The 66,402-nt window shown below is 36.0% G+C and overlaps 1 protein-coding gene across 2 annotated transcripts; it reads left to right on the forward strand.

Moving 5' to 3' along the window:
- The first annotated feature begins 2,311 nt into the window (after positions 1-2,311).
- MYOZ2 (myozenin 2) lies at positions 2,312-37,879 on the forward strand. Of its 2 annotated transcripts, none has more exons than XM_065877705.1 (6): positions 2,312-2,431; positions 3,009-3,098; positions 18,627-18,796; positions 24,060-24,189; positions 29,508-29,691; positions 37,043-37,464. In XM_065877705.1, exons 2-6 carry the CDS (start codon positions 3,023-3,025, stop codon positions 37,275-37,277), a joined length of 795 nt encoding a protein of 264 aa, XP_065733777.1. In that variant the 5' UTR covers positions 2,312-2,431; positions 3,009-3,022; the 3' UTR covers positions 37,278-37,464. The 2 variants fall into 2 exon arrangements, with proteins under 2 accessions (XP_065733777.1, XP_065733776.1); XM_065877704.1 differs by having other exon boundaries at positions 2,331-2,444; positions 37,043-37,879.
- Positions 37,880-66,402: the final 28,523 nt, after the last annotated feature.

Below are 66,402 nucleotides of genomic sequence, written 5' to 3' on the forward strand. Positions count from 1 at the left end.
CAATTTCTAAAATTGTTACATGTAAAATGTCCATGGTTCTATGTGGTAGATACTGTAACCTCCATTTTACAGACGAAAAAACTAAGAGTTTGAGAGACTTTACTAATAGCATACCACTGTAAATGCTTAAGCCAGGAATATAAAAGCAATTTAGAGATCTTGAGAGGGAACTTAAATTTATTGGCTTGGCTAAATGTTTCTCACTGGTACCTAATTAATAAATTCAATGCAAACTTTTACTTAGAAGCAGTTGCAACAGGTTAGCTTACACCTACCATTTACTACCTTGAACTGTCAATCCTATGATCAGGCACTTATTTTGGTTGCATATAAAACAACTTCTCCCTTAAGTAGCCACCATCATCTTATACTCAATTGACTGTTTATTACAATTCTATTTCCCCCCAAGTGCTTGACATAACAGGAAAATAATTCCAAACTCATGCATTCCACAATCTCCAACCCACTCATTTATTCATTCACTTAATGAATATTGAATGTCTACAATTCTTGCTGCTGAAGATATAAAGCCTAAGTCTTATGAAGTTCAATAGGAAAAAGAGATACCAGATAGATGATGGAGATAGATTGATAGATGGATGACAGCTAGCTAGCTAGCTAGACAAATAGATATAGATATAGGTATAGATAAAATAGTGTTATGCCCTTGTGGCAAAAACTGAGAGTTGTCACCCAGTAATCATTATCTTCTTTGTCAGTAAATTAACCTCTGAATTTAACTGGGCGTGGCCACCCAGAATAAATCTACATTTCCCAACATCTCTTGAGCTGTGTTTGGCTATGTGACTAAGTTCTGCCAAAGGGATGTAAACAAAAGAGATCTGAGCAATATCAGGACATGTTTGAAGGAGACCTTCATTACTTTTTCTTTTTCTTTTTCCTGCTGCCTTTCTCATTACTTTTTCTTTTTTCCTGCTGACTGAAATAAGAGCATGCTGACTAGAGCTGAAGCAATCATTTAAGCCCAAGGGGCTGCATTTTAGGGCCAACGAAGCAAAATGTTAGAGTTGACTGCACCCCTGATAATTATGTCAATCACACAAACCCTAGATTATTTACCTCTGGGCAAAATTTATGTGTGAGAAAAACAAACTTCCATCTTTTTGAAATTTCTGTTTTTAGGGTTTTCTGTCACTCCCATTCGACTTTAATCTTAACTAATACAAAAATATTTAAAAAATAAAGCAGAGTAAGGGCTTAGAGTGTGGCACCATGTGATATTTTATTTTATTTTTTTCTTTTTGCGGTACGTGGGCCTCTCACTGCTGTGGCCTCTCCCGCTGCGGAGCACAGGCTCCAGACGCGCGGGCTCAGCGGTCATGGCTCACAGGCCCAGCCGCTCCGCAGCATGTGGGATCTTCCCAGACCGGGACACGAACCCGTGTCCCCTGCATCGGCAGGCGGACTCTCAACCACTGCGCCACCAGGGAAGCCCCATGTGATATTTTAGACAGGGTGACTGGGGAAGGACTTTATGAGGAATCAATAGTTGGGGGGAGTCCTGAATGCATGAGTAAGCCAAGTGGTAGGGGGAGAGCATGTTCCAGGAAGTGGGAAATAGTAAGAGCCAAAGCCTGGATATGGGAAGGAACATGCTTCTGTGTTCCAACATGGCCTACCTTCCCAACTTCTTATCCTGATTCCCAAACAGAAATCCTTGACTCCAGACCTTGCAGAGATCAGTCAACTTTGCAGGCACTGTTCTCTACAGGGTCTCTTCAGAAAGACTCATGACCCAGCTGTGAGTCTAAGCTTTTACTCAGATAGCTTCAAGGCTCAACTTCTAAGGCCCATTACAGAATGATCCCCCACTTCGCCATTCAAATATAACACATTTTTCTGAACTTACTATAGGTTCTCACTCTTGCTTAAGGGATGGCACTATTGATCTGCCCCATATTGCTTTCTTTCTTCTTGAAACTCCTTAGATATTATGGTCAATACTTTCATGTTAATTGTTAATAATCTATCATTCTGTTCTAATTGACGTATTCAATATGTATCTTTTGCCACCTCAATTAAGATGTAATGTAAGGGCTACATCTTAAAAAGTTTTAAAAATCTTTTTTGGCTAGTATCTCTTCAAACAGAAGGTACTCCATAAAAACCTTCTGTATGTTCATTCAAACATCTCACAAACTAGAAACACAATGGAGAGAACCTAATCTTTCTTGGTTCCTCCCTTTTGCCAGGAAGATATGAGTAGCTGAAGTATTTGGTGCTATATATAGTCAGTTGATGTCAGCTGGATGCCAGTCTCTTCAGAAAGGCTCAGTCCCCAGTTTGAGTCAGAGCTAGGGACCATGCTATCCCAGGCTCAAGGATAAAAACCATCGGGCCCAAGTGCCATCCATATTCCATCTCCAGTCTTTCCTCCACAAATCAGGATTCATCCTTCCTGAAAAGCACGGTCTAAGAGCAAGGTAAGTATATTGTTTCCTAAAATGTTCTATTAGTCAGTTGTCCAAGGAAGTTCAGAGTTGTGACTCATTAATGGGCTTTCTTTGCTTTAAAGGACAGCTGTTGATGCCAATATTAAAATACTACCACCAAAGAGTTCTGGTTTAATCTGGCGTCCTTTCTTCATTCTTACAATTTGCTGGAATTGATGTACTGTGATGTTAGTACAAATGAAGGCCAGTAAGGAAATAATGACAGATTAAAATAAACTGTGGAAAAGAGAGAGGAAGGGGAAAGGAGTCCAGCTCTTTCATCGTTTCTCATTGCCCAATAATCATTGTACTAGTATATAGATAAGACTGGGCTGGAAACTCTGAGAAACAGCCTCTGTTCACTGTGACATTGCCTGTCAATGAATAGCATGCTCTGTCACCAGACAAGGAATGGTGTTAAAGTCTTTCAGTAGAAAGCAATAATAAACTCTTAATAAAGAACAAAGATGCTGTCTCTCAAAAGGATGATTATAAAACACTCCAAATGAGTTCTTGACATTGCCTCAATAATGTTCCTTTATTTTTCACAGGGAGGGAACAAAAAAATCATGCTATCACATAATACCATGGTGAAGCAGAGGAAACAGCAAGCATCAGCCATCATGAAGGAAATCCATGGAAATGGTATCAGTGAAAACCCTTCACAGCAATAATATAGCTCAGCATTAATGTAGACTCTTCCTGATGTTATTTAATATTCTATAGTTTACTTCCTTTAAATTCTTGCTATTCTGTCATAACAAACCTGGAGCTCTAGGGGGTGTATAAAAGCCTATGGTAACTAATCCTTTTGTAGTCATCCTTTCTCATTTGAAAGCTATTTTCAGATGAACAACTGCTCTAAAGGAATGAAGCAATCTGACAGCTGATGTACATTCTACTTGGCTTGCCTTTCACATTTCACGTTATAAGTTAATATCACCACTCTCAGATCTTTTTTTCTCTTTTTTGGACAGGTCTCATACAATCTTGTCTTCATTGTCCATCCCACAAGATCTATCTTGATTTCTTTTACCTTATATTACACAAATCATTCAAAATCTGTTCTAGCGTCCTTTTTTTTTTTTTTAAAAAGGTGTTAAGTTGGAATTCATATTCATTGTGAACTTCTTTAACCCTGAAACCAGTCTTCATATTTAGTAACTGATTTACCGAGATATTCTGTGTGGAAATCTACTTCTATTTATAATTTCTAGGAAAATATAGATTTCTTATAGTCTCAAGCATATAACTCAAAAAAATTTTAATATAAATTAGATGCAAGATGATATTCCACTCTCTTCTCTAAGCTCTAGCAAAACACTCTAGAAAGTAATGCTTTATACATTGCTTTTTGATTGTTATAAAGGAAATTCAACTTTGATTGTTATAAAGGAAATTGAGTAAAGGATAGCATCAATTTTAAAAGTTAATAAGTAGAATATCTAGATAGTTTTAAGGGCTGATTTGAGCCATTCCAGAATATATTTGTGGAGTTTTCAGGGCACCTCCTTATTTCCCTTCTATTAACAAGGAATGTGACCTTTTACCTGAACAATACTAAGACCTAGAGCAATGAGATCTTTCACCAGGTAGCTGGGAAAAGGCATAAGTATAGCATTTTTATATTTCACCTTCCATAAAGCAAGCTGAATAGAACCAATCAGAGACTGTGTTAGATGCTTCCCCCCATAATGCAGTCATATCTAAAGGGTTCTGTTATTAAGTTTTGCTTTCTATTTTTTTGCAATACAAAATCACCATACTGGCTTCAACTTAGACCCATTTTTACTATGATGTCAAACTAGTTTGGAATAAAGTGAAAATAATTCTGAATCAGACACCAGAACTAAATTTGTACCAATGCAAGGTTCCAAAATTCAAGCTTCTTTTAAATTTTTGCACTTCTTTGTATTTCCTGCTTCATGTAGTTTACTTGAAATTGTTTTAATAGTTTCCTTGATCAATAAGGAAAAAATCAGATAATCACTTGAGTTTGAGACTAGATTATTTATCTTAAAACTAGGCTTGGGATAAGTTATCATTTTCTAATTGCATCATAATCACAAATCAATCCATCATTTTAATGTATTCCCAGTTTAAATCATGTGTTGGATTCTACTCTCTTATTTCTGACATAGACCTATAAGAGTATCTTTTCCTTTTTTTATAATATAACTTTTGTTTTTTTATGAAATATAAAGAAAAAGTACAATTATATCTCAAGGGGAAAAAAAACCTCAAGACTATAATCTCACCACCAACAGGTCCTGGCCAAGTAAAGTCTGCTGAAGCCCTCCCTCCCAAGTCACGGGAAGATTTCCAGTCCCTTAAATGGAGTCACATGCTCTGCCTTTGTTTGGAGGTCAAGTACTACAGATAACAGGGATAATCACAGACTTCTTTCTTAACTCATCTCAGATAAAACAGCTGCAGTACTTTAGGAAGCAGTTTAAATAATTTCCTTCTTTTATTTCCTCTGACATTTTACATGGAACTTTACTATTTGTATATGACATAGTGTTTAGAGATCTGGAGCTAGGGGAGTATCATTTTTTCTAAGGAGGCAGAAATGAGACATGGACTGCAGAGAAACCTTTCTGGGAATAATTCTGCAAACTTTCAAACACTTCACACCAACAAAAACCTGTATAATTTAAGATAAAGCATGCAACTCTTTTGATCTTAATTCTAAGACTAAGTAAAATTTGGACTGGATTGTCCTCTATAAAAATGAATAGAGAAGCTATTTGAAGTTCTTCTCCCACTCCCTTCTCCCCTTGTGCATCAAGATTTTTTTTTTCAGTATTATAATTCATTTATTTTTTATATCACTTTTCAAAGAAATTTAGCCTGGAGGAGAATGAAATGTGACAATGAGTTGTCTTCTAAACCTGAGCTAGGAGTTCAGTCCAGTTCTTGCTGTGGGGAGAGAGACTATAGCTGGTGAGCCTTGAGATGATCAGTAGGAAAATATAAGAATCAAAAAGGAGAGTTTTTCATCAGAGCACTCATTGAATCTGAAGGAGAAATAACCTCAAAGAATTACTGAGAAATCCTACCCATATAGACTAAAATACATAGAACTGGATAGCACAAGTAAAAATGTAGATAACTCAGAGCCTCTACTAACTATATGCCAATTGTTCACTCATTATGGATCCATAATGATTTGGTGTCAAATAATGTACCAGAAGCAACAGTAATTAATAAAAAGTATCTCCCAACACTAAGGCTCTATACCTTCAGACAGACCATCCTCAGCATCATATCATGATGATCATCAACATGGTCATCAACATCAATATTAAAAGTGTTAGAGCTGATGATTAGTAGCTGTTTTGTGTTACTACTGTGATGCAAAACCCAGAAGCTTTAAACAGAAATATCAGAGCCATGTTGCAACTGTATAACAAGTGCTATTCTAAAAGACAAAAACACCAAAATACTTTGCCATTATCTGTCATGAATTAGTTGTGGAGGCAAGAAAAGATGGCTTATAATGGTTCCATGCCCACCAGCCCTGTGCTATTTACTCCTGATGCTGTACATATTCTCCAGTGGTGATCATGTTTCTCTCTCACTCAGTAACTCATTTGAGACTTGATTACTGAAGGAAGAGAGAGAGAGAGGGAAGGATAAAAGAATAGGAAGTAATAAGTCTATAGAGAAAGAGAATGGGGAATGAGAATGGAGGAAGGAGAGGCACTCTAGAGCAACTGGCATCCGTCCGGAAATGGTGGGGAAAAGGAATAGGAATTAAAATTATCTAAGAACTGGGAGTATGCTGTCCCCTGATCTTAAGCACAGTTATTGCTGACAGTTTAGAAGAAGAGCTTCAGAAATAAAAAGACTACAGTTGTTTCAGTCACCCTACGGTTTTCGCACCTGGGCTCTGTGAGGACTTTTTTGGTATGTTTTTTGTTTGTTTGTTTTTTCCCTCATGACTGGTGAACAGCTTTTCCCAGCACACAGAAGAGGACTGAGCAGATTGTTTTTGCGATTTCAGGAAAAGAGTTTAGTCTGTGGTCTGAAAACAGGAAGCCAGGTTCTAAATGGAGTGCTGTTGTTGATATCGTACCAGGAGCCCTGAGTTCCAGACCAGACAGCAGATACCTCATCTGAAAATGAAGAGGTTGGATCTGTTGAGTCATCTAATTCTAAAATTTCATGATTCTATTATATTGAGCTATGTGCTCAAACATCAGTGTATTTGAGTTTTTCCACCAATAACAGAGGCAGTGATAATATTAACACAAATTGCAGGGGTACTTTGAAAAGCATAGATATAATGTCTTGACTTTCAGACAAAAGATAATGTGAAGACCCCTTTTACTTTTCCTGTATAAGCATATCTTAAACTGTAATTAATCAAGTCATCAATATAAAAATGAGGACACCAGGAAGGACTTAAACACTACAGATCAAATGTAAAAAGTCTAGGGGAGAAAAAGAACTTAACCTAATGCTTAATGTACAAATTTGTTAGTTTTCTTTGGTTTAAAATTTCACATTAGCATTCTCATAACCCGAAGAAAAAGCATGCTTTATCTTGAAAATTGGTGTGCAATAATATGTTGTGAAATCATGGATTTTTCTAAGCATGCCATAGATTTCTAATAACGCTCTCCAGCAAAGTAGCAGCAGAGAACTAGGCTAAATTCCAATTTATACCAAAGTTGAAATTATAATGTTTAATTCTTGCCATATTCTATCATCCTAGAAGAATGATGAACATCATTTCTTTGTTGCCTTTTTCACTCTAATATGCTCTAGATATACATCCTATAAACAGTACTAGATGAATTACTGGTTTGTGTAACTCAATTTGCATAATTCAATACATTGGTAATCTCATTTTTTAAATGTTTATAGATTTGCACAGTTATTGAATGGTAATACATTAACAGTAAATTTTTGAACTCAAATCAAGGCAAAGAGATATGAAATAGGAAAATATAGAATCCCAGATGAGTTTCAAAATCAACTTTTTAATCTAGAGAAAACTATTAAAGATTACTAATAAACCTTTAATCAAATGTAGACTTCTCAAGTATTATTCAAAACCACAGTCTGGACTATTAACTTTTATATAATATGTATATATGCATGTTGCAGTATGCAATAATGTATATTTATGGACTATTATTCAATCTACACAGGCCAACTGTCTGTAAACAGGCAGAAGGGTCCTGTTAAGTGTAGAGAAAATCTCTTGGCTTCAATCAGGCTTTTAAGTAAATTGATAGGACCACCCTAAAGCAAATCAATTTCAGTTATCTCCCCTTCTGTGGTTTTGCCCATTTTACCAGAATTGCAGCTGCCCGTGAATCATGGCGAAACAGTTTTAAAAGATCTTTTGTCCTACTACTATTATTTATAAGTGGGTATCTTTACAAACTATGAATTGGATTCACTGATCTAACTAAATATGTAACTTTGGTAGGATCAAAATTACAAATTAAAAATACAGAACTACCTGTGCACACATAAATCCTTGTTGACTAAGTTTTAGAATGTTAACCTATGAAATAAATGTGAAAAAAAAAGTTTTTTGGAGGAATTTAGGTTCAGTGTCTGCTCATAAGACTGCATATTGAAGAAAGGTTTGAAAAAGGAATTGATCACATTTTCAAAGATCACTGATACTCTCCCAATAAAATGCAATTTTCCATTTGGTTTCCAGTACTCATAGTAATATGGTTAAAGTAGAAGGAAAGTATATTCAAAAATCAAGTTTGAACTTTTTAATGTAAGATTTTAAATCTTAATTTGGCTACAAAAATAATGCACATTTGAGGACATTACTGAGAAAGAATATTGATTACAATTATTTAATATTTCTAGTAGATTGAAAAATGTGGAGGTTTTTGTGGAAATTAATTTGATAATGGTCAAGACCCTAAAGTTATATTGTAATAGTTTTTTATAATTAGATATTTATTCCAAAATAATCATTATTTCCTTAAAATAATAGCAAACTATAATAGATTAAGTCCTATAAAATCTTTAAAGAATAAATGGAAAATTCTGGATCACTATAAACGACATTAACAGGAAAGCATGCCTAGCAATATTATTTTCAATAGATGATCTAATGCCACAAAGACAACCTTCTAATCCATCAGGGCAAGGATATGAACCCTGAATAAGTTATATCATTTATCAGGCATCCAGATTAAACACACTGTTAAGACCCTGCACAGAGTTTGCAATAAAGGGCAGGGAACAGCTGAACTTGGATTCTATCTGCTCAGTTGACACCATTCTTTTCACTCTGAAAGTTTAAGTAAATGAAAGTGTTCATACATTAGATTTCCCAACTCACAGATGGTCTGGAACTCCAGCTCCAATTACATCATAAACTTAACTACTGGAAGGGAAGGGGAAAAAAACCTTGGAGAATTTAGTTTATGTCTTTTATTGTTTGTTTGTTTATGCAAAATATATTGACTTAAAATGTTCCTATGTCTCTATCAGTTTGCTAGTGAATATTTAACTGGTTCTTTGGGGGGAAAAATGCCTTGGTTTGTAGAATCTGCCAATTTCTGTGGTATAAATACTCTTGCCATGGCCAATTTCGAGCTACCATCAAGGAGAAACTGAATGCAGAGTTGGAAAGAGATGTGTAGTAATACAACACTATACAGTATTTCCACCATACAGATATAATAGATATAAGAAAACATCAAGAGCATAGATAATAGCAAAAAGGAGCAAAACATTTAGAAAGTGATATTTTTGAGTATTTATTGCTTTCTTTTTAATATAACTTATTATTAAGTTTATATAATTTAATTTTAATAGTGGTTATGTTCACTGAGTTTAACTACTGGCTAACAGAATTTCTGAAAATTTATCAATCGACTCTTGTGAACCAGTACAAGCCTGCTCCAGACACCACTAGATTTCTCATGCAGTGCTTCTGGTCCCAGAGATACACAGGACCTTTAGATGGTCACTCAAAGCCAACTATTAACTCACTGTCTGTTACTTACAGAGTAAGAGGGAGAAAATTTAGGCTTAAAGGTAGTAGAAGGAAGTATGAAGAATAAGCAAAGAGAGTTGAGAGTTGGTCAATTATTTTGTGTGCCTTCTCCTCTTTCCTTTTTGTCTCTTTTGTCTCCTCTCTTGTGGTATAAATTTACTAGTAATAATGGATTGTACCAACTGATTATTGAGGGTAGGTAAGTTCCTCATGGCTCTTGCTGCACATCTACTCCTTGTAGCAACTTGGGTGATGATTACTGTGTTTTGCTAAAAAGGAGTGAATGTTTCTTATGAGCCCAAAGGAGTCTGGCCAGAGGTATATCCATATTTTATACTTCTGCTCTATTTTTCCTCTCCTCTTCGAGGCCCCCACTGCTGGGCTTCTAGGCTATTCTTCTTTACTCTTTCTTGATTCCAATCTTAATAGACTTTTTGGACCTACATCAGTGAGATGAAGATCTGAAGAGAATAACCATAGTTAGCATGCTTTTAGTTGAAAATAGCAGAAAATCAGAAACAAACTAAAGGGAATTTATTGCCTCACATAACTGAAAAGTTCAGAGGTGATTTGTTAAGTCTTCATCTGGCAGCTCAAGTATGCCATTAAGGACCAGGTTTCTTTCTCCCTCTGCTCTGATTTTCTTGGGGTAAGCTTCACCCCACATCTGGCTCTATCATTTTATCAAGTACATACCAACATTTTCCTGGGCAATATACATCCGTGCTTACCTGCAGCAGGAAAAGAAAGTATCTTTGGCACAATGTACACAAAGAAAAGTCCTGATATTTTGCCTCATTGACCTGGGTCAGGTCACACACCTGTTCCTGTATCAATCACAAAGGTTAATTAATTCCTGTCAAATATACCCCAGAAAACTATTGTAAATCTAAGTGGCCATAGGGATGGAATTCAAGTAGGGCATGTGGTTATTTCAGAAACATTGGTGGAATCAGCTAATATTGGCGGCCATTAGGAAGAGGAAAATGAGATAAAAACATTTTCTCAAATTTTTGTCTTGGGATCCCCAAATTAAACTTATGCCATAGCTTGAAATTTAGAACTTATAGAAAATAACATAATAATATGCTATTCCTTTTTCTAGCTCCTCTATTTTCATTTAACTGTTTATAATGACTCAAATTGGCAACAGAAAAGGAGAGAAAGAGAAAAGCTGCATCCCTGTTTTGGTTTCCTTATGAAAAAACTTTGTAGCCTTAACTGTAAGGAGAGATTCCATTGCTATAATATAAAGACTGTTGTCTTTGCATTTTCTAGTGGCTGCCTGCTTTGGGGCATTTTTATTTCCTGAAAACGTCCCATTAAAAAATTTGTTTAAAAACATTATTTGTAATATATAAATACATTACATAGAATGTGTATTCCTAGAAGGTTAATGGACAAAAAAAATCTATTGATTTCGATTTTCTGTGTTATTATTTTATTCTGTTTCTCTCTCTTGCATTGCTAATTGAATTATTTTAAGAAGCATTTAAGAAGCAAAGGAGATTTCCCCTCCACCCCCTAGTATTGCATCAAATTACTATAAGCCATATTGTGTCTTTTTGATCATTTGTGATCTAAAGGGAAGTTGCTATTTTGATTCCAGAATCAAAAAGCTGAAATAGTCCACTTCTGTCACACTTTCTAGAACACTGAGGGATATATTCATAGACACACTGAAAAACAATCCAGCTCCTTCCATGTTGCTAGCACACAGTAACAGCCTCCAAACACTTGCAAATAAACAATAGTGAATATTCCCTGTAGAACTCAGCAGAGCTGGCAAACAAATCCCAGGAAACTGTAAAATACCCTCATCTACCCTGTTGTGCGCCTTCATTCCTCTTCCATAAGCTATTTCTGCCAACCCTGGGGACTGTAAAGCACAGAATTTTTTTGTTTTTTTCACCTTAGAGAGTAGACAATGCCACTCTGCGCTGCATTAGGAAGGGCTATGGAAATTTTTTAAATTGAACATTTTTTTAATAATAGACTTTATTTTTTAGAGCGGTTTTAGGTTTACAGAAAAACTAAACAGAAAGTATAGTATAATGTTCCTATATACCCCTTCTCCTCCCAGCACACAGTTTCTCCTATTATTACCATCTTGCATTAGTGTGTTATACTTGTTATGATTGAGGGACCAATATCGACGTAGTATTATTAACTGAAGTCCACAGTTTACATAAAGTTTCACACTGTGCGGCACTGTCCTATGGGTTCTCATGAATGCACACTGTCACGCGTCTGCCATTACAGTATCATACAGAAGAGTCTCACTGCCCTAAGATTCCCCTGTGCTCAGCCTCTTCATCTCCACTCCCTCCAGACAGCCGCTTGGCAGCCAGTGATTCTTTTACTGTCTTCCAAGGTTTTGTCTTTTCCAGAATGTCATAGAGTTGGAGTCATATAGTAGCCATTACAGACTGGCTTTTTTCACTTAGCAATATACATTTAAGGGCCATTCATGTCTTTTCATGGCTTGATAGCTCTATTAAACTTTTAATTTTGATATAAATGTAGTTTACATGGAGATGTAAGAAAGAATACCAAGCAATCCCACGTACCTTTTCCCAGTTTCCCACGAGAGCAACATCTTGTAAAAGTATAGTACAATATCACAATCAGAATATTGATATTCATGCAGTCAAGAGAGTCCTACCAATCACTAATGTCTCCCATTTATATATATATATCTTTTCATTTTAAGATGCTATAAAATGGAATCATACAGTATGTAACCTTCGGGGATTGGCTTTTTTCACTCAGTGTAATTCCCTCAAGATAGATCCATTTGCTGTGTTTCAATAGTTTGTTCGTTTTTATTGCTGAGTACCATGCTTTGGATGGACCACAGTGTTTTTAACTTTTTACCTACTCATTAAAGTACATTTGAGTTGTTTCTTTTATTATTATTAAGAATAAAGCTGCTATGTATAAAGCTGTATGAACATGTATAAAGCTGTATGAACATAAGCTTTCATTTCACTGGGATAAATGCCCAGTATTGCTGGTAGTCCTATGTTCAGTTTTTAACAGAGCCTATTAAATTATTTTCTAGGGTGGCTGTACCATTTTACATTTCCAACAGTGATGTATGAGTGATCCAGTTTCTCCACACCCTCCCCAGCATTAGATGCTGTCACTATTTTTCATTTTGGCCATTCTTATACGTGTATAGTTATATCTCATGGTTTTAATTTGCATCTCTCTAATGACTAATAATGTTGAACGTTTTTTCCTATGCTTATTTGCCATCTGTATATCTTCTTCAGTGAAATATCTCTTCCTGTCTTTTGCCCATGTTCTAATTGGATTGTTTGCTTTTTTACTGATGACTTTTAAGAGTTCTTTATATATTCTAGTCTGTTTTCAAATATGTGGTTTGCAAATATTGTTTCCTACTCTGTAGTTTGTTTTTTCATCCTCTTAACACAGTATTTCTCAGAGCAGAAGTATTTAATTTTGCTTAATTTATCAACCGTTTCTTTTATGGACTGTGCTTTTGGTGTCAAGTTTAACAACATTTTGTCCAGCCCTAGATCCCAAAGGTATGATCATGTAATTTTTCTTCTTTAGCCATTTAATATGGTAGAATACATTGATTTCTGAATATTGAACCAATCTTGTATCCCTGGAATAAACCCCACTTATTCATGGTATAGAATTCTTTTTCTGTATTGTTGAATTCTATTTACTGATATTTTGGTAAAGATTTTTGCTTCTATAAGCATGAGGGATATTGATCTGTAGCTTCTTTTTTTGTGTGTTGTTTCTGTTAGCTATCAAGGTAATAAACTAATTGGGAAGTGTTCCTTCATCTTCTGTTTTCAGGAAGAGACTATGTAGCATTGGCGTTAATTCTTCTTTAAATGTTTGGTAGAATTCTCTGGTAAAACCATCTAGGTCTGAAGATATCTTTTGGGGGAGATTTTAGAATTATAAATTCAATTGCCTTATAGCTATAGGATTAATCAAATTATCTACTTCATGTTGGGTGAGATGTGTTACTTTCTGCTTTTCAAGGGATTGGTCATATTTTTTCTGTTTTCAAATTTATGTGAATTTACATGTAGAGTTGTTCACAGTATTCTCTTTTTATCCATTTGCTATCTGCAGTGGCTGTAGTGGTATCCCTTATTTTGTTCCTGATACTGGTAATTTGTATCTTCTACATTTCTATTTTTCTGTGTCAGTCTAGCTAGAGGTTTGTCAATTTTACTGATCTTTTCAAAAGCCAACTCTGTGCTCAACTGATTTTTCTCTACTGTTTTTCTGTTTTTAATTTCTACTCTTATCTTTATTATTTTCTTCCTTCTGCTTGCTTTGGGTTTATAGTATAGATTTGATACTTCTCCTCTTTTTTTAATGTATGCATTTAGTGCTATAAATGTCTCTCTCAGCACTGTACTGTCTGTGCCCCATAAATTTGATATGCTCTATTTTTAATTTCAATCAGTTCAATGAATTTTTTATTTCCCTTGAGACTTCTTTGACTCATGGATTGTTTAGAAGTGTGATTTTTTTTTAGTTTCCAAATGTTTGGAGATTTTTCTGTAAACTTTTTGTTACTTATTTCTAGTGTGATTCCATTGTGATCAGAGATCATACTGTATATAATTTTGATTCTTTTAAATTTGTTGAAGCTTACTTTATGGTCCAAGATATTGGTCTATCTTGGTATATACTCCATGTGCACTTGGAAAGAATGTGTGTTCTATTGTTGTTCAGTAGAATATTTTATGCTGTTTATAAATATTTTATAAACAGTAGGATTATATCCTACTGGTTGATGGTGTTGTTGATTTCTTTTATATCCTTACTGATTTTCTCTCTGTTGTCCTATCACTTGTTGAGAGAGGAATGTTGAAGTCTCCAACTCTTAATTGTGGGTTTATCTATTTCTCCTTTTAATTCTATTAATTTTTACTCCATTTGCAGCTCTGTTTTTTGGTGCATACACATTTAGGATTTCTAGGTCTTCTTGATGGATTGACACTTTAATCATTATATAACGTTCTCTGTCTCTGGAAATTTTCTTTGCTCTGAAGTCCACTTTGGAATTAACATAAGCGCTTCTGCTTTCCATTGATTAATGTTTGCTTGATATCTTTTTCTATCCTGTTACTTTCAACTTGCCTATATTGTTCAAGGCACTTACTTGATGTGAGTTTCTTCTAGACAGCTTATATTTGGGTCATGTTTTGTTTTTGTTGTTTTTTTGTGGTACACGGGCCTCTCACTGTTGTGACCTCTCCCGTTGAGGAGCACAGGCTCTGGACGTGCAGGCTCAGCGGCCATGGCTCACGGGCCCAGCCCCTCTGTGCATGTGGGATCTTCCCGGACCGGGGCACGAACCCATGTCCCCTGCATCGGCAGGTGGAGTCTCAACCACTGCGCCACCAGGGAAGCCCTTGGGTCATGTTTTAAAATCCAGTCTGCTAGTCTCTATCCTTTAATTAGGGTATTTAGAGCATTTTTATTTAAGCTCTACTACTGATGTGGTAGAGCTTAAGTCTATCATTTTATTTTTTGTTTTCTGTTTGTTGTCTCTGTTTTTCCCTTCTGTTTTCTTTTTCCTAGCTTCCTACAGATTACTTGCACATGTTTCAGAATTCCATTTTTATTTATCTATAGTTTTTCAAGTGTACCTGTGTAGTTTTTGGTAGTTGTTCTATTACATTATATGTGCTTAACTTATCAAAGTCTATGGATATTGTCATTTTATCAGTTCAAGTGAAGTACAGAAAACTTATCTACCTTCATGTCTATTTACCCTCCCCTGTTTATAATAAAATTGTGTTAACTATTTTCTACATATATTTATATCAGAGTTTTATAATTTTTGCTTCTATGATCAAACATAATTTAGAAACTCAAGAGGGGAAGGGAGGCTTACTGTATTTATCCACGTTTTTGCTTACTGTAATCTTTTTTTGTTCCGATGTTCTAAGATTCCTTATTTTATTGTTTCCCTTTTGTTTAAAGAACTTAATTTAGTTATTTGCTATTGAAATCCTAATGTCCCTGATGGTATTAGGACATGGGGCCTTTGGGAAGTGACTAGGCCATGAGGGTGGGGTCTTCATGAATGATATTAAAGACCTTATGAAAGAAGCCCAAGAGAGCTTTCTTGTCCCTTCTACCATGTGAGAACACAGTAAGAAGTGGGCAGTCTACAACTCAGAAGAATGATTTCAACTGAACCTACTATGCTGCCACACAGATCTCAGACTTTCAGCTTCCAGGCCTATGAGAAATATATTTCTGTTGTTTATTAGCCACCAGTCTTCAATATTTTGTTGTAACAGCATGAACCATTTTTCTAGGGTAGGTCTCCAGGCAACAAATTTCCTAGTTTTCCTTCATCTGAAGATGTCTCAATTTCCCCTTTATTTCTAAAGAATATTTTCAGCAGGTATCAGATTCTGGGTTGACATTTCTTTTTTTTCAGCATTTTTGTGCCACTTCCTTCTGATCTTCATGATTTCTAATGAGAAATCCACTGTCATTCTCATTTTTTTCTCCCCATAGGTAAGTTGTCATTTTCCTCTGGCTGCTTTCAAGATTTTCCCATTGTCTTTAGTTTTTAGAAGTTTATAATATGTCTTGTTGTAGAGTTCTATAGATTTATCTTTTATAGAATGCTTTTAGCTTCTTGAATCTGTAGGTTTATGTCTCTTGCCAAATTGGGGAAGTTTTTAGCCATTATTTCTTTGTGTACTTTTCCAGTCCCACATGCCTCCTCCTCTCCTTCTGGGACTTCAGTGATACAAATGCTGTATCTTTTGTTCTAGTCACACCAATCCCTAAGGCTTTCTTTTTTTTTTTTCCCAGTCTATTTGTTTTTCTCTGTTGTTATTATTGGGTAATTTCCATTGTTCTATCTCTCAATTCACCATTTCTTTCCTTTATTCCCTCCATTCTGCTACTGAATCCATCCACTGAACTTCTTATTTTGGGTATTTTATTTTTCAGTTCTAATGTTTCCATTTGGTTCTTTACAACTTTTATTTCTCTGCCATGATTTTTTATTTCTTTGCTAAAATTTTCTATTTTTCTTTCATTTGTTTCCAGAAATTTGTAATTGCTCTTTGAAGTATTTTTATCATGGCTGCTTTAAAATCTTTGTTATTTAATTTTAATATCTCAGTCACCTCATGTTGGCACCTGTCTTTTTTCATTCAGTTTGAGATCTTCCTGATTCTTGGTATGACAAATGATTTTTTTATTTGAGCCTGCATATTGTCATATTATGTTCTAAGAATCTTGCTCTTATTTAAGCCTTCTGTTTTATCTATCCTAGTCTGACACTGCTTCAGCAGGGGAAGGAGAGTGCCACCTCATCACTGCCAGGTGGAAGTAGGAAGTCAAGGTTTCCCAGTTGGCCCCTACTGAAACTTGAGGAGGGTCACTTAGTTACTAGTAGGAGGGGGTAGGAGTTCCACTAACACTACAGGGGATGGAGGGTTGTTACTGGCTGACAGGGATGAAAGTCCCAGCTTCCTCCTTAGCCCCTCTGATACCACCCTTATGGGAGCATCAGGGCACCTCATTACAGCCTTGCAAGGGTAAAATTCTGGGCTCCCCACTTGAACTTTGTTGATATGGGTGAGGCCAAAGTTTTTCCTGTGGTATTTGGCTGAAGTAGAGTAGCTATTGTCTAAAAGTTTTCTGTCTTTCTAGGTTGCTTCTTTCCTGGTCTTGGCTAGTGAGAACAATCTTTTTTGGAGGCTTTTGGCTGCACCTTTTGGTGTTTCTGGGTTCATAGCATCTTCAGCTCCAAGTCTGGGATATATGGGGCTAAAAGAAAACCCAGAGAATTCAGTACCTTGTTGTTCCTTGGATCCTGAGGAAGGACCTTGTTGTCCCTAGCTGGTCTGCCTTCTTCTCTCCAACTTCCAGAGTCTTCTTATGTTTATTTTATACATAATGTCCAGGATTTTTAGTTTTACTTAGTAGAGGTATAGGGAAAAGTAGATCTATTCTATCTTCCCAGAAGCAGAAGTCTTGATATTATAATTTTTATAATTAGTGGAGCTCCTTTCTGGGTAACATCAAAATATATAAACAAATTGATTTTTTTTCAAGGCAAAATGGGGAGAAAATTTGTAAGTAATTTTATTATTTTATCCCTAAAGACCTCCAAAAGCCTAATTATTAGGGTTAATTTGTTACATCAGAAAATGTTGTCCCCATCAACCAGCATAATTATTTATTTTACCAATGGTCCAATTTTTCTTCTTTGCATTTAAGAGCAGTCCACAGTGGCAAAAGAACTCTGTGGGTTACACAAAAAGATATTTCTGATTAAAGGTGCAAGTGGAGGAGTTTTATTTCTTTGGGATTTTAGAAAAGTCCTTCAGTACTAGAAATAGAAAATAACAGTTGTTTACTGAACATCTCCTATATTTAAGGCATGGGGGACACAAAGACAAAAACATAAAGAATGTGCAAGCCATAAAATAAGTAAAATGGAATCAAGTAATTGTGATTCAATGCTATGGGAATACAGAAAAGGCATGAATAATTATGAATAGAGATTTTAGAGAAGGAATTGACAGAAATGGCACATAAGCTAGATTGAGAAGGATTTGTTCATTTAATGCTTATCACCTACCTACTTTATGTTAGGCTCCTTGGTGCTAGATGCAGAATGAATAGCATTCTGACAGGGACAGGAAAATGGGTGGCATGGGCCAAAGGGTAGACATTCTTGTAACAGAGACTACTAAAATTGATACAGAAAAATGTTGGGAGTCAAACAGAGCTTATGAAGAGAATTATGATCAGTGTTGTTTGAAAACTCACTAAATAAGGAAAGATTAAATTAATAGTGTCATTAGCTTACTTTCATTCACTCTTTCTATGTGCCAGGTATGATGCTAAGTGTTTGATAAGAAACATTTTATTTAATCCTCAAATCAACCTTATGCAGTAGGTGTTATTATTAGCCCCACTTTAGAGATAAGGAAATAGAGGTTTACAAAAAATAAGTAACATATCTATGATCATACAGTTAGAAAGTAGTAGAGCCAGGATTCAACCCAAGGCAGTCTGAGTAAAGAGCCTATATTTTAGTCACTATACTAGCATAGAGCGGGCAATAAGTTATGAAATTTAGCAAAGCACTTAAAAATGCTTATCTTGGGGTTTTCATGCACATGAATATTGTTTTACAGATGTAGATGGCATGGACCTGGGCAAAAAAGTCAGCATCCCCAGAGACATCATGTTGGAAGAATTATCCCATCTCAGTAACCGTGGTGCCAGACTATTTAAGATGCGACAAAGAAGATCTGACAAATATACATTTGAAAATTTCCATTATGAATCTAAAGCACAAATAAATGTAGGTATAACTTGATAATGTGGTGTCTAAATAAATGGGCAGCACTTCTAAATTTATATGTGTTATTAGATTCTCAAACAAGTATTCTACAAATTTTCTTTTCATTGATTCTGTTAGACTTTTTTTCATGATAATGAATAGTTTAGGTGGATAAACAAAGGAAATATTATGCATGATATGAGTATCTTTTTAGTTCAGTACAGACATTGTAAGTTTGTAGATTTGGCACTGAAGAGCTCCTCTGTTCTGCTAAGATCAGGGAGAGGGAGTGGACATTGTGGTACTAAAAGTTTCCATGGTCTTATCACCACTGGTTAAATGTTTGGGATGGAAATATTTCCAAAGCACACAGTGCTCCATAAAGTAAGTATAAGCATTTTATTGGCTGAATACATCCTGGCAGTAAAACATGCCTGGGAACTACAGACACAGTTGATCTCCTTTCAAAGCATTTATTCCACATTGTGTAGAGAAGTCTGTTATTTATTAACAACAAAACCAATGTGGACAAAACTCTTTGGACAAAAGTTTTCATCAACCAGAAGTTTAAAAAAGCAAACAAACTAATTAAATTACATTTTACATATTGCATGAATACCATATTCTCTTGTCATTCAGAGAGATTTTAGAGTAAGAAGTTCATAGTAGAAAAACAATTAGCTTTGGGAAAATGACTTTAAAAATAAAATACCAGGTATGAAGAATCAAAAAGCAACAGTGCATTGGTTCTAAATTTGAGGAGATGCTAGAGACTACAACAAATATTAGTTGTTTTTTTGTCTTTTGTGTTTTTTTTATTGAGGGTTTCTTCCTGTAGCTATGAAAAGTCTATAAGTTTACTTATGAATTTAAACCTGAAAGCTTTCCAGCTGCCATCACTAGTTAAGTTGTTTTGAATGGACAGCTAAATTCTTTACAGCAAACAGACTGGTTTCACTGATCTTTTATCATAATTACTAAAACACATTACAGAACTAACAACCGCACTCACAAACAAAATTTTTTTCATTCCTGAACTTTCTATTTCCCTTGTTATGATGCTGGTTAACAATAAATGGTTAGAGAACATCTTAAACAGTTTTTTTTCACATTAATGAGCATCCTTCAACACCCATGAATTGAATTTAGTTATAATTATGAATTCAGTTAGACATCAAATTTTACTCAACCATAGTATTTACACTTAGGAAGGATGGTTTTCACTTGAAGTCATGGATAAACGCAATGTTATGCTACCCTATAATTATGCCCAGTATCATCTTATCAGAAAATGTCTGCAGCTAATACAGCATGAGCCTAAAATAACCCCTAACTCATCTGACAGAGTATAATTATATAATCATATTCTTTCAATAATGACAACAGAGAAGCAGCTTTGAAGAATAATATGAAATATAGCAGCTTAAGGGAGATTCTCTGAAAAGTCATCTACAAGTCTAGACATCTGAATAAATGAATAAATCTAGTTTTCATAACTTACATTTATATCTCTAAGTATAATGCTTTAACTACAGTTCTGGTGGAAGGTACAATGAGATTTAAAATGTCCATTAGAATAAAGCATATTCTTTTATCACTAGTATTTCCAATTACTGACAATAATCTTATACACCTGTGGTCAAATGTTCTGGTCATAGGTAAAATGTTTAAGAACAGGTCTTGATAGTTTTTCAGTGTTCCTAGAAGATTGGGAACTAAATAAATAAAATAATCCCAAATAGCTATATTGAAGTAAATAATTAAATGCTGATAAATAACATAGAGCAATAAACAATAATAATATATGGAATAAAGTCACATGTCATTGAGTTACATAACATACTCTGAAGTCTGATGAAATTTACTCTCTCTTCTTCAGAAATGAGGAAAGTAGTATTCAAGGAAGTACATATATTTATTTGGCTTAAGTAACACCATAATAAGTAGACTGAAACCCAGCTCTCAGAATTCTAGAGTTCTTGCACTGACACTTGTCATGGTGTAATTAAAAGAAACTCTGGCCTGGAAACTGGAAGACCAGGGTTCAGTCCTGGCTCTCCCATAATCTGTGTAATTTGGAGTCAATTTAAAACTTTCTTTGCCTTTCTGGACCTGTTTTCTCATTTATAAAATAAGGGATTGATGCAAATGGTTTTGTAAGGTGTTTTCTGGCTTTAAAGATCTGTGTTCTCTGATCCTAATTCTAAAAATGACCTGCATAATAAATCACTGAGGAAGGTAGTGAGCTACATTGTATGATGACACATTTGCTTTATCACGGTATTAGATTGCAACTTGAAGCAAGCATTGATAATGTGACAGGAATTTAAAAGATATTAGGTTCAGGTCTAGTTCCATTCATTTATTTATACTTCTGGCAAAAATTTATTGATTGCCTACCATGTTCTAGAAACTATGCTGGGATTTCAAAGATAAATAGCCCTTGTCTAGTGATAGAGAGACAAAATAACACTGAAAAATAGAAAACAACTATTTACTTATAATCTAATTCTTGAATCATCTTTATATGATTTATATCAAATTAACTTATTGACTACATTTTCTGAAATGACCTTTTCCTTTTACTGCTTCCCTTGAGCTATAGATGTTGTCAAAATAATTATTTAACTTATATTTATGCATTTCTTATTTTATTATAACCTTCAGGACATCATTAGATGAAAATATAAATCAACTCCCTGGTAATGAATGCCATTGGTTTAAATATTAAGTGTTATTAAAAAAAAAAAAGCACAGCTTTGGGCTTACTCTATTGCTGAGAAACTGGCAAACTGAAGCCACACAAAACTTCTTATGTCATAAATAACAACAGAAAATAGGCATTTTTAAAAAGAAATGAAGATACGTTGCTTGCTACATATGCCAATTTTGAAGCCCTAGTTCATGAACTGATCAACTTCTTACAGAAATAGGCAAAAAAAAAAAAAAAAGGATGAAGAAAATGAGCATTAGAGTGAAAATAAAATAGCAGAATGATTCATCAGAATTAAGTCCCTTCTATAAATCACAACAAAAGGATGTTAATCAAAACAATTCACATTTTACAGTTAAGACTACATCTGCTTTTAGTAACTATGGACTTTTCAAAATCCTTAAAATATTAGATAATACTGGGAAATGGGGAAGTATACTGTAACAAGTAATTCTGAAATAAGACCAAACTAAATATATTGAGATTCTGAACATTTATTTATTTTGTTCAAAAAATAACTTTATAAAAAATAATTTAAGGCTCATATCATAACTAAAATAAGTCACTACCCAACTATTAAAAGGTTTTGTTTGTATACTTAACAATGACAATAGAGCTACTAGGTGTCTCCTGATAATTAATGACTATTTAGAAAGAGTTGATTTTCCTATCTATAAATGAGGTTAGTGTGACAATTTTTAAATTAATGTAGGTAGAATGATTTGTAAGTTTAGGTGAAATTCATTTCATGGGCACATTTCAGTAATTTGTAAAAAGTAATTTTTATGCGTGATACAATTAAACTTTCTATATTTATGTCAACTGGCTTTTATTTATAATTAAAGTTAGGGAGAACTTTTCTCTTTTCTAAGAGGTGGTGTAGGTTCAGAAGTGATAAAAGATATTAACCCAGTCAATTAAGTTGAACACTTAAGACAAGAGCTAAATTCAAAACATGGAAAACTGATGTATCTGAGTATAGCATTACTCATCTCTAGAAATTGTTTCTTATTGCCTGTTGAATAAAATGCAAACTTTCATGCCCAGTAATCAAGACCCTGTACTCACCTAGTTGATGTTGCCTCTCATGCCTTCTTGCATGGCTCCATAAGCCAGCTTACCCCTACTAACATTGCCCTACTCATTTCCAAATCAACTTTACCAGGGTGCTGCCTAGAGTAAGGTGAAGGTAAAAGGCACCTGGAGAGTGGCTGTGGGTGGGAGAAGCCTGAAAATGCAATAAACTTAATTTTCTTCATAATTTTATCAGGTGAGGCCTTAATTTATGGCCTTTAATTATAGTATTTGGATTTTAGGACAAAATAGTCTTTTATCCTCACATTTCTATAAAGTTGAATAAGTATTAAACTGTAAAATTGTACTTTACCTTATCATCTTATAAATAAATACAGAAATGAAAAAATATTTTAAAATACTTTCTGCTTATGTCACACAGAAGAAAGTCAAAATTGGTCTTTATTTGCTATGCCTTTCAATAAATTTTTCCTTCTAAAGTTAAAAGATGATTTGACTTTACGCACTTCTTAAATAGATTGGCTTTTTAAAAAGCATATATATATTTCTCATATATAATTAAAACAATACTTTACCATAGAGATAAGTCCTAGCCATATTTCTGAGGATATAACCTATTACAATGTCTGTTTTTCTCTGTTAAAATGCAAGCTGACTGTTTTTTTTTTTTTTTTCTTTGTGGTATGCGAGCCTCTCACTGCCGTGGCTTCTCCCATTGCGGAGCACAGGCTCCGGACGCGCAGGCCTAGCGGCCATGGCTCACGGGCCCAGCCGCTCCGCGGCACGCGGGATCCTCCCGGACCAGGGCACGAACCCGCGTCCCCTGCATCGGCAGGCGGACTCTCAACCACTGTGCCACCAGGGAAGCCCAAACTGACTGTTTTTAAAGTGCTATATTGCCATAGAATAAATCCCAAATTATAAGAGTAAAACAAATTCACCTAAAACTTTAAAGACAAATGCTCTTCTAAGCATTTTATTTTCTAGAAACCCCAAATTCTTCCTTCTGTAAGTTCATGCAGCTTAAAGTGCAAATATTTTTTGTTATATATGACTGCTGTCCAAATTTCAGATTAAATTTTAAAACAAGGCGTATTAAAGCATATCATTAAATCCCAAGTATAAATAAAACAGTAATGTAACAATGACTAAGCCGTATGTTTGGTGAGTATGCTGTATGATATTAAGTTAGTAAAGACTTAAAAATTAAATACTTAGATTTCCCTTTTAGGTATGTTGTGAATAGCAAATTACATAATTGATACAAAGCCCTAGACACAGTGCCTGGCACACAGTAAGGCTCAATTAATTAAGTGCATTGCCATCACAAAACAGATCTTAGATTGGTATCAGTAAAATTTCTCATTCAATAGCTCAACTAATTACAATATAAATTATTGAGACCTCATGTAACAATGAAGTGGCATTGTATTTAAATTCTAAGTATACAAATGGCACCTTGCACATATGATTTCTCCTATTAGTGTATCTAATATTTTTGAGTTTTCAGTTGAGTTTACTTTTGATCAAATACAGCACAATATTGCCATGCAGAATGAGAAATTGGATGGAAGCAACTTGGAAAGTGGTTCACAGCAAGCCCCATTTACTCCTCCTAACACCCCGGATCCACGAAGTCCCCCAAATCCAGAAAACATTGCACCAGGTAACTAATCCCCTTACAAATAGAACAATAAAGTTGTTATGCACTTAAACATATGACTCAAGTCATTTGGATTCTTTAGTAAATGGTATCTAAATGATACAGTTTTTCTCAGTATATATCCACTTTGTAGATAAGTTCAGGACAAATGTAAAGATTTAGACCTAGAGGAGTCTTGTAAAACATTTACACGAGTCTTACGTTCTTTCAGATGGTCCATTGTATTTGTTGGCAATCACCTATTATATTAAAAATTAAGTTGTTTGTAATTATATTGAAATCCTATTTGTATAGAACTGTACAATTTATGAAGTGCTATGATATATATTTGTCTAATTTAATAATAACTCTATGACATTTATTATAATCCTCATTTTACAAATTAAGAACCTGAGGTTGTGAATAGCTATAAGCCAATATTGACTGTTCAAGAATTAAATCCAGATCTGGTACCAAATTTACAGATGCCTCATGTGAAGTGACCTTGTGGAGATTGCTTTTGTTATTTTCTGCTCTCTTACAGAACCTTAAATGCAATCCTTTAATACTATATATTTGTTTATTATCTTAAAAGAGAAGCAAATGCTATCCAAATCAGTATATGTTACTTAGAAGTACTGTTTGATTTTGAAATATTCAATCAGAAAAATTATCTGATCTATTTAGACAATAACTTTTCAAAACAACTTAAAGCAAATACCCTTAAGTTTTTCCTCAAGAGTAATGTATAAAGTAGGTTTATAAAATTTTCAACTACTTTTATATTGAAATTAGCAATACTTATGTCATATGTTTGTAAATTAAACAGTTAAATTTAGCAAGAGTACTTCTGGAAATTTTCTCAAATAGCACTAGTGTTTTTGAAAATATATAAGTAAAGCAACTGTATAATATTAAATCTTATTTAAAAGTAAGTTGAGGGCTTCCCTGGTGGCGCAGTGGTTGAGAGTCCGCCTGCCGATGCAGGGGACACAGGTTCGTGCCCCGGTCCGGGAGGATCCCACATGCCGCGGAGCGGCTGGGCCCGTGAGCCATGGCCGCTGGGCTTGTGCGTCCGGAGCCTGTGCTCCACAACGGGAGAGGCCACAACAGTGAGAGGCCCGCGCACAGCAAAAAAAAAAAAAAAAAAAAGTAAGTTGAATGTCAGTCACTGATGAGCTTAGACTTATCAGGACGTTCTTACTGAACACAATGAGAAAAGGTATTGATAGACATAATAAAGTAACATTGAAGGGAACCAAATACACAATTAGAATGCACAGAATTCTGAAGTGAAGCATTGTAATAGAGTTCTCAAAGAGCGTTACAATTTTAAGTTCTCGAATACAACATTAAGCACATGGGGGAAAAAGAAGCTTTAGAATCAGACAGACCTGGGTTCAACCTGCAGGCTCCTTTCATTTCTGCCCATTTTACTACTGTGTTGGGAAGGAAAATAAATCTCTTTGAGTCTCAGTTTTCTCCATCTGTAAAATAAAGAAAATAAATCTCACTGCACATGGTCATTGTGAGAATTAAATGTGAAAATGTAAGTATAGTCCCTAACATATAATAAAGTATTCAGTTAAAATTAATCCTTTCCCTACCCACCTTTATATTCTTAATACTCAACAGACTATATACATATTCTTTTAGCTCCAACCACTATATCGCAACCTCTTGCTTTCTAATGTTTGGAATGGTATTTTTTTTGCGGTACACGGGCCTCTCACTGTTGTAGCCTCTCCCGTTGCGGAACACAGGCTCCGGACGCGCAGGCTCAGTGGCCATGGCTCACGGGCCTAGCCGCTTTGCGGCATGTGGGATATTACTGGACCAGGGCACGAACCCGTGTCCCCTGCATCGGCAGGAGGACTCTCAACCACTGTGCCACCAGGGAAGCCCGGGTTTTTTTTTTTTAATAGGAAACAGAAGACATATAGAAAAGTTTATGTTGATTCAATGTGGTACTCCCATTACTAAGTTAAAATGTTTATTATTAATCATTATCATAAACTATGAAATTGCAAAAGGAATAGAAAAATTCATCTCTACCCTCAAGGAATCATACATAGAGAGACAGGACAAATGTCCACACTATATTTGTAGTCTCATTTTCTCTCTGCATATATAATTCAATGTCATATGTACATTTTATTTACCATCAGGAATCTATCTATTAATATCTATCTATCTATGTATATATATAAAGAGAGAGAGAAATTTTGAAAATACAAATTCATATAGCTATTTAAAGCTAAATATTCAATTATTAAATATTTGGATATGTCTGTGTAATATAGACTAAGAAAAGGGAGAGTTTGGAGGTTATCAGATAGCTTGTGATGAAGCAAGAGTAATGGATCCTTCCTTCTTGGTCTATGAGTTGAAAAGTATAACAAATTCAGGGGGCAAATTATAGCTTATCCCAGTTTAGCAAAAATTTTTATTGATTAACCTACTATGTCTCCACAAGCCAACTTATCTCAAATATGAATTAATAAGTCTTATGATGCCACAATACTGTAGGTATGAAGTTCCTTTGAATTTAAATAAGTTATATTAAAAATATATTTAAAAATCAAACAAAAATGTTGGCATATAGCATTGTTGAATTGTATTATTTCTGAGAGGTTAAACTATGTGGATTCTTTCTTGTAAATAATTCAGCATATCAAAAAAGAAAAAAGTTATTAGTTAATTCTGTCTATTAAAAAATCTGAAAACCTGGAATGTACAAAAATGTGAATAGACCATTTATAGTTCCTCAAGCCAATAGATTATTATTAGATTATTACAAAACCCTTAAAATGATCATGAACATGATGTAGAAGCTTTCAAAAGTGTTTCAAACAAAATTGATTTGCAATAAAATACAAGATTCCATGTGCACTAGAATTATAGTTATGTGATCATTATGCTTATAGGTGAAGAAAAACTGGGGAAAAATTGTGTTTTGGTAGTGGGATTTCAATACATTTTTAAAAATACAGAATTTTAAAATTTCCAATTTCTATGTGGTTGACTCTGATCAATTTTAGGAAAGGAATAGGAAATAAAATGTGGTAGTCATGGTAATGGAGTTATGTATACTATACAAAGAAAAGACATGGTAAAAGGTAACTCTGCTTTCCTGGGAAAGTCAGGAGTGAATAAACCGAAGTGATAACCTCAAGCTAAGGCTTAAAATAGCAATTTGTAGGTGACAAGAGTTAGAGTATTCCAGGCACAGGGAACAAATGGAACAAGTAGGGAGGCATAACGGGATACAAGCTTCAAGTAGATCCACAGTTCTGGAACATAAAATGTGAGAGGAGAGGGCAGGAGATGAGGCTGGCTGGACAGCTAGGTAGGGCCATTTGTGTCATACTGAATAGTTTTCTTTTTTTGCCCACACTGCATGGCTTGTGGGATCTTAGTTCCCTGACCAGGGATTGAACCCAGGCCATGGCTGTGAACGTGCTAACTATTGGACCACCAAGGAATTCCCTTGCTGAGTAGTTTTGATTTTTGTCCTGGGAATCTATCATAGAACCTGGAGTAAGGGAAGTGAGTGACCTGATAAAGTTTTCCACTTAAAAAGGTCACTCAGGCAGCAACAGGGAGGTGCCTGGACGAAGGGTTGAGAGCTAAAGGATAAGTACGAAGGCTACTGTGAAAACCCAGGCAAGAGATGCGCAGGGCCTGAACCAGGTAGGTAAAAATGGAAATGAGGAGGAAAGAGGTAATTTGCTAGAACAAGATCTCCTGATGTTCTGTTTGCAAATCACTTGCATACAATTTGTAAGCAATATCTGAAACTTCCTGTCTTTGGAGGGAAGACTCCATTATCAACATTTTAAGTTGGTGCCCAAGGTGATTCAGAAACACAAAGTTGAGGGCCCCTATTTTAGAAATCCTCAAATATAGTTGGTAATACTTATTGATTTGTTGTGGGAATAAGGAATTGTTTAGGACAGTGCTTCTGTCTTGGACATCTGAGGGCAGTGATAACACTTGCTAAGATGACCAACATACAAAAAGAAGCAGCATGTATTGGAAAATGGATACATGTAGGTCTAGATAGGTTATAAAGAGTGCCAGGAGAGTATTAATTTGGACAAATATAATAGGTGGTTGAATAGAAGGGCCTGGAGATCAAAAACAAACCTTGGAATCGTCAATATGTAGGTCACAGTTAAAGCCAAGAATATAAATGAAATTTTCTAGGCAGAGTGTATAGTCTAAGAAAAGAGCTTTGAGTAACACCAACATTTAAGTGGCAAGTGGAGAGAAGCAGCCTACCGAAGAGACTACCATTTGATACCGGAGACAATCAGAAGAAAATTAAATTACTGTAAAAAATAACTGTCTACTGGTGAAATTATCAAGAGTTTTTGGAAAAGAAAAAGTAATTTTTAGTGTAAAGAAAGGATAGGCATTGGTTTGACAGAAGAAAATTGAAAACATTTTAGAGAAGGAAAAGAGCACCAGGGAAACCCAAAAGTAGGAGTGATCACATGGTAGAGAGGTTTTGACATGGTGGAAGAATATGAAAGACATAACTAGGTGGTATGGTAGTATAGCTGGAGAGTAAACAGCTGTGCCTTTGAAGACTTGAAGAATGTCACTTAATGCATGTGAAAATGTTTTCACATTTATGCCAGGAATTTGTGTGACTTTTAAATGGTACTTACAGAAAATTTCTAGCTCATGTGAAAATAAACTGAGGAGGTGAGACTGGAAGCAGAAAAGTTAGAAATCCTCAGGAACAAAGTAAACAAGTGATGGACACATCAGGGAATAAGAAGGGCCTGATTAAGACAGTGGAAACAAATTGCTTCACCATTTTGAAGCTTGAACATTTTACAGACCACTCAGAAATTTAGGATAGTCAACACCTGGACGTTACTTCTAAAGAATCAGCTCCAGAGGAGGGAGATTTTGTCTCCATTGATATTTCCCCAGAACCTAGACCACAGTAGACACTCAATTTACATTTCTAAATTAATCCATTAAGTGTGGTATATAAGGCCTAGTATAAATTAATATAAGGGGCACAATTTTTAAAAAATTAAGTTAATAGTTTCACTGAACAAATACATACTAAGACAGTCAAGGAAAAAATTAACTATGATTTGGTAAAATTAAACACTAAGTGGTTTCTTTTGAAAATTCCATGAATTAAAAGGGGTTTAAAAATGTCTCACACTTTCAGACTACTCTTTTCTGAGAGATCATAAAAAGAATGCATTCTTCATAAATTTACCCCTGCATGAAAAATTAAACATGGGAAAATGTTAGGTGGAGTTTAGAAACTCTTAGGCACTCTGTTTACTTATTCTTGCAATATTTTTCCAAAGGATATTCTGGACCACTGAAGGAAATTCCTCCTGAAAGATTCAACACCACAGCTGTCCCTAAGTACTACCAGTCACCCTGGGAACAGGCCATTAGCAATGATCCGGAGCTTTTAGAGGCTTTATACCCTAAACTTTTCAAGCCTGAAGGAAAGGCAGAACTGCCTGATTACAGGAGCTTTAACAGGTAATTCAATTATCCTGGGTGACACTTCAGCATGCAATACCAAGGCTTTTATATCATGGTATGGAGAACTGAATCTTCTGGTAGAAAAAAATTTTTAAAGACTCTAAATAGCAATATATAATATCTCCTTAGCCTAGGCAAAGACTCATTTTTGTAATATTATTAATATGTCAAACCTTAGTCCCTTTTTAGTATAACAATGAATGCTATAATACAGAAACAATCACTAAGATCATCTCCCACATTTTAAAATGTTATTTTAATAATAATTTCTAATTTGAAGGTTGATATTAGTTTATGTGTTGCTCCAAATGACAATGCTGTTCAAGAATTTCAGAAATAATTTGCATGCAGGACTGTGAGAATTACCATCTAACTCTAGGTTCCGATTTATATTTGCGTAGGCTTTAAACCAGATTTAAGGTAATTTAGGGCCAAGACTCCAGCACATATACACACCAATACTTATGCTACCAAAAATACTGCCAAATAATATCTGCATTATAGTTTACACAATGGACATTTATTTTTCCCTGTTATCCATTTTTTATAATTTCCATATATTTTTAATGGTCTCATAATCCATTCTTTGACCACTAGATTTTCATTTTAGAGTAAAATATCTCCGGTATCCTGTCTCACACCCACTCAATTTATAGGCCGCTTAGTGATTACTCACTTAAAAATTAATAAATGAAGGAGTACATTTTTGATTTACAAAAGAATGCCACAAAGCCTGCATTTAAATAGTGACCTTCCTTAGTACTTTTCAAATTATTGTACTAGTAACATTTTAGTTTTCACATATTGCTATAGTAATAGTATGAGTACTACATCTATTATTAGTAATACATCTACTAGTATTACATCTAGTACTACTAGCATTATTAGTAATGCTAATAGTATTAGTACTACATCTATTGCATAAATGAGGTATATCATAGAATTTAAGGAGGGTTTGAGGTGTGGCAAAGAAAGGATGTTGAAAGCTCATTCTAATCAATGATATAATTTTTTTCAAAAATGAGAATGTAGAAAATTATAAAAGTAAAACACTAGGAAGAAATGGAAACTAATGGAATACGCGAGGCTTGTTTTTGAGATTAGTGCTTTAGAGATGCCATATGACTTCTGTATACCTTGTGGCTTCAGTACCCCATACCTGCTGAGCATCTTGCTTCCAGTTCTACAAACACACTATAGTATCTGGGTTGGTTATAAAGAGATGCCTATTGATTGTATAAAGACCAAGTGAGTGCTATAACAATGAACACAATACTATATAATTAGGAAATGTAGCTCCCTGTGTTAAATCAAGGCTTTTGTAAATGTAACACTGTATGTGTGTGTGAAAGAGAGAGAAGGAGGGGGGAGAGAACTTAACTTGCTAGTAGTTCGCCTTTACCTGAGAAAATTTTATTTTAATATATCTATTTTTTTCTTTTTGTCAAAACAAATGAGAACAACAGAGACAGGGAGAGGAAGGGGGAGGAAATAAGTAGTTTCCAAATATTCTCAAAGTCTTTTGCAAAGAGTAAAATAATGCTCTTTGGTAGCCCCATATTATTATACATAATTACTAGATATTGTTAATAAAGCATGTAAGAGTGAGATACAGTCTTATAGCCTTCAGCAGTAGTAATGGCTAGATGAGAATGGGCTCCCAAGTCTAATCATAATTTCAAAATAGCCCATAGTTTAATACAAATTTGTATTCTTATACTCATTTTGAGATATTTAAATATTTATGTTATATTTAAATAACACTATATTAAACCTATGTAACATGTGAGGAAAAGTAAACTAGGAGCAAGGAGGTTTCCAGCTCTGCTTCAAAAAGCTGTATGACTTTGGGTATGTCACTTAACCTTTCCTTGTATTAATTTCCTCATCTGTAAATACACTGTATGATTATATGATTAAGTACCTTTAAATATATTACATGCGTTATCTATTTAGTAGAGCAATTTATTTTAACGTCTATACAACCATTTTACATAATTTTTTACCTTATAGAATAATCAGTAATTATTATGGGCACTATTAATTTTTATAAATGCAAACCAATTATTGATCAATTGAAATAAACAACAAAGCATATATTAACTGAATCTGAGTGAAACAAGCTTGTTAGTCACTACATAGACGATAAAGTGTAAAAATCATTTTAAGTCAGATCTATGTTTGAAGAAATTATGTTACAGGAATCACAGAGATGCACAGTGATCTTTTAGTAGAATATTCCAAATCTTTCAGTGGAATTTTTTGCTTCACTAACTAAAACTTGAAACTATTTTCAGAGATCTTAAAAATCTTACAAATGGTCTCTCACTTTGAATGCTTAACATCTCTGTTAAAAGATTTTCTTTACTTTGTGTCCGAGGGCAATAAAAATTTAAACAGGATATAGTCTCAATGGTGCCAAAGAAAAGAAAACTGCTTTTCAAAGAGCAACCTTTCTCTGGATAAGTGGTAGGAGGTAGGAGATGGGTGATGAACAGAAGGGAATGTTTTCATTTACAGAAGAAAATGACCCACCAATTGGGTGGGAAAAACAAAACAGAACTGGATAAAAAGGGAAAAGCTAATGCACTAAATGCCAAACCCAAATATTGGATTTCAGTGGCACGGGAACATTTCTTTTTTCATTTAATTCAGAAAAAAAATAAATAAATAAGTAAAGGTGATTTCTGGAATTAATAAATACAAGATAAATTGACCAAATTCAGCCTAAATCTAGAAATGCTCAACTCCAGCCTCTTGTATCCAATGGATATCTATACTCTAAAACTCCCGCAAATGAATGTATGTCTTGTGCAATTGCTGGAGGCCCCACAATTAAAAAGACCATGGCTGGTTTAATGTTTTGTTTTAATGTTTGAAATTCTTAACAATTTTATAACAAAGGGGCTCGAGTTTTCATTTTGCACTGTGCCCTACAAAATTATGTGACGGGTCCTGATCCCAAGTTCTAAACTTTACCCTAAGCTCCTCTGTATTCAGGAAACTTTTCCCTTAAAGTAACTACATTGGTCCATACGTGTTGTTTTCCCCCCTCACGTTTCACTCTTCTCTTGTCTGTGAGTTCACTGAGGTTAAGACCTACTACAATCTTTGAATTCCTAGCATATAGCAGAGTGTCTAGATATAATAAGCAATCAGTAATTCGTTAGATGAATACATGGATGAATCAACAAATGAACAAACTATTGCTTTACAGTGGTAAATTTCTAAAATGACAAAATGTTGTCTTGGACATCCAAGAATAAGTTTTACTTATGTACTGAGTCAAATTTGAGTCATAAAGACTCTTCAGTTCACTAAATCATGTAACAAAATGTGGGACATTAATCACCTAGTTACATCACGAATGTGATAGCAACCTGGTTTGACACCATTTAGACACAGACAAGTGGTTGAGATTCCTAAATATACTGCTCTACTTAGGAAGTGATCTCAGAAGGCCTAATACTCCTTAAGAATTATCTCGTGCGGGTACGATATAAGGTAGTATAGAAGAGAAGGCCTTCAGTGAGTTTGGATGCCTAGATTTAAATCCTGATTCTACACCTTACTAGGTGGGTGACTTTGGGAAAGTCATTTAACTATCTGTGCTTCAGTTTCATCCATTAAATGGGGATATAAAAAGAATCAACTCATAAGGTTGTTGTGAGAATTTACTGAGACAATCATGTAAAGCTTGGTACTCAAAGTGTGGTCAGACCAGCTGTGCTGGCATCACCTGGGGACTGGTTAGAAATGCAGAATTTCAGGACACACACTAGATTGACTGAATTAGCATCTGTACTTCAACGAGATCCCAAGGTGATTCCTATACCAAAAGAGTTTGAGAAGCACTTAAAACAGTGTCAGGTGCACAGCACCCTGTCAATAAATATTAGCTTTATTACTATGCCTTCTGAAGTTTAACAGTCATAAAGCACCTGACTGATGATCTAAATTCTTAAAGTTCTTTTCCTAAACTATTTCTCTCACCTCCAGAGTAATGGTTTTAGGTCCTGGATGTGAAAGTCTATACTGATATGATTGCTGAAATACTACATTAGACTGAGGTTACTGCATCAGTCAGTGATCTGTTTTTATCCATATCTTCCACAGCAATTTGGGGGAAATATTATAAGGTCAGTTATCTTGAGAACAGATGCAATAGAAAATAAAACATACTGTTCTTCAGAAGGGAGCAAAACACTGGAAGACAAGAAAATTATGGGCCAATAAGACATGAGATTCTATACTATATGACACAGTTACATCTGCTACAGCCATTGTTGAGGTCACCTATCCACTCTGTGGACACTGAAGATCTTATCTGGCTCTCCCTCTTCTTCCCCAGTACTATTCCTGTCATCACTTTTTGGTGGCTTAAGTATCCACGTAAATAATCCACCGAACTCTCGGCCCTTTCATGTCCTTCACTGTCTTGCTCTTAAGGATCCGTCTCTCAATCCCACCTTAGTCACTCTTGGCTTTTCTTAAAGTTTGTCACTACCAATACCTATTATTACCTTCAAAATCTCAATTTCAAGCATCCCACTCTCTATCACATTTTATCTTTATTTTTCATTTATTCTTTATTTCAATAATGTTTCAATTCCACACATCAAAGCCATCTCACTTTTCAAAGTCTATCAATCATTTTCTCCTTACTTTATCAGACTCCATGGTCCCTCACTATTATCACCCAGAAATTAAGATATTCAAGAAAGATCATAGGTGATTGAGCTTTGAAGAAAATCAGATCTCTTCCAGGCTTTAAAATAGTCTCTGCAATACTATCTATATAGTCTTGCCAATTCCATTGTCCAAACGTTTATAAGAATCTTCTAGGTACAATACATTATACAAGTACATATATTGAGTAAGTTACAAAGATACATCAGAGAGAATTCCGGTCCTCTTGGAGTGCAGGCTGGTAAGAAATACAACAGTCAGACCAGTGGATATAATGAAAGATGGAAAATAGGGTTACAGGGGAGGTAAAAATAGAGTCCATGGAAATTTAGGGGAGAAAGAGCTTATTTCTGGCTGTGGAAGATCAGGGAAAGCTTCAAGAAGAAAGTTAAATTAGTAAATACTTAAATATAAATTACTTATATAACATACTTAGAACTTAAAGAACTTAAAGGGGATTTAGAAATGTAGTAATAAGGGCCAGAGCACTCCAGGCAGAGAAAAGTGAATATGTGTAAAGGCAATGAGGTTGGAAAGCATAAGGAAAAGAGCAAGCAGTGTATCAGTTTGACTGGAACAAATAGTATACGAAAGTGAACAGGGAAATACCAGCATGGACCTTTCCATTGGGATGTCAAAGTAATTTTTTCCACACGTACACCAACCCTGTTCCTCTTTGTCTTCTATCAGCCAGTTGCTGAAACTCTAAACCTAGGAGTAATTCTTGATTTCTACATTTCTCTCACAATTTTTATCCAATTTGTCAGCAAATCCTGTTGACTCTACCCATAGAACACATCTTGAAACCACCCACTTCTTCAAGGAAAACACCTGAAATACAAGCTGCCATAATTTCTCACTTGAATTGCTACAATATCTCCCCTTCTTCCATTCTTGTCCACCTATAATTGTTCACATAGTATCAGCTGCCAGAGTGATCTTTATAAAAATTTAATCAGATTATACTTATCACTCCCCTGTTTAACACCTTATGATGGCTCCCTTTCACACTTAGAATGAAATCCATATTCCTTATTGGACAAAGTTCCACACAATCTACCTCTCTGTCCTCTCTCCTTTCTGCCATCCCCCTCACCTGTCTAACAAGATAGGCCTTCTTTCTTTTCCTGAAAAGATCAACATTATTTCTGCTTTAGATTCTTTGCATTAGCTACTCCCTCCACCTGAAATGCTGAAGTGCTTCAGGCATACGGTCCATAGCTAACTTCTGACCTTCAGATAGCAGTTTAAATGTCACCTCTTCAGAGATGTCTTCTCTACCTATCTAGTCATTCAGTTGTGCCCTATTATATCATCCTATTTTAATCTTCTCATAGCTCTTTTCATTATTGGATATTTGTCTATATGTTTATGTTTTTTAAAATTTATTAGTTTTTTATTGACATATAGTTAACTTACATATGTTTTTTTATCTGTAATCCACTGTTTTTTTTTTAAATTTCTATTTTTTTTAACATCTTTATTGGAGTATAATTGCTTTACAATGGTGTGTTAGTTTCTGCTTTATAACAAAGTGAATCAGCTATACATATACATATATGCCCATATCTCCTCCCTCTTGTATCTCCCTCCCACCCTCCCTATCCCACCCCTCTAGGTGGTCACAAAGCACCGAGCTGATCTCCCTGTGCTATGTGGTTGCTTCCCACTAGCTATCTATTTTACATTTGGTAGTGTATATATGTCCACGCCACTCTTTCACTTTGTCCCAGCTTACCCTTCCCCCTCCCCGTGTTCTCAAGTCCATTCTCTACATCTGCATCTTTATTCCAGTTCTGCCCCTAGGTTCTTCATGACCTGTTTTTTTTTTTTTTTAGATTCCATATATATGTGTTAGCATACAGTATTTGTTTTTCTCTTTCTGACTTACTTCACTCTCTATGACTCTGTTTATGTTTTTTAATTGTCTGTCTCCTTCGCTAGAATATAAAAGCTTAGACTTTGACTACATTGTTCACTGGTATACCCCCAGCACTTAGAACTGTGCCAGGCACTGAGTGAATGAATAATTAATGGCTAAATCAAACGAAGCTAGAATGTTACATGGGACCTTGGATGCCAAGGTAAGGAAGGTGGACTTTATTCAGATGAGCAGGATTCTGAGGTTTTTGAGATAGAGGTGGAAAGATGCAAAGATATACCTCTTGCCTTCAAAGAGCTTATAATTCACAGATGACCCAAACAAAATCGTATTCTGAAAAAGAGAAGCTAACAATACAAAGTACCATATTATAAGCACCTAATGACTCACATAAGACAATCAACGTGACAGGAATTTGGTTAAGAAAAGGAGTGAGGGCTGGTGGAGAGGAGGCACAGAGGAAATATCTTAAGCAAGTATAACATTGTCAGCAAAGGCGCAAAGGCAAGAAATGTTGTGATGTCCAGGGAACAGATTAGTTCAGTCCAAAACTAAGAGTACGTACATAAGGACTTTACACCAATTTATTATCAAATATCTGTTTTATCATAAAGGCACGGTCCTTGAATGGAAATGCTTGCCTCAGAGGTCAAAAACTGAAACCCTACTAAGAATATAACACAACAACATGCCCATAAGACCATGCATTAAATTGTTTTCTATTTTCTGTCAAATAAATTTGAATATTAATTAATTTTTTCTTTTCATTTCTCACAGAGTTGCCACCCCATTTGGAGGTTTTGAAAAAGCATCAAAAATGGTTAAATTTAAGGTTCCAGATTTTGACCTACTACTTCTAACAGATCCCAGGTTCATGGCCTTTGCCAATCCTCTTTCTGGAAGACGGTCCTTTAATAGGACTCCTAAGGGATGGATATCTGAGAATATTCCTATAGTGGTAACAACTGAACCTACAGAGGATACCACCATACCGGAATCAGAAGACCTATGAAAAGAAAGTTGTATGTGACACAAAAACCTGTAAACGTGAATGTTGCTGTTTTATTATTCTACTTACTTGCAAAGCCACTTACACTCTTCATTAGTAGCAATAATTTAATAGCAATTTAGCAATTTTCCTTTTATGCATTTAATTTCAATCTCAGATCAAAATCTAATAAATAATTAAAAATCTTATTTTAAAACCTTTTAAGTCACTCGTCTTTATTCATAATCTTGTTTTCACCTGGTCTAAGCAATCCAGCCTTTTCAATGAGAAAGTCCAGAAAAGTTACTGACAACAAAGGGTTTCATCTTTTTTGCCTTTAATATAAGCTATTACTGAATAAGTTTTTCAAATGGATCTAGAATCAAAATATAGTGCAAGATATTTAGATTAATTCAGAGTTTTATTTAAGGGATGAAAGCTACGGAAGTTGATATACAAACATTATTGATGGAGAAAAGGGTTGGGTTCTTCTTTTCTGACAAGCTTCCATGATAAAAATAACTTGTCTAGATGAAGTCTTTTCATTAGTCGTTCTTAGAATTTCTAAAGTGCTTTGTATTTTTCAACGTGCTTTGAATCATTAGGTAATTGTTCCAGATGGCATTTGCCAGAGTTCAATTGGGTTATTATTTTTGTTTAGTATTAAGTCAAGGAGACTGAGAGACAATGACTCAAAGAACGTCATACTATTGCAGTTTTCATGATCAAGGTATACTTGGAATTCAAGTTCCACAATGCTGTATGTTGATTAGGTTCAACTTTATGTATGCATTTTTAGAAGAGTAATAACAAAATACATGTTAATATACATACAAATAAATATATGTATACGACGGGGGGAAAAAGAGAGTGTGTAATTTGAATTGGCAGCTTTCTTTGCTGAATCTTTAAATTCTGCTCAAATCCTTAAGCACGAGGGAGTATATACCTAAAACACAAATAAAACAAGAAATGGAAGAACACAAAAGCATTTGAAAGTAATATAGCACACATCTATCATGAAATATATTAATATATTTGTATAAAAGACTCAAACTAATATAAAGTTATAGATATATCTTAAAATATGGTTGAAGAAATATATGCTATGGAACTGGTAAGACATAAATATCAATTCTTCCCATTTCAATTCAGTTAAAAGTTCTGTGACAGATGTTTATACCAGAGAAGAAATGTCTTATCCATAGAAAACTATCTACCACATTAAGTTTAGGAGACTGGAAGAAGGAAAGTGTATAACAGAGTAATGAAAATGCTGTGTAGCAACATCGCATATTTACAAAAGAATCTGCATGTAATGTTGAAATTGGTGGTTGTTTTGATCATCTTCTAGTCTTTACAAATTTGCTTATGAAAAATGCAGTGCCTAGAAAGGAACAGTATCTTACTTATGCATATTATCACTGTAGAGAATTTGTATAATCTAAAGTATATCTTTAAGATATCTTAGTTTGGGGGAAGCAGGGGGTGGCGGGGGTGGTGGTAGTGGTATGAATTGGGAGATTGGGATTGACATGTATACACCAATATGTATAAAATTGATAACTAATAAGAACATGCTGTATAAAAAAATAAAATAAAATTCAAATATAAAAAAACAAACAAGAAAACCAAAAAAAGATACCTTGAGCTTCCCTGGTGGTGCAGTGGTTGAGAATCTGCCTGCCAATGCAGGGGACACGGGTTCTATCCCTGGTCTGGGAAGATCCCACATGCTGCGGAGCAACTAAGCCCATACGCCACAACTACTGAAGCCCGCGCGCCTAGAGCCTGCGTAGCACAATGAAGAGTAGCCCCCGCTTGCCGCAACTAGAGAAAGCCTGCGTGCAGCAACAAAGACCCAAAGCAGCCACAAATAAATAAATAAATAAAAAATAAAAAAAATAAAGTTATATTAAAAAAAAGATATATTAGTTTTATTTATGTTTTGGTATTTACCTGTTTTAAAATAACAATGTTGGCATCTACGATAACTCTAGATATGAGGGTCCCATCATGCCATTTTTTTGTTCATTTTAATCTTTTAATAAATAAAAAATGAGTCATATTCTATTATACATTTTGATGAAATGGTTTAGTTCTTTATTAGCAATTTGAAATGTCACTACTTTCCATTAAACTGAAATTTTATTGCATTATTTTAACTATCTCCAAATAGTTAAACTCTGTGCTCAGTGTCACCACTCTGTCAACCACCAAAAAGGGGCCAGCAATTAAATATGCTAGTTATAGAACAGTATTCTCCACATCATAAAGGAGAATTTTAAAAGGGGAAATCTTAAGGTTTTTTTTTAAGATTGGTTAGAAAATGATGGAATAGCCCTCTGCTCACTATCATATTTCTTCCTTTCCTGGAAGTATCTATTAATTCTAATTCAGTTGTCTGACACCTTTAGAAATGCCAAATTTCACAATCTGGTTGCTACACAATTAGAATTTGAAAGGAATTTTGGATGGGTTTTCCACTGACCTAAAAAGCAGCTAAATCTTTCAAAGCCTGAAGAAATATGATAGGCTTTTTAGAACAGCAGAAAGACTGTGGCATTTTTTCCACCCACATTTGTATACGTGAAAAATGAAATAAAGGAGAAAGAAAATTAAAAGTAAATGAATGAAGATAATACTTGCTGATGGACTACTAAATGCCAAGCACTATACTCACTGGTTTATAAAGGCTATTTAATGTGTATTATTTTATTTTATTTTACTTTTTGGCTGTGCTGCATGGCTTGTGTGATCTTAATTACCCAACTAGGGATTGAACCCAGGCCACCACAGTGAAAGCACTGAGTCCTAACCACTGGACCACCAGGGAATTCCCTATATTTTAAACATTATTTTATTTTCATGATTATCCTGTGAGAAATGTATTATAATCTCCATTTTATATAAGAAAATTGAGCCTCAGAGAACTAAGGTGACTAGCTTAATTCTAGCTCTAAAGTAGAAGAAATAGGTGAGTCTGGCTCTAAAATATATGCTCTAAGAACTCATGGTTCATAACTTCTCTTTCAGAATAATTTCAGCCTTAAATTATTTTATTATGTCTAGACAAATAATAAAAAATCTCCATTATATTAATTTTGGGAAAATATAGCTATAAATTGAGTAACTTCAGAGTCACCCTCTAAAGTCATTCAGGCACTCATAATCATAACAAGTTGAACTTTCAGACTTTCAAACAAGCAATGTGCATGTTTAATTATGAAATCAGAGAAACACAAAAGCATACTCTGATTAAACCTGCTTGTTTCTGCTCAGCATTGTGCACACTTCTGATCGATATAAACTTTTTTTTTTTCTTTCCCCTGTAAGGGGCAAAGAAGGGAGAAAGAAGAAGAAATAAAGAGGACAGAAATGCACAACACTAACCATAAGGCTGAACGAAATCATCTAGTGTGATAACACTCCAAAAACATTCCTTTAAATGAAAATGTTTTCAACTTTTCAAAACTTTAGAAGAATTTCCATTATACTGTTCAACAGACTGACTTCTGGGTCATAAAATTTTATCTCCTATTTTATTTAGCCAGTTTCTTGATGATCAGCTGGCCAATTGTTTTCTGGATAACACTAGGTCTGCATTAACAACTACAGCAATAGTTAGATCATTCTTGGCTTTTTTTTTTTAATATTTATGTATTTATTTGGCTGCATCAGGTCTTAGCTGTGGTACACGGATCTTCGTTGCAGCATACGGGATCTTTTAGTTGCAGCATGCGGGATCTAGTTCCCTGACCAGAGATCAAACCCAGGCCCCCTTGCCTTGGGAGTGAGGAGTCTTAGCCACTGGACCACCAGGGAAGTCCTCATTCTTGGCTTTTAACTCTCCACTCCCTTCAATCATTTCTCAAGGCAGGTATTTTCCATTTCTTAACTCAATATTTGAAAGGACTAGATAACTTAAAATAACTAATTATCAGTTATTACAAAATCAAGGCAAATATGGACAATAATTTTTAGTCAAAATGCCCATTTATCCACTTAAAATTTTACATTTTCTAAGTAGACCAATTTATAAATGTTTTAGCAGCGTGGAAATGGAGGGAGCAAATTATTCTCACAAAGGCTAAAGTGGAGCAGAATGTCCAGTCATGAGTGTGAAAAGAACATCCTGAACTTTCCAACTCAGGGCACAGCTGTACCAGCCGACTTATTAATTCTGGAATTTCCTCACTCTGCTGCTTATGCAAGATAAAACTTACATGACATCATTGCAGTTTCCCAGCCACAACTGCTTTTTATTAAGCTTAGGAAAGTATTGCTCTGAATGCCCCTTTTCTTATGAAAAATACTTTCAACCTCCACTTGCTCTATTCTGTAGGAAGAAGGGCAGCTCACTTTCTATGAAAGGTGGAAAAGTTCCAGGCTTTTGCCAAAAGAACAAGCAAGGGGAATCTATTCCAAACTAACTAACTGATCAAAGCACTTCACAAATGTATCAAAGGATTTTTAGAAAATTATAATGCTTAAAAAAGTTAAACTTTTCAGAACTAAGAAAAAAGTAAAATTGTGTAAGAATTTCAATGGCTTACACATTGAAGTATTATTAGATAAATAAAAGGGTACGTCCCTATTTGAATTCCTTAAATAAAAGAACTAGATTTCAACTCAGGATATAAATTTTCTCTGACTTCTCAATATAATGTGATTTCAATAGGAAGATTTGGTACGTATGGGCAAAGAGGGGGGAAAATTATTTCTAAGAGGTTACAATTCAGTTTCAAAAACAATGTGCTTATTATTCTGGATTGTGTAATATTTTGAAGCACATTTCAATGACAACTTAGGCAGTGTAGGAGATGAAGACAGCTCAGGAAACAGAATTGGAAAGAGTCAGAAGGACAAAAGGTAAGTTCAATTACTAATTGAAGAATTGGTATAGAAGCTGCAGCACTAGCAAAATAAATCTAAAAGAACAGGGGGAAAAAAGGAAGGCCAGAATGGAGCAGGCCGAAAGGAAATAACTGATATTCTGTGGTTTCTAGAGCATTTTCCTTACCCCCTTTGAAGAAGTTTTGTTATATGTATATCAATTGTCTAATGTGAATTGTCACCCAAAATAGATAACTCTCATTACATTTTCTTTATCAACACGCACTTATAAATTGCATATTAAAGCAGTTGTATTTAAATGTGCCAGCTATCTGCTAATCTACCACAAATTAGTAATATAATCTCAAGCAATTTACTTCACTCTGGAAGTTTTCTCCAACTATTTATGTGTTTCAAAGGCCACTTCTGCCTAAGACCTTCCCTGACCACCCTTAAGAGAGCACACTTATAACCCCTTATTGTGTTTTTTTCCTTTATAGCCCTTATTACTTCCTAACATAATGTGTTAGTCTGGGTCCTCTGAGGAGCAGATGCCAAGATGGGGTTAAACCTTGCAAAATTTTTATTAGGAAAATTGCCCACATGAAAGAAAATGGGGAGAGTCAAAGAAAGGCTGGGAGAGACCCAAGGGACCTCAGATGGGACTGCATGGATATGTTCTAGACTGCCCAGCAGTCTAGGGAAGATTCAGCAAGGCTGTTGGAGGATCTGTGAGCCCAAGTCACCTGTAGGAGAGGTCCGGTGTTTCCCAGAAACGAGTTTGCCCTAGGGTCACTGTCATGGTCCCTCAGTGGCTGGGAGCAGACTGTGGAAGGCAGGCTCAGCAAGAATGCAGTGATGGAGGTCAGAGGGAGTAGAACTGGGGCCCTCAGACAACTACGTTAAGATCCACAAGATGTAGCCGCCACACACAATGTATGTATTTATTCCTTTATTATTTATCTCGCCCACTCGAATGAATGTTCTCTGAGGGTAGAGACTTTGCTTTTTTATTAACTACTGTATCCTCTGTGCCTGGTATATAGCAAAGAACAATAAAAGTTCGTTAAATGTACCTTAATTATGGGGATAATACTAGTATCTATCTTAAAAATTATATATTATACATTATATTACCAAATACATTGTAAATGCTTGATACATGTTAGCTATTATTATTAATAAAATAAAAAATTATCACGCAGTAAGAAAGCAAAGGTATTTAGAATGAAGTTAGATTAGAGGTTACACTGGAACTGCTTTGGGATAAATATATTTGACCCTGATTTGGAGCTAATATATGTTGGCGCAATGAGTATATTAAATACATACATAATCAGAAACACTAATTTGGCCTGACTACTTTTTAGGATAAGCTTGTGCCAGCTCTATTCTCCAGACTCAAAACTGCAATTAAGGGAGACTTTTTAGGATCTTGCTAAAATAGTACTATTTCTTGTGAGCATTCACATATTTTGTAGGTCACTTGAGAATTTTTAAAAATCGATATAGTGGATATTTTCCTTGATCAGTATATACTACCTTTTTAGAAAATACATTATACAATCAGAAAGGAGTTCCTATGGACAGATGGCTACATAATCCTTCATTTTTTTTAAACTAAAATGGCTTTTCATTTAAATACCTGTTTGGAATATTTCAAATCAGGAAGTATGTTGCCCCAGAATCCTAATGTTTTCGCACAGTCTTCTCTAGAGTACAATGAATAAAAACAATCACCCCAAGTCCCCTTCTCTGGTGGGTTTCCATGTTGCTTAAAGAAATTAGGCATCTGGTAGTCATAAGCATGGAAAGGAGGTGATTCCTCTATGAGCTGATGCTAACATAATGGAAAATTCACTTAAATAAAATCAACCTGAAACAACTTTTTCTTCTTTTCCAACTTATCTTGAAAAAGAAGGAATACTTCCTAAGCTTAATTTTAAACTCAGTTCCTAATATTTATTTTACCTTACTTCTACCTATGTGAAAAATTGGAGCTAATGAAGTTTCTGTAACACAACTGATTTGCCTCAGGTTCCAGGCCTCCTGTGCAAGGCTGTCTTCTGAGCCATACAGCACTCTAGGCTCAGTTGCTATTTTGGAACATAAAGTCAAACATAAACTTGGACCACATTTATTCAAAAAACATTCTTTACTTCTGATGCATAGAAAGAGATGTAGATATAGTTTATGGTTAATTACAATAAGTTTCCTCACAAACTCATCAAAATCTATTAAAAACACATTAAACTTATCATAATACTATAGACAATGTGCATGGCCCCCCTAAAATCAATATGGTGAAATCCTAACCTCCATGTGATAATATTAGGAGGTGGGGCCTTTAGGAGGTGATTAAGTGATAAGGGCGTAGTCCTCATGAATAGGATTAGTAAAAGAGACTCCACAAAGCTCCCTTGCCCCTTCCCCCATGTGAGTACACAGAGAGAACATAACCAAATATGAATCAGGAAGCAGGCTCTCACCAGACACCAATCTGTCAGTGCCTTGCTCTTGGACTTCCCAGCTTATAGAAATATGGGAAATAAATTTCTGTTGTCTATAAGCCACCCAGTCTATGGTATTCTGTTATAGAAGCCTGAACAGATTAAGACACATAGCAATGCAGAAAAATTATCATATTTTTAGATGCATATATGTATAATGTATTAATTATGGTTAATGATCATAATTATCATAATGTATTAGACTATGCATTACTATGTACTAGCCTATGTACAAATCCATACCCTGATGTTTACTTAAGTGTCCTCTTGTTAGCATACCAAAAGGATATTAATATTTAAGATATAATAGGAATAAGCAAAAAAGTTATATTTTACCAAATACAACCCACTAGTACTATGTTAATAGTGTAACGAAATACTCTCTTTGGTTTAAATAAACAACCATTTACTTAGAATCACAGCACTTTAGAATTAGACTCTATCTTGAAATACTCTAGATCAATTCCCTCATTTACAGAATAGAAACTTAGATCAGAAAAGTTAAGGAACTGGATCAGTCTCACGTTGCATGTCTAAAATTAGAACCCAAGAGTCCTGCTTCTGATCTAACATTCCTCCCACTAACTTATTCTCTCTCCTATCTCAGTGGAGAACACAATCATCCAGATGATGGGCACAAACCACACACCTTCTGGTGACATAACATACTGTACATGATTTAATATTTATCTATATCTATATAAATATAGCCTTATATAATTTGTATACCTTATTTATTAGCCACAGAGAAATAAAACTCTGAATTGGGGTAATGTTAATAAAATGTGGAACCAGAAAGTAAAGGCTTTTTTTTTTTACAATATCAAGAAGTTTTACTTTAATCAGTAAAAAATTTTAATGTGACAATATCAAACCAAAATGAATATTCTTTCCTAACTGGAAGGGGGTAAATTTCCATACTGTATTAAAAAAAAAAAAAGAGTAAACATTGTTCCTTCCACCAGAAACCTCTTGGTCCATGTCTTTCAACCTATAGTTGTGTTCAGTTAGGTGGTGTAAAAATTAACTTAGATGGTTATGATCAGCAGCTTTTCAAATGAAACAGAATAAAGGAAAAGAAAACATCAGAGCATATCATTCATAGAAATAGTATTATTTCAGGAATAATTTTGCTTTTATATATATATATATTATATATATATATTTATATAAATATAAATTATATATTTATATAAATATAAATTATAAATAAATATAAATTAATATTTATATATTTATATTATATATAAATATATATATATATATATATATATATATATGATTTTGCTTTATATATATGTTCATGCAAACTGGATCACAATGTAAAATATATTGCATATTCTAGGTTGCAGTCTAAAATGTTTGAAAGTTACTGTTGTACCTACTACTAAATGCTGTTTAAAATTTAAATGTCAGCACTGTTAATAGCAAGTGGAATGGCTTTTCTCCATCACATCAAAACTATTATAACTAATTTGATAAAGAGTTATTCAGAATTAAAAGAATTTGAAACAGTAGCAGAACAAAACTTGTAGAAAACAATTTAATCAGAAAACCTTGATTTAAAAATGTACAAAATGGCATTAACACACATTCCAGGGATATTACTTGCCAAGAGTTGGTTTGTTTTTTCCTCCAGCACAATTTCAGTTTGAGGGCTTGTTTTACAGATAAGAGACTAAAAAACTCAAGAGCACTAACAGTTAAGAAATAAAGAAATTAAATACTCTAAAATTTCTGCCTTTACCTATACTTCTTTGAATTATTTCTATCACTGAATATTTTCCAACAATTTTATTACTGTATTAAAAAGTAAACCTTTTTTTCCTTTGACTGTGAAGTGAATTTCAACAAGGAAGTTCAACTTGAAAACAATGGTGCCCTGAATATTTTTGTCATCTTTACAAAGAAAATTGCTCTCCAGGGCAACTTCCTTTGGGTTCATGGCTTTAGCCAATACGCTATGAGCAAAAGATATGGTGTTATTTTACTATTGTATTTCTTGAAGAACTACCTCAAAAACAAGTCAGTCTAAGATATATAGTTGTGTGTGTGTGCACGCACACACAACGTCACAGAGTAAGTTTGGTAAAATTCCAAACGCCATAGTGTTGTTCATAAAGTCAGAGTACTACCACAGATATCACAATTGAGAAAAAGAACATCTTTTCCTGTGAAGTGCTCTTGACTTCTTCCTTATGTTCCCTTTCCCGTGTCTTTCAGAAGGGCACAAAGGTGTCAAGTATGTTTATCACCAGTATTTGAATATAGAAGAAATCTGATTGCACTTTAAGAAACAAAAGAGTACTATCTCCTATGAAACTTTTAGAATATTTCAGGGAAAATATTTCACACCAGGAAAATTCTGTGACTAGGAATTGAATTTTAGCCCTGCTTCTATCAGTGTCTAGCATGAGCCTAGGTAACTTTACCTCCTCGAGCTTAAGTGTTATCATCTGTACAGTGAGGGATTTTAGCAAACTAATCTCTCAGATCCTCTTTATCTCTAAGATTCTAAAGAATTGTATAAACGAAACGTTATAAAACTTGTTTTTGAAAAAAATTAAAGAGAAATTATACTAATGCACAAAAATCCTAGTGAATCCTAGACTTTCAATCAAAACCTAGATGTTTTCGGCCTTTAATTCTGGATCTGTTAGTATGGCACATACTGCCTTCCTCATTCCTACTTACTCTACTGTATTTCCATGGCTGTAACCAGATGTCATACTTAACTGATAAGTTCCTTTACTTAGTCATTCAGTTTGCTTATTGAGTGCCTCCTATATGTCAGACACTGTACTAGGTACCCCACTTTCACTGTCTCTAACATAAGGATATTAATAATAAAAGTTAAATAATATAATTTGCATAAAACACTTAGTTCGTGGTGTATTTTGGAATTAAGTAACAACTGGGAAAAGGCCCCATTTCACATCTTCAGCGTTTAGAACCACGTGGCTCAATCCCTTCCTTTATGGATTAAGAGGTTAAAAGAGGTGAGCTGACCTCCCACAGGCTCAGCTCCTTGAGAGCAAAAGAGTTCCATAACTCTCCATCCATTCTTTCTATCATATTATGCTGCTTCTGAACGTAAGCAATTCCACTATCTGTTTCTTTCATTCTTTCTCTCAGATTACAAAAGGTTACTAGAAAAAAAAAACATGCAAATAAATGCCCACAGGGGTGGCAATCCTACTAATCCTGTCAACAGCAACCCAGTTAGGGATTAGCTAGGACACCTTGCTATGTACAGATGAGGAAACTGCGTTTTAGAGTAGTTAATAACTGCTCACGGTCACACAAACAATAAATGGTAAAGTCAGGATTTGAACATAGGTCTTTCCAAGTCTAAAGGCCATGCTCTTTTATGATACCGTGTTGCCCTTAAACACGGTCTCTACTTGGCTTTCTAAACAATTTTAATGCTGCCATGAGGGTTAACGTGGGCTACAGCTGGAGCTGAATGTCAGGAATCCAGCCTTCATCAACATTTTCCTCAATGATTTAGCTGCAGACAAAGAAGATATAATTAATTCTGGCAATATAAAAACTGAGGAAGAATAGTGAATTTTAAGAAATATGGGCTAAAACCTAATAGGATGTTTTAAAGAAATGAACGAAACAGATGATGAAGATGCTTGTGTTCTGAGGCAATATAAGCATTTGTGTCCAAAAAAACTAATGGCATTAAAATTTGTGAAACTCAGCTTAATGCCAATTCATAAAAACAAAATAATGGAACAAAAAATTTAGTATTTTGAACATAAACTTATATTGGCTAACAAAGTGACATAGTTACAAAATAGGTTAAAACAATCTTACTTAAACTGTCCTGATAAAAACAGTGTCTGAACCAAAAAAGGAAATAATTTCCCCAAACCATAATCAAGCTAATTGCAAAAACCTGTTTTTATTTTTGGGCACCACATTTTTTCAGAAGTTGACAACAAAAGTGAATCCTGAATTCAGTTTCATGGATTATGAAGACTGTTAACTGCATTCTCCAGGGACATGTTGATGAGTCCACTGTCAGTGAACATAGGTAAGAGCCTCCTTAGATGAAGGCCCACATAGAGGAAAAAGCATCTTAGATGATGACAGAAAAATGTCTTCCTGTTACTGATACCTTAAATATATTTTTCATTTTTTTTTTTTTTGTGGTACGCGGGCCTCTCACTGTTGTGGCCTCTCCCGTCGCGGAGCACAGGCTCCGGACGCGCAGGCTCAGTGGCCATGGCTCCCGGGCCCTGCCGCTCCGCGGCATGTGGGATCCTCTCGGACCGGGGCACAAACCCGTGTCCCCTGCATCGGCAGGCGGACTCTCAACCACTGCGCCACCAGGAAAGCCCTCCTTTTCACTTTTGATTTTAGATCAAAGTCAAATAAATTTAAACCATGGGCTCAGGCATATTTATGTTCTTTAGTTCTCATTCTTTACATTCTACTTGTATTTTAATTTCCCATAGCTCTGATTCTTTTTCTTATTTACATTTGACCATTGTTTTATGTTATATACTAGAATTCATTTTATTTTATTTTTTAGAATTTACTTTAAATCTTTGTAGGATAAGGTGAAGTGTAATGAATGAATGAATGAATGAATGAATGAGTGGATTAGTTTAATATTTACTAGGCCTTCAAAAAATTGTTGAGAGAACTGAGTACTTTTAGCTTGAAAACACAAAAGATGTTTTCAAAGTTCAATAGCATCTTACAGAAAAGAGAATATAGATTTCTGTTGCTATAAAGGACAGAAAATAAGACCAGTGTGTAGAAATTAATAGAAGGTGAAGTTCAACTCACTGTGATGAAAATTTCTTAACAGTTAAAGAGGTCTTAAAAAGGAACAGGATGCCCCACAAAGCATCAGGTTTTCTATCACTGTCACTATATTTGAACAGACGTTGGACAACCACCAGCAGGAATGATCCTTTAGTGAGTGGGAGGCTGGACAGTTGGAATCTAAAGCCTCCTGTATCTTTGAGATTGTAATAAAATACATGGAATAAAATACATATTACGGCAAGAAAAACAATACATAGGTTCTTATAGCATCATGTTATCATTGATGAGAGCAGTATTGGTAATCATAATAACAACACTAATGGCCATAATAACACAGTATAAGACTTTACAATTGCTTATATCTGGGGCATCATCAAAAGACATCATATATAAGCATTATTTCTCATCCCAATTTTACAGATAAGAAAATTAGGACGTTTCAAAGTGAAATAACAAACAAAGGTAATGAAATTGCCTAAGCTGACAATAAGTCAGCAAAAATTAAGGAGGTTATTGGCTAAACTACTAACTGTGGTTAACTAGCTAATGTTGACTCTAGTATATAAGAGGCTTAGAAAGGTTGAGATTTAAGTTTTGCCTAATGAAGAACTGGCTGAGATGCCACGGATATTGAATTTGATCTTTTGATGTTTAACAACATGTCATGCTGCAGAGCTTTGAGGAGTCCAGAGAACACTCAATTCCTGAATTACCTATTTTATAAGAGGATAGAGAAACTTCAGGGACTCTCTCTCTCCCCACTCTCCCCATCTCTGCCTTATTCTTTCAGACCAGATACTATAAATGACAAGGCACACTGCCACAAGGACCTCTGAGCTCACAGTTTTATAGCTTTGCAATCAGAGAAAAAAGGGATCTTTCCTGTAAGCTCTAATTTGAAAACTCCTGGGAAAGAATGCTGATTAGCATGAATCACCCATATACCAATCACCAGAGCCAGAAAATGGTGAAATGCCCCACAAGGAGTTGTGCCCATCCTGTGGTTTAGTGGTGTGGATTACTAAAAGCAGGAAAAGACAAAGCAATGTATGTCCACAATACATATTTTCTTAATTGAAATAACTGAAATGTATAATAACCAGGCACTTCTAAATACATCTTTGAAATGGCTTTTTTTAGATGTGCATATATTTAAAAATTAAGTCTTCTAAACTTAGACATTACTTGATCAAAAATATTATAATTTTACCTCATTTTTGGTTCTATTCTCCCTTATTTCTTTTTTTCCTTCCAGATTTTTATCATCTCACAGACATGAGTTAATTTGGCCATAATATGACTCTACTTCTGGTTCTGATTGTGAGAAGCTACTTAGGAAGGAAGGGTATTCATGGAACACATCTGAATACTGACCGCAGACCAGCAGCCTTCCAGAAGACACTCTTGGTGACGACAACTTCTTTCCAGGTGTCTTCACTCTTGGTAACTATATTTTAATTTGACAGAAAAAAAGAAAAAGAAGAAAAGAAAGCCTTATTGTTAAGTTTCCATTCAGTGACTTATTGTAGATACAGATTCAGGTGTTGAACAACTCTTTACTGATGCCTACTCTGTGCCACTGTATTAGACTTTACAGAAAGAATGATGATCAAGAGAGAGGTGTTTCATGGGATCTTCTTCCTAGATAGTGAGGAAGACAATAAACAAATAAGCAAATAAATAAGCTAAATAATCACATGTTGTGAAAAATGGTATGAGATGAATAAACAGAACACTGTGATAGAGGTAAGCAGGGAGTTCTAGGTCAAGGATGACTTTTCCAAGAAGATGAAGTTAAAACTAAAGTATAGAGGATGAAAAGGAGTCAGCCACTTGGAGACTCAGGGGAAGGTGCTATAGGTCAGCGTTTCTCAACCTTGGCACTATTGACATTTTGGACCATACAATTCTTTATTGTGGGGGACTGTCTTGTCCATTGTGGGATGTTTAGCAGCATCACTGGCCTCAACCAACTGGATACCAGTAGTGGCACCCCTTCCCCACCCTAACTGTGACCACCAGAAATGTACTGGCCTTTGCCAAATGTCCCCTGGGAGAAAAAAGTCATCCCCAGTTGAGAGCCACTGTTCTAAGCAAAGGGAATAAAGAATGTAAAATCCTTGAATAGCATAATATGCTGTTAGGGAAGTAAGGATAGATCATTAGTCCATTCAGGGGTCTGCAGGCCTTGGCAAGAATTTGGATTTTATTTTATGTAAATAGTAAGCCATTGAACAATTTTAAGTTGGGGAGTAACACGTTGACATTTACAATAGGCTACTTTGGCTCCTGTGTGGGAAATAGATTTAAAACCATGAGGATAAATGAGATCTCAGGACCAGGCACTGTAGAACATTATTTATCTTCATTTAGAAGATAAAAGTAGACTGGAAAGTGTAAGAGAAAAACAGTATGAAAAGGAGCAACCAAAGAGGTTGGAGGAAAGCCATGAAAGAGGATGGTGTTACAAAAACTGGGAGGTGAGTCAAGGAGGAAGTGGCCGACTGTAACTAGATTTTTCTGGTTGGCCTCATCATCAAGTCACAGACTGAAGATTTCTCTGGAATTGCACTGGCTTAGCTCATCTTCTTTCCTAACTACAATTTCCTCTACAAATCTTCTGTATATAATTCCAAACTAAACAACCTGTTCAAGAACTTATAAAGGCTTCCTATTATAGCCCTGCATTGGCCTTGTTCATTCCTGTTTCTAAAACTTTGCTCTTGAAGTAGACATGTTTCCTCCTCAGTGCCTTCAAATATGCCTACCTATGAACCTTCCAAGCTGAAGCTCATATCTGATCTCCCACAGAAGCTTTCCCCAACAATTTTCGCCCACATAGATGTCTCTATTTTCTAAAAAATCAACAAAACTTCCAGTTTTTCACTCTATCCGCTGAACACATTAGTTAAGGCTCATTGCCTGGAAATACAACAATGAAAAAATATGGTCCCTGCTCTCTAGAAGCTTACTAAGAAAATAACACTTGTCAATATTTCCTTGATGCATTTAGGAAAAAAGGAGTCTGCCTCATATCCAATCCTGAGGGAGCCATTCAGCTATTTCTCTATACTGTATTTCACTTTACCTCACCCAGCTGATTCATGCTTTGCCACGCCTTTAGATGTTGATTACCTCCTGGAACTACTGGATCACAGCTCCTCAGGAAAGAATATTGCTACTCTTACCACTTATCAGTGACAGGGTGAATATATCCTCAAGATGGTACATCTCCCAAAGTCTGAGTTATAATCACTCCAGAATAATAGTTAAGAGGCGTTTAAGTATGGTGGTGCTGATGATGTAATCTTTGGGTAGGCCTCATTCAAACAGTGTAAGATGATCTTTGGCATTCCAACTCCCTTTCATGATCTCAAGCCAGTGCGAGGTGCAGACATTTTTATTAATTTGGTTCCACCCAATAAATAACTATTGAATCAAACATACACACATATCCCCCAAGGACAAACAGTAATTCTCAGAGGCAATACATTTAAAACCTATGTTGTGACATTTCTAACTACAAAGTTTTCTAGGGGCAACTCCTGCCCTAAAATGCAGTGCACTGTCAATTTTCCTTTTTTCTATGTTTGCTTCAGGCTGCCCTCTTGATGCTTAACTTGTGACCTATTATAAGTCTATCATTTAAAACTCAGTACTTAAATATGCCAAGAACTGGTAGAAAGTTTGAAATTACACGATTAAAAAAGTGTACAGTCAGGGTTTAGTCAAAAATTTTTTTAATTAATTCATTAATTTTTGGCTGCGTTGGGTCTTCATTGCTGTGCACGGGCTTTCTCTAGTTGTGGGGAGCGGGGGCTACTCTTTGTTGTGGCGCACAGGCTTCCCACTGTGGCGGCTTCTCTTGCTGCAGAGCACGGGCTCTAGGTGCGCAGGCTTCAGTAGCTGCAGCACGTGGGCTCAGTAGTTGTGGCTCGTGGGCTCTAGAGCACAGGCTCAGCAGTTGTGGCTCACGGGCTTAGTTGCTCTGCGGCATGTGGGATCTTCCCGGACCAGGGATCGAACCCGTGTCCCCTGCATTGGCAGGTGGATTTTTAACCACTGTGCCACCAGGGAAGCCTTTAGTCAAATTCTTGAGCAAGGTGAACTGAAGGGCATTCTTCTATAATCTCAAAATGAGGAAGGGAGATTGTATGAATCTTCATTTTCCACAGTCCAAATTATTTTTCAAGAGTGCTCTGTCAGTTACATTTGCAAAGAAATATAGTACAACATAATTGTTATAATATAAATAAGTCCAGAAATGGTGAAAGAAGGGCAAGTCTGCCTCAGGAAGTTATGAAAGGTTCCAGGGAAGAAATAAGTACTCAACTGAGACCTACAAGATCTTGAGAGAACCTAGTAGAATCAAAGAAGTGCAAGGAGTTCAGTACAGCTAGTGTGGAGTAAATGGGCAAGAATGGTAGATGAGATTAACAGTCTGGGGCTAGATCATGAAGAGGATGGGGGCCCCTGAAAAAATCTTGGTGAGGAATATCACGATTATATTTTCATGTTAGAAAAACTACTAATAGGCTGGAGGTTGGACTGGAGTGGGAAATAACTAGATGCTATTGCAATAGTCAAGGGAGATGAGTTAGGAGAGATGATTACTTGATGGATTAAGATAGTGAGAATGGAGATTAAAAAGAGAGGTGGATTTGAGAGATCCTTAAGGAGATGAGTCAACAGAATTTGATATTAGGATAGAGGAAATGTAATAGAGGGGTACCCATGGATTCTTGACTTGGGCAACTGGGTGCTATTATCTGAAATAGGGAATGAAAGCAGGCTAGGTTCCAGATGGTTGGGAAGAGATATGGCAGTAAGAATAGGGAATGGTAAAGATGCCCACGTCAATTTGGGACATAGTTAAGTACCTATATGAAATCCAAACGAAGATGCTGTTGCTTAAAAGTGTCTAACCTGAAGATATACATTTGGGAGTCCATGGTGCCCAGGATACTTAGTAGGTAAGTCCATCAGGGGGAAGAGATTGCTCAAGGAGACAAGGACTAACAACAAAAGAAAATGGATAGTTTGGAAACACAGAGGGCACACATAAGAAGAGAAATATTTAAAGTGCATCAAAGAGGTAGTTGCAGAAGCAGGAGAAAGTGGCACTAAGGAAACCAAGGGTAGAATTAATGGTGCTATTTTTTAAATGTAGAGTATTTTTTCCCTCATGCTCCAAACGTTTTAAATTTCCTGAAGGCAAGAACCATGTCTAAAATTTCATTTTATTTTCTTGAGTGCTCAATTCAGTGAAGGGAACATTAAATGTTCAGTAAATTCTCATTGATTCAGTCCCAGGTACTCTTCGCTTATACCGACCTAAAACGTTTCTTCGTTCTGTTTCTTCAAATAAACGTTTAGAGTTACCTACGAGTTTAGTTAAATCAGTTTTTATAATCTCTCTGTTGTATCTGCAACAGCTTTGACATGAGTTCCAAAACCTTACTACTTATTGAGAGGGATCTGTAGACAGTGGGTTTTTCATTTACTACTGTTCCTAAGAAACAAGTTATTCTAAAACAAAGTTTAGCCCATTCCCCAAGCATTAGCTTGCAACTTAAAACCTGTTGAAAGCACAGTAAGGAGGCAGACACATTTTTCTCACCACAATTAACCATTAACCGGGTCAACGTGTTTATTAAGTCTTTCAATTTATTAATAGTCACGAAACAACCAGCTGGGGGATATACACTCATACCAATGGAAGTCATTTAACTGCAAACAGATGCTAAAGAGAACTGAGTATTCGTAAGGGTTTCGAGGCCAGGCAGTACAGGTTTTCTCTGAGGTAACAACTCCTAACTTAAAGCCCAGTCCTTGGTGGATCCGCGTCCCTGAGCTTAGAAAATACTGAATAAACAAACGACCAAGAGTATCGGAATAATCACCTCCACCTGAGGAGCTATCCCTTCCTCCCCTCTACACCACACAGACCAACCTGCAGCCACCTTTCTCCAACAGCTAAGCCACAGCGCTCCGCTCCCGCCTTAGGAAAAATGGTCAAACTCCTGCTCTCGCGGGATCTTGCGCCTCCGAGTAAGTCAACTGGATCGCGCGCCCCAACGAACCCCCGCGGGAACACAGTTCGGCAGGTCCCGAAAGCCGGGAAATCGCGTGCGGGGGCGGGGCCAGCTCGTTGAGCATGAAGGCGGGGCCCGCTCCGAGGAGGCGGGGCGGGGGCGAGGCGGGGATTGGGGCGGGGCTCCCAGGACCTGTTGATCGCAGGTGTCACTGCCCTGACTGGCAGTGTTGAGGCGTGTGCGCATGCTCCGTGCGCAGGATCGCGCTTTGGGCGGCGGAGAGCAGTCTCCTCTGCTCTAGTTCTCGGTGAGCCCCGGTTACGGTGGCAGCTGTTGGTGTGTCAGCCTGTTGTCAGCTTGAGGCGGAGCTGGGCCAGCGGGAGGTAGAAGGCCCGTATTTCTCTACCTGAGCCGCACGCTCCCCTCACTAAAAGGGCAGAGCTCAAGGTAAGTCCCCAAAACTAGTCCCTGGATGGAGGTCCGACGACCTGCTACCCCCATGGGCCTGACTCGGAGACCCTCATTCCAGTCCCAGGCCTCGTCTCTCCCCTCGCAGTCCCGCGACCTCCTCCCCCACCCCACCCTCCTCGGGGCAGACTCAGGGGTCTTTGCCCGGGTTCTAGCGCCCGAGGTCACGCAGCTTCCCCGCCTCCTTCCCGCCGCGTCCGGGATCTGGCGGAGATGCCTTTGGCCAGGCTGGAGGCGCGCGCGAAGGGAGGAGGTGCTGTACTTATTGGGTCGTGGTTGTTAGTTGCTGCTGTGTTTGAGGGCTGGCCAGGGGCAGAACCTGGGATCCTGCTGGGTCGTTTACTGCATTGCGATTATGAATATTACGCTTACCTGGCGCCTGCCCCTCACTTTTCAAGCCACTGCCTCTCCCGAGCAGCAGCTTTTGAAAGGGGTCCTGGTAGTTATGTTGCCCTCTTTGGAGAAGAGATGATTCGTGAGAATCTTTGGGCTGGTGGTTTCTGGGTGGTGGTGGTAATTTAGAAAGTTAATGTTTAGTTTCTAAATGGCGACTTATGGGACGTTTACCAAACTACTTTTAAACATCGTTGGAGAACAGGAAGTACTTGCACAGGTGTAATACCCTCCGTTTCTAAAGCCTGCAATCTGAGCGTGCTCTGAGGTTTTGTTATCCTGCTACAAGGTTTTCTTTATCAATGCGAAGCCTGATTAATGCTTGCAAAATGTACTGCAAGGCTTTATTTGTTAGATAGCAGAGTTGCCAAATGTTTTCTCATCTGGAAAAAAATATGTATTTTTTTGCAAGGAGTTTTCAAGGCTATTTCTGAGGGATGTTTAAATTTAGCAGGGTCTTTGTGATTAAGGTCTGATTCACTTTTCTGTTCTTTAAAGGAAAGCATTGCTAATTCTCAATATTTAAAAGGAGGAGAAATTGCTAACAAAATTCTGATTGAAATGAACTTTTGGCTAAGTTAACACTTCTTGTTAGTTTAATTTTCTATGTCTTTTCAGTTCCATGATGATGGTCTAGGCATAAATCCTTAATCTTGTAAAGAGAAACTAAAACAAATGAAACTTATTTTGCAAAATCAGAATATATGATTTATCTACCATTGTCATAATTCCAAATAGACAAACTCACTGTAGGTAGGAGTTAATTATGTTCTGAAAAAAACAAGGTTTTTGTTTTTATTTTACATTTTAGACTTTTTTAAAATGAGCTCTTTGGACAATTTGTTTAGGTTCATGATTACTGGTGATAAATCATGATGGTGATTTATTCAACTCAACTCACTGGTAGTGTATTTTTTACTACAGTGTGAAAAATAAGCAACCAAGAACAGATCTTTCCTTTTCCCTATTAACTAAAAAAACCCTTTTATAAATGTATGTAGATTGCATATAGTTCATGGAACTTGACACCAATAGTCATTCATTAATATTATTTTCTTTAGAAGATACAAAAAAGTAGTTTTTACAAGGAAAGCAATTTTAATGGTGGAAGGGCACCATTTTTCTCCTAGTTTTCTTTTTCTTAAAAAAAAGAAATCACAAAACTTATGGTTTTAGTATGTACTGTGGGTCAAGATCTTTTCTATTATTTAGTGTCATGTTTATTTTAAACTGTATAGTATCAAATACAATTTTGGGATCATGGTTTAGGAGTTTGTTTTAGCAAGACAAAGAGTTTAAAGATGAAAATTCTGTTTTAAGGTAGTGTACACATTCAAAAGTCAAAATCACAGTTATTTTCCCTGCTGGTACTGTTTGGAACTCACCTATCATGCTAGAAAAGACATTTTTTACCCTACAATTTTCCAAAAATATGTTTGAAATCTATAAAGTGGTAGATTGAGCTATCCTACAAGGATGTTTAGTTACTAAAATACTTAGCAGATCTTGGTATTTGACAGCTTTAACTATAAGGTTTTTCTTAATTATAAGCCCTAAGGCACGCTACAGTAAGGTAATTTAGATATTTCACATGGAAGTATTTTGAACACAGGGTGTGCTAGATGTGTTTGGGCTCAAAAGATTGTCAGTATAGCCTACTGTTGCTCATGAGCTCTTGGATTAAAGGAGGAAGTGTGCTAATTTATGTCATATTTGGAGAGATAGCTACAAATTAGTGATGATACATATGTAGCATTAGTGTATTATTAATTTTGTACAGATGTAATGATTTTAGAAAATTTTGCATTACAGTATATGCACACAATAGTAACAAGGAACGTTCTACCACAGATAAAATTTTCAGAGGTTATTTAAACTTTAAATAACTATTTAATATCCTAATCTTGGCTAGTTATTTTCTTTAAATAATAGGAATACTACATATATAGAATATTTAGGCAAAAGTATTTGTTCTTTGCTTTTCCAAGTTAATCCATATCCTCTATCAGCAGTTCTTTTGTAAACTAAGGGTACATGATTAGAACTGTGGTCTGTGGTTAGGACTGAATTTTAATGTAATTGGTTTTCTTTGGAATCATATACATTCTTTTTTTTTCCTTCCTTTTTAATTTTAGTCCCATGAATTTTATTTTGTGCTTTACAAACATTATTCTGAGGCGTCCATAGGCTTCATTAGGCCATCAAAGGTGTCCATGACATACCCCAGAGTGCCACAAAACATTGCATATGGTTGAAGAAATTTTGTTTTAGATGAGTCACTTCAGAAAAGTTGCTTCATATATTTGAAATTCATCAGAAAATAAAATGTTATACAACATAAATCATATTTCAATATCTTAGCTGTTTTAATGAATAAAGTCAGTTATCTGAGCTGTTGTGGTATTTTTGAATTAACTTGGAAATAATTACATTAGTCTTTTAGTCTTCTATTTTTTACAAATATTGATATGCAAAAAGCAGTTTGAAGAAATACTTTTCCTTTGGAATTTGGAAGGTTTTTTTTTTTACTTTTTGTGATTTTTTTCCAAGCTAGCAAATTTATTCAGTAAATATTTATTGACCTATTGTTGTATGCTAGGCACTAGAGATTGGAAAATTAATAAGACAATGTTGAAGTAGTCAGAAATAAGAGTTCTACCTTTCCTAAGCCTTGTCTTTGGCTATTCCCAGCCCTCCCCCAACTGCATTGAGTTTACAAAGGTAAAACAGTCTTTTTCTTACACCCTTGCTTTTGCAACGTGCTGCTTCCCTTCTCTTCCAGCTTCCCAGTCATCTATGCCACACCTGTGAATTATCTTCATTTTTGGTTACCACTGTATTTTTTACATCTCATTGTTAAAGATTTATAGAGGGAAGAGGGAAAAACTAAGGGAATGAAGATGATATGTGTATTGCATCTTAAGTGTAAGGAGAATGCTGGATGGACAGCACAAGGGTTGGTAATGCAGGTGCGGGGAGCATTCTTACGACTCAGAGACATGATGTGAGCAATGTCAAGGGGCATTTTGGGTGCTCTAGTTATTGTTTATGGCTGGATGGATTGTCGTGTTATTTATGAATTAAAATCGTCATTAAGGAAGTTTTGAATTATTTTTCTGAAAAGTTGTACGTAGGTTGTATTTTTCTAAATTAAATCTTCTCTGTTGCTTACGTTGTTATTTCAGAGTTGCTTTCCCTTTATTTCTGATGCATTGCCTTCTAATATTGTAACTTATTTCTCTTTCTCTAGCCCAAACAGCTTGTAAATGAATGTTTAAAATAATACTATGGTGAATCCACTTGTAAAATGAAGCATTCCCAAACATTTTTTTGTAAATTAGAATTTTTCATATTTTAAGTTTTCTTAAAGTAGGATAGTTCTATAAATGAATGTGCTTTTTTCTACTTAAGAATGACTTATTAATAGATTTTAAAATTTAGAAATTAATACTTTATTGTACAGTTTATCTGATGCCACTAATCTGGATTAAGGCTTTAGTCAAGATTGATATGTCAGTTTAAGGAAATGGAGAAATAATAAAATGGGGTATAAAATATCATAATACAGCTTTTACTTTTTCTTCAAATGTGTATTTATATTGTTAAAAAATCATTTTATATCAAAGATTGTGGTTTTGATGTCATTATAATTAGCTTGCCTTTACCGAGTACCTGCTATGTTTTGGGCATTTATTAGGTATTTTATACATGGTTGATGATTCTTATAATAATTCTATGAACCTTTTTATATAGGTTATGATTACAGATGATGGAACTCATCTGCTTTTAATGATTGAGTAGTTGAGTAATGAGCTTTGTTGGCGGAAGCTTTTCAGAGGTAGAATAATTGAGACTCATGAGGTTAGTATCAAAACATGGATTCCATCCTTGTCAGGAACCCATCAGGGCATTGTTTGTTTACCAGGTACTTTGTGCTTTGGCTTCTTCTAAACTTCTCAGCCTGCATAATAAACTTCTGCCCCTCTAATGATGGCCCTCCCTGTTTTTAGGTGAGCAGGCTCTTTGAACCCTGGAAGATTTTTCCTCCCATAGGTACTGCTGTATAGGCCTGAGATAATCTTACCTCCTTGTCAGTATAGTACTGACACTAACCTAGCTGCGAGGTGATAGGAAACTGTCCTGTACCCTTAGTGCGTAGGTCATCTTTGTTGATTTCAGAGGGTTTATTGATTGAGGTTTCACTTTATTTCCTGAGCTTCATTCAATAAGTATTTAATAACTACCTACCATGTACTATGCATTGTTCTAGATGCTTGGAATTCACTTTATATTCTAAGAGGATTGGGAGGAGAAACAATAATAAAAACAATGAATCGTATACTATATTAGTTGGCAAAGAATGCCAAGGAGAAAAAATATAGAGCAGGGAAAGGGGAATTGGGAATGTGGAGTGGGTTGCAATTTTAAATAAGTATAGGCCTCATAAAGAAGGTGATTTTTGAGCACAGCAATCATGCAGTGAGCCAAGGAGAAGCCCTGTGGGTATCAAGGGCAAGTGTATTCCAGGCAGAGGAATAGATAGTGTAAGGGCTTTAGAGCGGGAGTTTTCATGGTGGCCCATGAAGCTGAAAAGGAGAATGTAAAGGGAAAGTAGTTAGAGATGAAGTTAGAGGTGAGAAGATGGACAGGTGTGACGTAATAAGAAATATATATTTGGTATCTGGCTGTTTCCTGGCACACAACTCCAAAACTCTTGGAATCTACAAAGTGATAAATGTTTTCTGTGTGCTAATGAGATGACTGGTGGCTGGAGGTTAGCCTCAAAGTGGGAACTTACTGCCTGGACACCAACCATGTGATTAGAGGATTGGAACTTTCAGCCCCCCCTTTAATCAAGCATGCCTACATAATGAAGCCTCCATAAAAAGTCCTAACTGAAGGGGTTCAGGGAGCTTTTGAGTTGGGGAACTTGTGGAGGTGCTGGGAGGGTGGCGTTTGTTGAGAGGGCATGGAAGCTCCCCTTCCCACATACTTTGCCCTATGCGGGTCTTCCATCTGGCTGTTCCTGAGTTGTATCCTTTTATAATAAACTTGAAATCTACTCAAGTAAGCTATTTTCCAGAGCTGTGCTAGCAAGTGAATTGAATCCATGGAAGAGGTCAGTGGGAACCCCTAACTTATTGGTTATTGATCAGAAGTACAGATGACAACTTGGAACTTGTGGTTGGTGTCTGAAATCGGGTGGGGGGGGGTCAGTCTAGTGGGACTGAGCCCTTGCCTTGTGGAATCCGACCCTAACTCTGGTAATGTCAAATGGAGTTAAATTGTGATTTCTGCTGAGAATTAGAGAATTGCTTGTTGTGTAAAAACCCACACATCTGGGCTCAGAAGTGGTGTGAGAGTATAGAATAAAGTGTTTTTTACTTTTAGCAGGTTTTTTACTTTGCAGGCCATTATAGAGACTTTTTGGTTTTTAATCTGAATTAATAAGGACCCATTACAAGGTTTTGAGCAGAGGGATGACATTATGATTTAATTTTAGAAGGATTTCTTGGTCTAATCTTGGGGATAGACTGTAATGGGTAAGGGCAGAAGCTAGGAGATAGTTAGGAGTCTGTTCTGGCAGTCCTGGGAAGAGCTGATGATGGCTAAGACCAGAATAGTAGAAGTGGAGGTGGTGAGAATTGGTCACATTCTGACTGAGATATGCAAGAAAGAGGAGTCAAAGATGATACCAAGATATTTCTTCTGAGCAACTGGAATGATGAAGTTACTATCAGCTAAGATGGGGAAGAAGATATAGGTAAAGCCAGAGTTCAGTTTGGGGCTTTGTCAAGGCAAAGGAATGTTAGGTTATGCCTGCTTTGGCATGCTTTTCTTCTGAACATGATGTCTTAAAGCAGATTGCCATAAGCCATTGCCTTTAATGTTCATACTCTGTGTCCTGGATACACATGCACTCTTGTTTTTCTCTAATTAGTTACCAGTGAAAACTTGTGATTAGTAAAAGCCAGAAGAAATAAAGCACAGTTCTTTATTGTACACAAAGAAACTGAGCAAAGAAAATACAAAACATTGAAAATTACTTAAAATTTGCTGTTTTTGGTGGTGGTGGCATAGATTGTCCTTATTACTTTAGTTTTATTTTCTGTGTTTGATAAATTTTCTAGTATAGTCTTCTCCAGTTCCTCTATTTGTAGAGTGACAGTGGTTTTCTCTATCAAAGGACATCTATTCTTCGGTTGTCTTTCTTACTGTAATCCTTTAACTTTATAAAAATGAGATACCTCTATAACGAATGAGATTTTTTTTATTGCTTTAACTTGCTACATATTTATATATAGGTATATGTATCTGTATACCTATAGATAGCTTGCAATCTAGTTATCTAAAATAAAGCCTTAAATACTTTTACTAATAAGATGAACAGTTGTAATATATCAGTGAAAAGTCTTAAGTGTGTCCTTGAGTAGCTGTATTGCTTATTTGTGAAAAGATATTAAAATGAAATTTCACTTTACAGTTTGATGGCTGGGCCAGGGTACTATTAAGAATAATTTCAATTGCTTTATTAACAGTGATTCTGTACTACTATACTACTACTATTCTATCCTACTATACCTAGACTGTAGGTATTTCTAATTTCCTTTATGCAGTATTTATATGTATTTTAGATATCTATATAAAAAACAAATACTATTTTATAATCAAAACCCAATATACTGAAAAGAACAAATAAAGGAGTCTCATGGCTTTATCAGCTATTGTGTTAGTCTCCTAGGGTTCCTGTCACAAATTACCACAAACGAGATGGCTTAAAACAATAGAAATTTATTCTCTCACAGTTCTGGAGGCTGGAAGTGCAAAATCAAGGTGTTGGCAGGATTGGTTCCTTCTCAGGGCTCTGCATAGAATCCTTCCTTGCCGCTTTCTAGCTTCCAGTGGTGGCTCTCAATTCTTAGTTTTCCTTGACTTGTAGCTGTATCATTCTAACCTCTGCCTGTCATCTTCACATGGTATTCTCTGTGTGTGTGTGTCTCTTCTTCTAATGACTTCTGCAAGTCTATTGGATTAGGCCTCATCCTGATGACCTCTTCGTAATCTAATTACATCTGCAAAAACCATGTTTCCAAATGAGGTCATGTCCAGAGGTTCTAGAGGTTAGGTCTTCAAAATATCTTTTTTTTTTTCTTGGTGTGTGTGTGTGGGAACACACAATTTAACCATAAAATGAGTTCAATTTAAGCTATTATTACCATTTACCTAGACTGTTCTAGTAGCCTAATCAAATCACTGTTTGTTAGAATTTGAATAAATTCTATGTAGCCTAGTCCTCTCCGTTTTAAAAATAGGGAAGGAAATTTACCTCAACTAAAGACTTTAGTGTGCTGTAGATTTCCTAATTATTTAAGATACTGGGCTTAAAATTTGGGGGAAGAAAATGGAGTTAGTATCTAGGGTAACGAAGGAAAGAAGCCCTGGAGTCTTGCTTTTTGGGGTTAACTTATTACTGGTAAAATACTGATTCATAAGAAAGCAGCAGTGATTTTCTTTCTCTCTTTTTTCTTTTTATTTCCCTTTCAAACTCCTGGCACATTTTCAAGTTCAAATTCAAAATTTTAAATCATAAGTTTGAAATATTTGCGTAAGATAAAATTGTCAATCCTTCTCAAACTTTTCCAGTTAATTGAAGAGGAGGGAATACTTCCAAACTCATTTACAAGGCCAGCTTTACACTGATTCCAAAGGTAAATAAGGACACTATAAGAGAAGAAAACAATAGACCACTATTGCTGATGAATATAGATACAAAAATTCTCAATAAAATATTAGCAAACCAAATTCAGTAGCACATTAAAAGGATCCATCACCATGATCAAGTGGGATTGATCCCTGAGATGCAGGGGTGGCTCAACATTTGCACAATCAGTAAGTGTGATATACCACATTAATAGAAGGAAAGTTAAAAATCATATGAGTATCTCAATAGATGCAGAAACAGCATTTAGCGAAGTTCAACTTACTTTCAATATAAAAGTTCTCAACAAAGTGGGCGTAGAGGGAACATACTTCAACATAATAAAGGCCATATTTTTAAGCCCACAGCTAACATCAGACTCAACTCCAAAGCTTTTCCTCTAAGATCAGGAAGATGAGGGTGCCCACTTTCACCACTCCTATTCCACATAATACTGGAAGTTATAGACAGGGCAGTTAGGTGAGAAAAAAAAATAAAAGACATCTGCATCAGAGAGAAAAAAGTAAAGTTTCTCTGTTTACAGATGACACGATATTGTATATAGGAAATTCTAAAAACCACCAAAAAACTTTTAGGACTAAAAAATAAATTCAGTAAAGTTGCAGGATACAAAATCAACATACAGAAATTTGTTACATTTCTATGCACTAACAATGAATTGTCTGAAAAAGAAAGAACTAAAACAGTCCCATTTATAATAGCATTAAAAACAATAAAATACTTAAGAATAAATTTCACCAAGGAAGTAAAAGATCTGTACACTAAAAACTATAAGATGTTGATGAAAGAAATCGAAGCCAAACAAAGAAATGGAGATACCCCATGTTCATGGATTGGCAGAATTAATATTGTTAAAATGTCTATACTACCAAAAGCCATCTATAAATACAGCACATTTCCTATAAAATTCCCATGGTATTTTTCACAGAAAGAGAAAAACCACTTCTAAAATTTGTAGGGAAACACAAAAGACCCAAAGCTATCCTAAGAGAGAAAAACAAAACTGGAGGCATCACACTTCCTGATTTCAAACTGTACTACAAAGCTATAGTAATCAAAACAGTATGATACTGGGGGAGTGGCCAAGGGTTGCAGAGTAAGAAGACCCTGAGCTCACCTCTTCCCATGAATACACCAAAGTTACAAATATTTACAGAGAAACGATTGGTGAGTAAAACCAGAAGGCTAGCAGAAAATACCTTCTACAACTAAAGATATACACGAGACAGGTAAGAGGGTGGAGATGCAGTATAGTAAAGACCCATAACCCCAGGTTAGACACCCACAAATGGGAGGATAGCTACAACTGCAGAGGTTCTCCCCAAGGAGTGAGTGGTCCATACCCCACATCGAGCTCTGCAGCCTGGGGGTCCTGCACTGGGAAGATGAGACCCCAGAACATTTGACTTTGAAGGCCAGTGGTGCTTACTTTCTAGAGAGCCAGAGGGCTGTGGGAAATAGAGCCTCCATTCCTAAAGGGTACATACAAAATCTTACATGTTCTAGGACCCACGGTAAGCAGTAATTTAAAAAGGACCCTGGGTCAGTCTGAGTTGCTGATCTTGGAGGTGTTCCTGGAGAGACAGAAGGCAGCTGGGGCTCGTCCTGGCCATAGACAGTGGTGGCACCATTTTTGGGAGCTCATTCTACCACATGGACATTGGTGCTGGCAAGCATCATTTTGGACTCTTTTCTCTAGCTTATTAGTGCTGGCACCCGGCCAGGCCCACTGGCCTGTCAGCACAAATACTAGGATGCCTCAGGCCAAGAAACTAGCTGGCCTGAGGCTCAGCCCTACCCACCAGCAGGATTGCTGCTCTAAGATCTTATGAGCCCACAGCCACTGTAGGACCCAGCTCCACATACTGGTGTGCTGGCACTAGCCCCAGGACCCCACAGCCAGGGATCTTAGAACTCCACCCAAGAGTGGGCCAGCACTAACCCTGGGATCCCCTGGGCCTCAGTCCCACCCACCAGCAGGCCAAAACACCAGCTCCAGGAACCTGTAGCCAGGCCCCAGGACCTGGCTCCGCTCACCAGTGGGGCAGCACTAGCTCCAGGATCCGCACTTACCTACTAGTCACTGGGCAGGAACCAGGCCTGGGAACCCCTGGGCCCTGTCCCCACCCATCTGTGGGCAGACACCAGCCCCAGGACCAACACAGCCCCTCAGCCAGCCACCTTGGGATCTGGCCCCACCCACTGGTAGGCTAACATTAGCTTTGGGATACACCAGACCCCACAGCCAGCTGTGTCAGGAACGGGCTCTGCTCACCAGCATGCCCACACCAGTTCCAAGATCCCCTAGGGCCCTGCAGCCAGAGACCTGGGAAGTCAGCTCTGTCCTCCAGTGAGCTTGCGCTAACCTGGGATCTGCTAGGCCTGGCCTCACCCCACCA

Source organism: Phocoena phocoena, chromosome 5, assembly GCF_963924675.1.
Source record: "Phocoena phocoena chromosome 5, mPhoPho1.1, whole genome shotgun sequence".
NCBI classification, from domain to species: Eukaryota; Metazoa; Chordata; class Mammalia; order Artiodactyla; family Phocoenidae; genus Phocoena; species Phocoena phocoena.

Coding starts and splice junctions, on each gene's coding strand:
- MYOZ2 (XM_065877705.1), top strand. CDS start 3,023: ATGCTATCACATAATACCATGGTGAAGCAGAGGAAACAGCAAGCATCA. Junction 18,797..24,059: donor AATCTAAAGCACAAATAAAT/GTAGGTATAACT, acceptor GATCAAATACAG/CACAATATTGCCATGCAGAA. Junction 29,692..37,042: donor GATTACAGGAGCTTTAACAG/GTAATTCAATTA, acceptor CATTTCTCACAG/AGTTGCCACCCCATTTGGAG.